General features: G+C 45.1%; 2 long non-coding RNA genes across 6 annotated transcripts; both read right to left on the bottom strand.

The window, feature by feature from the left end:
* Positions 1-28,585: 28,585 nt before the first annotated feature.
* Positions 28,586-49,564, bottom strand: LOC111766841 (uncharacterized). Of its 5 annotated transcripts, none has more exons than XR_002798795.3 (5): positions 49,479-49,546; positions 41,591-41,684; positions 32,207-32,309; positions 30,526-31,362; positions 28,586-29,661 (listed from the first exon to the last, which is right to left on the bottom strand). It is a non-coding gene; the product is annotated as an uncharacterized lncRNA (long non-coding RNA). The 5 variants fall into 5 exon arrangements; XR_002798797.3 differs by lacking the exons at positions 41,591-41,684; positions 49,479-49,546 and adding an exon at positions 48,261-48,846 and having other exon boundaries at positions 30,526-30,759; positions 30,879-31,362; XR_002798794.3 differs by lacking the exon at positions 41,591-41,684 and having other exon boundaries at positions 49,479-49,564.
* A 5,346-nt stretch (positions 49,565-54,910) lies between these two features.
* LOC111766842 (uncharacterized) lies at positions 54,911-63,439 on the bottom strand. The gene is made up of 3 exons (XR_002798798.2): positions 63,265-63,439; positions 62,070-62,104; positions 54,911-55,016 (listed from the first exon to the last, which is right to left on the bottom strand). It is a non-coding gene; the product is annotated as an uncharacterized lncRNA (long non-coding RNA).
* Positions 63,440-71,926: the final 8,487 nt, after the last annotated feature.

Raw genomic sequence — 71,926 nt, 5'->3', positions numbered from 1 at the left:
ATATTTTATTGGTTATTGTGTGGGTGTCTGAGAGAGCATCCGTGACCACATGAACACACTCATATTCTACAGAGGCATGCCAGGAGCAGCCTTCCCCATGCACCCTCCCACCGACGCCCTGCAGCAGTGATCCTCCCCTGCCATAGCTGTAACTTTTCTGTAATCCAACACCTTCCCCAAAACAAAGCCCCCCAAATTTTCTTGCATTGTGTCTTTCATCACCATAAGATCTGTTATCTTTTATGTATGTTTACAATTTCTTCTGCATGTTCTTCCCGTGTTTTTTTTTTTTTTTTCCACTTCATTTTCAAAGAAGCTTTCGGCCAGCCCAGCTCTTTTTTTTTCTTCAGGTACAGGGGCCAGGGGATTGAACCTGGGACCTCGTATGTGGGAAACCGGCATTCAACCATTGAGCTACATCCCTGAGTTGGTTTATTGCTTTTATTCCCCCCCGTACTTCTGAGATGGCTGCCTCATCTCTCTGCTCATTATCTACTCATCTTTAGGAGGCACTTGGAACCAAATCCTGGACCTTCCTTGTAGGAGGTGGGCGCTCCTACAAGCCCACATCTTCTCCTGGCTCAACTCTTTTGAGAAACCTTCCAAGGATTGCACCATCCCCCTCCCCCAGGAGAGGTCCTCTTCCCAGGTCTCCCATAGCCTTTTCATACCACTGGTATGCACTTTTCACTTTGCATTGCTAATATCTGTTCACATATCCTTCCCACTGGACATTAAATTTCTGCAGTTTTTCCACAGAGAGAGGCTCTATCATAGACTCTTCATTGGACTTGTATTCCCAGTGCTTGGTAAATGCTCAGGAGATGCAGTTGAATAAATGAACACATGATTCAATATATGGATCAGAACTTCTGGGAAAATGGGCCTGCAGTGTACAGAGCACATCTGGATTTTAGCCAAAGCATAAAATCATGGTTTAGGGAAGGACAGATGCCTGGAGAGACTGGCCAAAGGCTGTGCAGCCCGGAACTCTGCAGGTGCGTGATTCTCAGTGGGCGCTGGGCTCGGGCCATGCATGACCCCTGTGCACCCTGGCCCACCCTTTCATGGTTGCTTCCTTCCCCACCGCCCCAAACCCTGTAACAGCCCATCCACCACCTTCTTATCTGTGAGACCAGGACTCTTTCTTTGTTCCAGTCCTCCTGGAAATTCCCACCTCTTCTAGGGAGCATCTCCTGATTAAATGAATGGGGGAGTCAATGGGAATTTTTCTAAACTCCAAAGTCAAACAACCTTCCTTTCTTTGGCATCTCAGAATAATTTATGGAGTGAGGAGGGGAAGTACAAGAGAGGGCAGGGGATGTGCTTCTGAGCCCTGCTAGAGCAGCCTTTCCCTAAAGGTCTCAGTAGGATCAGCTGGGCTATTAAACACTCATATCCTAGGATGCATTCTAGACCTACTTTGACAGAATCTTCAGGGGAAGGGGCCTGGAATCCCCATTTTTCACAAGTTCCTCAGGTACTCTAAAAATCATCAGACATATTTGATAAACACCGTGTTAGAGTTTAAGAGCCAAATAAATCACATAAGCTTCTGGGAGCTCATTATGTGAAAGCACTGTGTAATAATCAAAATCTTTATAGTGAGCACTTATTTGACACAATTTAAAGTCATTTATATATACTCACTCATTTGCTGTCTATAACAACCCTATGAAATGGGTGCTATTATCTTCACTTAACAAAAGAGGAAACCAAAGGACAGAGAAGTGCAATGAGTTTCAAGGGTCACCCAGCGAGCAAGAGCTGGGATTAGAATCCAAGGAACCTGGAGTCTGAGTCCATGCTCTTAACTCAGGAGACACAGAAAAGCAGGAACCTGCAGCTGCATGCTGTAGATGATGACTAAATATTCACTGAAAGAAAAAATTGGAAACAGACATATTTGATTTATGAGTCTCTTCTCTCTAAGAGGGCCAGTTCTTGGCCCACAGTAACTTGTTCACTTTCACAACATCCCAGGAGAGCAGCTCTGGTTCAGTGGATAAAGAAATTAGTCTGAAAAGGAGCAATAGTCAGACTTCTCCCGCTGGCCCAGGGCACCCATCTCCATCCATGTGATGATTGGGGAAGTCTATGATCTAACGCTCTGCATTCACAGGTGAGACTGCCATTTGCTTGTCCTTTTCATGGTATACCATTGACTTAAGGCTGCAGAGGTCACAACCAAGAGGCTAACAGCCCAAATCTGGCTCCCTGTTCCCATCCCAACTTGCTTTTTTTTTTTTTAAGATTTTTTTTATTTATTTATTTATTTATTTATTTATTTATTTATTTATTTATTTCTCCCCATTCCCTCGTTGTTTGCACTTACTGTGTCTGTCTTCCTTTTAGGAAGCACCAGGAACTGAACCACAGACCTCCGATGTGGGATGGAGGCACCTAATTGCTTGAGCCACCTCTGTTCCCTGCTTTATTGGGTCTCTCATTATGTTTTTCTTCTTGTGCCTCTTGTTGCATCACCTTGTTATGTCAGCTTGCTTCGCTGCCTGTCACATCGGCTTGCTGTCTTGCTTGTCTTCTTTAGGAGGCACTGGCTTTGCTCCTTGCTTTGTTGTGTCTTTCATTATGTTTTTCTTCTTGTGTTTCTTGTTGCAAACGCTTGCTGTATCTGCCCATTGTGCCAGCTTGCTGCCTTCTTTAGGAGGCACTGGCAACTGAACCAGGGACCTCCCATGTGGTAGGTGGGAGCTCAATTGCTTGAGCACATCTGCTTTCCCCAACTCACTTTTGATGGCTTAATCAGATGGCATCAGGTTAGCTGGATTGCACCATGGGCCTTGGGCCCATGGCCTTGTCCCCTCTTCTCATTTCCCCTGGTGAATCCAGATGAATTCTAGAATACGCTCTAGTTGCTGCTGGCAGGTGGAAATTGCCTCTTCTTTGGGAAAGCATCGAGGTCTTGGGGCAGGGCAGGCTGACTCCACAAAGCGGGGACAAATTCCATGACACCATGTACCTTGGCAGAATCTCTAGGGCCTGCAGGCTTTGCTGTTCTCTCTCTGGGTCACTGAGAAAATGCCTGAGGCAGGTGTTGGGAGGTGAAGGAGACCCCCAGCTCGGCTGGCACCTGCCCTGCTCCAGGCCCTGGCCTCCCTTAGGCTGTGCACCTGGGTCATGCTGGCCATGGGTGAGAAGGAGCATATGAGTCTCACCTCACTCCTCTGAGGCCTCTGAGGCAATGAGTCGGGAGAGGGAGGGTAGGTCCAGCAGTGACAGCTGGCCTAACTCTGTATACCAGGCCCAGCTCTAGAATTCAACCCAGTAGATTCTGTGGTGTGACTGAACAGAATCCCCAAAGGCCCACTGTACCAGGCTTTCTCTATATCTACTTGCTCACCATTATCGCCATTGAGCCATTCTTTAGAGGACCCCTTTTCAATGCAATTTTGGGAGGGATCTGAGAGTAAGAAGTCAAGCTCTTGGCAGTGATGAAGCCAGGAGCACATCTTAGTCCATGTGTTGGGTAACTGGGGTCCAGCAGAATGTGGGCCTTCAGAGAATGGAACCATGAGAGGGGAGTCACAATTGTATCCCTACACTGCCCCACTCTTTCCCTTAGAATACTGGTTGACAACTTTGGCTGCACGTTAGAATCATGTGGGGTACTTTTTTAAAAAGAAGGTACTGGGGATTGAACCTGGGACCTCGTACATGGGAGGCAGGTGCTCAACCACTGAGCTACATCTGTTGCCCTCACTTTTAAAAAAGTACCCAATGACTGCTCACTCCTACCAAAACCCAGATTCTGATTTAAGTGGTCAGGGCTGGTCCTGGCACCAGTACTTTTTATAGCTCCCTGGGTGCTTCAGATTTAAGTCAGGGCTGACCACTCAGCCCTGTCTCCACCTCTGGCTGGGGCAGATCATTAACATTTGTTTGGGTCCAGCTTTGGTCCACTGAGAAAGCAATACCTTTATCTCTCCCACTAATTATGGAGCTAAAGACCTCTAAGTAGAAAGATTTGCAACTCTAAAATTCTGTGAATCTACCCTGCAACCTCCAAGTGGGCATGGACTCCCCCTGCCTTGTTTTTTCAGGGGATCTCAGCAACTTATGAGAATGAATGTTTGCTGTCAGAGTGCCAAGACAGCTACTCATGTTTTCCTGATGTCTTTCGAGTTAGGGAAGCTTGCTGCTGTGAGTGGTCCTTACCTTTCTCAATAGTACAGTGTGTTTAACAATAATGGAGTCTACCTCTCAGTGTTGTGAAGATCAAGGGGATTGGTATGTGAAAGAACTTTGGAAAATCTGATTCAACTGGAAATTGCTGCCTTGCCTGCTTTCTCTGCAGCATAAACTTCTATTCATCCTTTAAAACCCAGTTCAAGTGTCATATCCTCTGTGAATCCTTCTAGAAAATCAATCTTCACCCTTATCACACATTTTACACATAGCTCTCTTATGGCACTTATCACTCTGTATTTAACATGATGTTAGTCAATTGCTACTGAACTCTAACTCTGCCAGTTACTGAGCCAAAAGCTTTAACACAATTATTTGATACTTACATGTCTCCTTCATGATGTTTGGAGCTCTTCAAGGGCAGCGGGCTAAAAAGGTAAATCAATATATCCCTGACGATGCCTAGAAGGTTTACTTCTGGGAACTTTGTAAGCAACTAAGAGAATATCAGTTTTTGTGTTGCTGAGTCTTAAGTAACTATTTGGGGATTTATGGAAAAAGTAGAATCTTGGGGTTGGGAGAAAAGAGAACAAAGATTGCGGTGAGTGGGAGTAGGTGGCTTTAGAATGCAGATCAAAGATGGAGGACAAGTTAACTGGGTCCCACAAAGGCACTGCAAGGTGAAGAGTCAGCTACTTTGGAATGAAGTCATCGTCATTGGAAGGTTAAGGCCATTTAGACCCATGAACTGGGATAAGTTTAAGGAAGATCTACTATGGTGAGTGGGTTAAAGACCACCCCAAACATGATCCATCTCAAGTGTCAGAGTTTTTCTGCATCCAGTGGAGAGAGATAATATCTCAGGATCATAAACACTGAAAGGCATAAACTTTGATTAAATAATGACTACAGAAAAGAGTCAGAGTGTTATTGTGTAGGGTATCAATGATAGAGTATAATCAATTTATAAGCCTTTTTATCAGAACTTCAGAGGAGGGAGAGAGTTTCCAGTGAAGCCAGTGTAATTTTGGTAATATGGATAAAGATAGCATTTCCAAAGTTCCTGCCTCAGGCATGTGTTCTGCAAGGTGTTAACATGAATGATCTGAAAGAGGGGTTCTTGACACTTCAACTATGGGCAAATATTTTGGAAAATCCTGGATTATACAAGTTTAAGCATGGATTTCTTTATCTTCTTCAACTGTAGCATATTTTAGAGTCTTTAAAATGGCAGTGTATCTTGGGTGTCTCCAGGAGAGCATGTAGCATTTACCAAACCAGTTTCAACACAGAGTTTTTCTTTTTTGTTGCTTTTCCTTTTCTGACAGCACAGCTCATAGGAAGTGTTCCTTAGAACATACTTTATTTAAAGATTTATTTATTTATTTATTTATTTATCTCCCTTTCCCCCCCACCCCGGTTGTCTGTTCTCTGTGTCTATTTGCTGCATCTTCTTCTTTGTCTGCTTCTGTTGTTGTCAGCGGCATGGGAATCTGTGTTTCTTTTTGTTGCATCATCTTGTGTCAGCTCTCTGTGCGTGCGGCATCATTCCTGGGCAGGCTGCACTTTCCTTCGCGCTGGGCGGCTCTCCTTACGGGGTACACTCCTTGCAAGGGGGGCTCCCTACGCGGGGACACCCCTGCATGGCACAGCACTCCTTGCGTGCATCAGCGCTGCGCACGGGCCAGCTGCACACGGGTCAAGGAGGCCCGGGGTTTGAACCTTGGACTTCCCATGTGGTAGACGGACGCCCTAACAACTGGGCCAAGTCTGCTGCCCTTAGAACACACTTTAGTTGACACTGTTGTAAACTAATCTCTCTCGTATACGTAACAGTTGTGAAAATCCTAAGTACAATAAAAATGAATCAAATTCAATAATATATTAAAAAATTCATGACAAGTAGGTTTAGTAATAGTTTCAGAAATGTAAAGATATTTTAGTATTAGATAATTATGACAGTGATTCCTAATATTAACAGGTAAGATAAGAAAAAATGATAATTTCAACAGAGAAAGAAAATTTATTTGCTGTTTCAATACCCATTCCTGTTTTAAAAACTTAAAAGCTAAGATTAGGTAAATAGCTCCTTAATGGGAAAAAAATAATCCTCAGTGTATTTAGACATGATCACTGATATTACCATTTTTCTTTAACATGGTTCTTGAAGTTGTACAGTAATTCATGAAATATAGTGGCATAGTTATCTTCTTGGAAAAAGGAAATCAATTGAAATCATGTTAGAATTATTTAGAGAAAGCAAGTGAATAGTTAGATGCAGGATACATTTTCCAAATCAATAGTTCATATGAGGAGCATTTAGAGAAAAAAATGCCAATAGCCCAACATAAATTAAATTATATGGCAATAACCTCAGTAAGGATGTATAGGATCCATTTGAAAAAAACCTTTGAGGTTTATTGAAATATATTTGAAAAGTCTGACAAAATAGCTATAGATAGTCTCAGATGGAAAATTTGAGTATTGTAAAAATCACTGTTTTTCCCAATTCATAATAAATTTGCAATCCACAAAGCAATGGGCTCGTTTAGCTGTTTTTTCACAATAAACATAGCCCCTAGACTACATATATATTCTCTATTTAAAATTAGTGTACATATACAAACTAAGACAAAGAACTGAAAGGAAACACATTAAAATATTAGTGGAGGTTTGTCTGGATGGTGGGTTTATGGGTATTGAATTTCTTCTTTGTATTTTACTGTACTTTCCAAATTTTCTACAATGGGTGTGTGTTATCTAATAAGACAAGCAGTAAATGCTGTCTCTGTGTGCGTTTGTGTGCACAGACTTAAAGAACGTGCTCTCTGAAGCGGGAAGATCCCTGGGAAAGAGTAGCATTTATGCTGCCCCAGGCATCTCTGCCTTCCCAAGTGGGAGCTGCTTGAGGGAGGAGGGGGTGGCCACGAGGGCCCAGGTGTGTGCGTGCTGGGGCGGGAGGGGAACAGGGGCTCTGAAGGGAGAACACGGTGCAGAGCAGACAGACAGACAGACGTCATTGTTGGTGAAGATGAATGTTACCAGCTTCTTGAGTTTGCCCTGAGCTGGGAATTATGAAGCCAAGAAAACGACAGACAGTGGAGAGCTCCTTTCTTGGTTGGCCAGGGAGCTTTGTTCTGATGTCATAACACTGCCCTGAGGGTTAAGAGATGGTGAACAGAGAAAGAGTGAGGGGTTATTGACATTGTCTGCAGAGTTTGCCCCTGTGACTTCAATAAATCCTGAGAGTGGAAAGCATTAGGGAGATGCCTGCAGAAATCGGCCCTGACCATCTGGGGTGAGCAGGAGTCGCTGGTAGCCATCCCTGAGAGCTGCTGTGGCTCCATCTGGATTGCTCTCAGAGCAGGCATGTTTTCTGAGGTCCCAGAGCAAGCAGACTAGGGATGGGGAGACCTGAGAGCTGCGACCATGTCAGCTGCTCAGAGGCCTCGCCCCTCCATCTGTCTGGGAAGCGGAACACTGGGTGGAAGCCGGCGGAGCTGGGTTCTAATCCTATTTTGCCACTTGTTGAGTGACCTTCTGCAAGTTACTTAACTTTTGCTAACTGCAACGTCTTTCTCTGTGGAATGGAGACAGAAATCCCGATTTCCCTTTAGCAACTCCCCTAACTAGACTTTATAAAAGACTAGTTAGGAATTCAAGTTTGGGTCAGAAGAAAAGGAAGAAGAAAAATGAAAAACACAAGTAGCATTTGAGCAATAATTTTCTCTGTCAAACCTCAGCAGACTTGGCTAAGTTCTGATTTCTGGAATGACAGCCCTGGGGTAGCTGGCGGCTGGGCCAGTCATTTGGGACTGGGGGGTGGGGAAGAAGGAAATGCTCAGGATGCTGCTTTGGATGCTGGGGCACTCGGCTATGCTGCCCCTTGATTCGAGAATCTCAGGCTTTCAGGACTGCAAGACGTGTCGGTTTAATAGGAGAGCTGAGAAGCTAAATAACTGGCACCCAAGTCAGTGCCATGAACTAATGGAGGAGTCCCAAATGAGGACCCTGCTCCGCTCACGTACCTTTGAATTGATCTGGGAAAAGTGGTGCCATCTTCACCGTGTGGCTTCTTAGCTCTCTCTCTTATTTAGGGCTATTAAACAAGACTTAACCACTTAGAAGGGGGTTGCTCAGTGCTATTATTTTAAATGCCAAAGGAAACATTTGTGAGAACTTTGAATCTTCTTTGGCATTTTCTTTTAAAATGCAATTTCAGGGAAATACAAGTCAAGATGACTTTGTAGGATGATCCTTTCGGGATCCTCTGTCCTTTCAATGCAGAGTAAAGACTAAAAATAAGAAGACAGTTACACTTAAAAGTGAAATAACTATCCAGTGTTCAATAAACAGCACAGGACACAGACCAGCTAGTGGGGGTGGGTGTGGCAGGGGCCACGTGGCTCAGGGTCTGGAAGCAGGCAGGGAAGAGTGGCCACTTTGGCTCCTCTTGACATAATGGGGAGTCAAAGTATTGATGTCGGGTGGGGACGAGAGCCACGTTTACTGTGTGGGACCCAATGGACAGGGCTCCCCTGCCTGTGGAAGGAGGCTGAAGGAAAGCAGTGGCCGCTGCCTGGCCTCCCAGCAGCCTCCCTAAGGCTGCATTACGAGGGAGGCAGAAGGAAATGGACACTGCTGCGTAGCCAAGTCCTGAGCAATGCCAGCCTGGACCCTGTCATCAGACCTGTCGCATCGCAGAGCCACCAATAGAAGGCTTGGTTCTGAACCTGGTGGCTTGCTCAGGGTGGAGGCCACAATAAAGCTGCTAGAGAGGGAGGCAGGGATGACCACAGAGGAAGGAAAAATGCAAAATGAGATGCAGCAAGCTCTAGCTCCAGAGGAACCTGCAAACTCAGATTCTCAAGCATAGGAGGAAAAGGTGAGGCAGTTTAGTATTGGGAAAGAGGGAAGGCCGCTGGAACCCGGCAGAGAACATGTCTGTGAGATCCTACCTGGAAACCTCCTGCTACCAAGAAAGCTGGGGGAGAGGATGTGGCTCAAGCAGTTGGGTACCTGCCTCCCACATGGGAGGTCCCAGTTCAGTTCCCGGTGCCTCCTAAAAGAAGATGAGCAGATGCTACAACGAGCAAGATGTGGCAACCTACAGATGCTGCAGATGTTGCAAGAAACAGATGCCACAAGGAGCAGATGCCTCAACCAGCAGACGCTGCAACCAGCAGAAAGCAGAAGTAATTCAAGTGGTTGGGCACTCGCCTCCCACATGGGAGGTTCTGGGTTTATTTTGGGGTGCCTCCTAAAGAAGAGAGCAGGTAACGAGCAGACAGACCAGGGAGCCATCTCAGGGAGGGGAGGGGGGAATTGAAAAAAAAAGGGAAGGTGGAAAATCCCACGAAACCACCACGAGGTCCCATTTGGAACTCTTTCCGGGGTCAAGGGGAAGCCCCAGATCACTCCAAATGGGCCTCGCATTGGTCCCCTGAGAGCGCACAGGCAGGGATCACAAGGCAACCAACCAGAACAGTGAACAGCTGAGACGTCCCCCCAACATTAGGAAGTGGGGAGGAGGAAAGGTCTTAAAAGGCCTAATCTGGGGCCGCATGTGTGTGACTCCTCCGGGGGACACCCTCTTCACGTCTAGGACTGCGTACTCTTTTCTCGTTTCTTAATAAACTCTTTACTCCCTTGCCTACCCTATGGTGTGCCCTTAACTTCTTTTATGTGACATAGCCAAGCACCTAGAGGCCTAGAACCCAGAGTGTTCTGCTGACAAAGGGGTGGTGACAAAGATGGCCAACAAAACCAACAAGTGGGAGACCATTTCAAAGAGATACAAAGAGTGGTACCCTTGGATGGGGGGAGCCCTAAGAGATTTGTAAAATGAAAAACCAGATGTGAGGCAAGGCCAGATGGAAAAAATAGTTATTGAATAACTCAAAGTCAAGATAACGTTTAGTTGGGCAGAGGTGAAGGATTCATAGGATGTAGGAGAGGACCGAGAAATCTACACAAAAAGTTTTAAAAATGTGAAAAAATTTACGAGAGATTTAGTTTTGAGAGATTCTAATATATATTCAATAGGAATTCCAGAAGACAAGAATAGAGGGAATGGTGGAGAAGAACTTTGAAGAGATGATGGTTGAGAATTTTCCAGACGTGAGATTTAATCCCCACAACCGCCTTCTGGAATAGATGTGATGAGGAAGCTGGGAGCACGTGGGTGGGGAAGCTTTCCCAGCACCTGGCAGTCATCGGTGGGGGTGCTGAGCTTTGATGTCAGCTGAGGACTCCGAGTCAGCATTGGGTGACCAATTGTCCTGCTTTGCACAGGACTTCCCTGATTTTCCCTGACAGTCCTGTGTCTTGCAGCCCCTCAGTCCCTGTCAGACAGGTTGGCCATGCTCGGTCAAGCGCATGGGCTTTGGAATTCCACAGAACTCTGAGTTCCCTCTTTATTCCAAATGATTGTGAGACCCTGAACAAACTAACCACTTGGAGCCTCCTTTTTCTAATCTGCAAAACGGTAATAACAGTGGGTATGCAGATTAAATGGTGATTCATTTACAGCTCTTAGCCCAGTGTCAGACAGCCACATGCACTCAAGTGTTAGCTGTTGTTATTTACATCACGACTGCAGGATGTGAGTGTTTCCCACCTCTCTCGGGCAGGGTCAGCTTCCAGAGGCCTGGAACCCTAGGAATAAGGGTGTGGATGGCATCCCTTACCCAGGTCTAAACCGGACCGTGCATCAGAATCAGCAGGGAGCTTCTTTAAAACCTGGATTCCTAGGATACCTCCCCTCACATGCCGATTCAGTAGGGCCTGTCGATGTGCAATAAAACGTCTCTGAAAATTGTTTGAATACCACGGAAAGTTTAGAAAACTTTATATTCAGTTTGTTGAGCGTGGAAATTCTGAGTTGCTGTAGGCCTTAGCCTCTGTGGTCTGATCTTCAAAGTTAACGCAGCGCTAGGCCCTCTGCTAGCCAGGAGAGGAAAAGAAGCCTCTTTTGTTTTGTTTTGTTTTGTTTCTCCCAGGGCTTGAGCCTGCTGGAAGGTGAAATTTAGAAGCAATTTCTTGAGACCCGCAAAGAGTTCTAATCCCCAGGGCAAGTGCAGAATTCCTTCTCCTCACAGAGCGCCTGTGCTCCGCCCACTCTTTTTTTTTTTAAGATTTATTTTATTTATTTCCCCCACCCCCCCCACCCCAGTCGTCTGTTCTTTGTGTCTATTTGCTGCATCTTCTTTGTCCGCTTCTGTTGTTGCCAGCAGCACGGGAATCTGTGTGTCTTTTTGTTGCATCAGCTCTCCGTGTCAGCTCTCCGTGTGCGCGGCGCCATTCCTGGGCAGGCTGCACTTTCTTTCACGCTGGGCGGCTCTCCTTATGGGCGCACTGCTTGCTCGTGGGGCTCCCCTACGCGGGGGACACCCCTGCGTGGCAGGGCACTCCTCGCGCGCATCAGCATTGCGCATGGGCCAGCTGCACACGTCCGCCCACTCTTGGCCCCAGTCCCACTCGCACCTTGACTGCGGAAGGCGTTAGCGCTGCTGCCGTGACCTCTGCATAAACGGTCCCCTCCTCCAGGACAGGACTCTCCACTGCACATTCTTCATCACAGAAGCCCTGCCGACCAGCTGAGCGTGGGCAGTGAGTTACAGTCTGTTTCCTCCAGCTCTGAGGCAAGACTGAGGCCCTGCCGGGGTCTGGAATCATCCGTAGAGGCAGTCTGGCCCAGCACGAGTTTCGTAAATGCTTGGAGACTGCACATATTATATTTTGCAGCAACCAATATATTTTATCCAGAACACCTGTGAACATTTTCTTAACACCAACTCAAGCCAAAAAAGCAAACGAAGTCTTGCTTCAAACCGAAATATATCCAATACAAACAAAAAGGAAGCCGTTAAATCAGACTTCACTACAAGGAAGAGATAGTGTTGTGCCTGTTTTATTTCCAGGTTATAGGAAACTTGACTTTTTTCTCTCATGGCATGCCTGTATTTTGTTCATGGCCCTGTCCTGTTAAAAAAACTTAGGAAGACCACACAAATAAGAAGGCTCTGAACTGGGAGGCAGAGAGGTCTAGGATGTCGACGTGGTTTTGTCACAAATGGGTCCAATGACCTCTGGTAAAGGCTGTCCCTCTCTGGGTCCAGGTTCTTTTTCTGCAATGGGGAGTCAGGTGAAAGTTGACTGAGTATGGTGGAATTAGTTTAGAGCTTTGCTGGCCAACGGAGTAGCCCTAACTGTCTGGGGCTATTTAATATAAATTAATTAAAACTAAATAAAGTTAAAAATGCAGAATTTCAGTCACACATTTTGAACCACATTTTGAATGCTCAATAGCCAAATGTAGCTAGTGGCTACCATATTGGACAGCACAGTTGAAACATTTCCCTGATTGCAGTTCTATTAAACAGCATACAGTTCCATTCACCACTCCTCCCCATTCTGTGCCCTTGAGTGACATTGCTAATCAATCACAGCATTTGTTCCTGATGTGTCCTGACTGGTCTTTCCCATCATTCTCGGAGATACAGCTATGTGCAGTTGACCTGGAATATGAGTGTAAGACAAACCATGTGCTTCCATGGACCGGATCTGAATTCTTGATCTTTTTTGTTTTTGTGCTGTGGCCTCTTAGCAGTCTGGTGAAAGCACTGCTTCCCCAGCCTCTATCTCAGAAAAATGTTTTAAAATGTGTAAACATAATACAAAGAATTATAAAAGAAACAATTATGTTGAAATATAATTTCAAAATTTCAAGATATTTAAAGAATAAATGCTTGACATTTATTCTTGGTAATTCTTTTTTTTTTTTTAAGATTTATTTATTTCTCTTCCCTTTCCCCCCACCCCGGTTGTCTGTTCTCTGTGTCTCTTTGCTGCGTCTTCTTCTTTGTCTGCTTCTGTTGTTGTCAGTGGCATGGGAATCTGTGTTTCCTGCACTTTCTTTCGCGCTGGGTGGCTCTCCTTATGGAGCACACTCATTGCGTGTGGGGCCCCCCTATGTGGGGGATATCCCTGCATGGCACGGCACTCCTTGCGCGCATCAGCACTGTGCATGGGCCAGCTCCACACGGGTCAAGGAGGCCCGGGGTTTGAACTGCGGACCTCCCATGTGGTAGATGGACGCTTTAACCACTGGGCCAAGTCCGCCGTTGGTAATTCTTTATCAGTGTCCTAAATTACAAGATCTGGTGTAATTTTAACTTATCGTTTTGTAATTTTACCATAATTTTTAAAGTAGCTTTGAATGGTTAGTGAAAATAAAGATTTAAGTTTTTTCCACCCAAATTCACAGATTCAATGAATTTTGTTGACAGACCCCTTGGAAGTCCGTGGACACCATGTGAGGAATCTCTGAAACAGGTGATGTGATGCCCTCCCTGATTTGCCATTTTCTGACCACATAAAATAAATGTCTCCAATTTGTTCATTCATTTATGGAATATCAGTTTGCTGGAGCTGAGCTCTAATCAAGATCCCTCTTTTTTTTTCCTTTAAAAAAACCATCAATTTTATTGATACATATTAATAAAGCACACAATTTATCCAAAGTGTACAATCAGTGGTATTTGGTATAATCACATAGTTGTGCAGTCATCCCTACAATTGTTATTAAAGCATTTTCATTATTTCAGTAACAATAATACATAATAACCACACAATCAAGAAAATCCTTTACTTTGCAATCTTTCTGTTTCCCCTGTACCTGTACATACTGCTATTTCTGGCTATTCTTGCACAATTATTTATTTGTTTATTAAGGAGTTTTATTGAGATATACTCACAGACCATATGATCTATCCAAAGTGTCTATCAATGTTTTTTTTTCAGCTGTTAAAAAGTTCTTTATTGTAAAATTGTAAAATAAATAGAAAAACAGATTGAAAGAAATTATCAATTTTAAAAGAGTGCAAGGCCAGGTTAAATTTAATATAATAAATTATTTAAAAATAGCATAGAAAAACCATTTATTAATGTAAAATAATAATTAAAATATACTAGAAATTAATTATAACATAATTCTCATTTTTATATTATAGGTCTAACACTTAGACATAATAATCTCTAAGAATGAAATAAGTTATTTGTTTAGTTATTTGATTTCCATTTAGGCCATAATTCTTTCTATATAATCAAATTCCTATTTGGGAATTCTTCACATCTTATTGAAATGAATTACAGCAACTACCAATTTTCTAGCTCATCATTTTGTGAGGCAGAAAAACTCAATTTTTCCAACAATAGTCATGCTAAATCATTATTGATCCAGAGAGATTATTTTGATTAAAGAGTATGAGTAAGAAAGGGTTAAAGAAAAATGAAGTATCCAAAGACATAGCTCTTGGGCGGCGGACTTGGCCCAGTGGTTAGGGCATCTGTCTACCACATGGGAGGTCCTCGGTTCAAACCCCAGGCCTCTGTGACCCCTGTGCTGCTGGCCCATGTGCAGTGCTGATGCGTGCAAGGAGTGCCGTGCCACACAGGGGTGTCCCCCGCGTAGGGGAGCCCCATGCGCAAGGAATGCGTCCTATAAGGAGAGCCATTCAGCACGAAAGAAAGTGCGGCCTGCCCAAGAATGGCGCCGCACACATGGAGAACTGACACAACAAGATGACGCAACAAAAAGAAACACAAATTCCCATGCCACTGACAACAACAGAAGTGGACAAAGAAGAAGATGCAGCAAATAGACACAGAGAACAGACAACCGGGGTGGGGGAGGGAGGAAGGGAAGAGAAATACAGAAATCTTTAAAAAAAAAAACCAACAAAAAACCAAAAATATAGCTCTTCCCCAGTCTTTCTCGATTAACAGCAAGTGTTTATTTTGTATGAAAAAATTACAGAACACTGATCACAGAAACAATTTGCCAGGTATACTGAGTAATTATTGTTCATATACTATAATGTTGCTAGTTTACATTTATCTGATCTACTCCAGCTCTTTTTTGGTTATTGGTTGTTTGGTTTGCATGGAATATCTTTTCCCAACTTTTCACTTTTAACCTGGTTGTATCCTTATGTCTGAAGTGGATCTCTTGTAGATAACATATAGACAGCTCATATATATATATACTTTTTATCAGTTCTATCAGTCTATGTCTTTTGATTGGGGAGTTCAATCCATTAACATTCAGTGTTATTACTGTAAAGGCATTACTTACTTCATCCTTTTTGCCCTTCAGCTCTTGGCTGTCGTATCATTCTATTGTCTGTCCTATCCTTTAGTTTACCCTTCCCAATAATCTTCATTTCTAAACTCTTCTCCAATTCTCTTGCCTTTGTTTTTCCCTCTCAGATTGTAGCAATCCCTTTAGTATCTCTTACAAATCTAGTCTTTTGGTAACATGTTCTGTCAGATTTATTTGTCTGTGAAGATTTTGAACTCACACTCATTTATAAAGGACAGCTTTGCCAGATACAAAATTCTTGGCTGGCAGTTTTTCTCTTTCAGTACCTTAAACACATCATACTACTTTCTTCTCTCCTCCATGTTTTCTGATGAGAGGTTGGCACTTAATCTTATCAAATTTCCCTTGTATGTGATGCTTTGCTTTTCTCTTGCTGCTTTCAGAATCTTCTCTTTATCTCTGATATTTGTCATTTTGCATAGTAGGTATCTTGGCGTGGATCTTTTCAGATTTATTCTGTTTGGGGTGTGTTGTCCTTCTTAGATATTGACACTTGTGTCCTTCATAAGGGCTGGGAAGTTTTAGGTCATTATTTTCTCGAATATTCTTTCTACCCCCTTTCCATTCTCTTCTTCCTTCTGGGACACTGTATTAGTCAGCCAAAGGGGTGCTGATGCAAAATGCAAGAAATTGGTTGTTTTTTATTTGGGGTAGGAGCTTACAGATACCAGGCCATAAAGCATAAGTTACTTCCCTCACAAAAGTCTATTTTCACGTGTTGGAGCAAGATGGCTGCCAATGTCTGCAAGCGTTCAGGCTTCCTGGGTTCCTCCCTTCCTGGGGCTTGCTCCTCTTTCCTCTGTGTGCTTACTTCCTGGGGCTCCAGCTTAAGGCTGCAGCATCACACTCCAATATCAGAAACCCTCAACTCTATCCTTTGCCATGTCTTTTATCTGGGAGTCCCCATGCACCAAGGGGAGGGTACTCAATGCCCTATGGACACAAGAGGTTTACTTAATTAGATAATCAAGTAAACCTCTGAATCCAATATAAAATTAAATGCCCAGAAGAAAAGACCAGTTTACAAACATAATTCAATATTTCTTTTTGGAATTCATCAATAATATCAAACTGCTACAGACACCAATAAAGCAAATGTTTGTGCATTTTGTGTTGTCATTCATTCCCTGAGTCTCTGTTTCATTTTTTCCATTCTCTTCTCTTTTTATTCTCCTGTCTTTTCCAGTTCAGATGTTCTGTCTTTGAAATCACTAATTCTGCCTTCAAGCAATTCAAATCTGCTCTTATGTGCCTTTAATGTATTTTTAATCTCATCTATCATGTCTTTTGTTCCCATAAGGTCTGTTAATCTTCTTTGTAGGCTTTCAAATTGTTCTTTTTGCTCCCCCAGAGTCTTCTTAATATCCTTTATTTCTTTAGTAATTTTTTCTTTAAATTATTTGAAGTGATTGGGAGACTTGTGTGATTATCATTGATTAATTGTATTAAATCCTGTACTTCTTTAGGATTTGGTTTGTCTTTTGGCTGGATCATCTCTTCCTGTTTCCTAGTATGGCTTGTAATTTTTTGCTGATGTCTAGGCATCTGAATATATTGGTGAATTTACTCTGATGGCTGATTTCTCTCTCTTGCCATTTTTTCCCACAGTTCTTCTTTGATATTTGGTTCAACGTATTCTAAGTTTTTAAAATTGCCCAGCTTAATTTTTCAAAATTAGGCCAGAGACTCATTAGTGGGGCACCAATTTTCTCCTAGGGGTTGGACACAGAGAGCATAGTTTTTGTCCATGCAACTTCCAGATGGGTGAGCAGATGGTGCTAGTCAACACACCTTTCCATGGAGATGTTTCACTTTCTGCTTTCCTGTGTTCCTGTGTTGAATCTCCACATCGGAGATTCAAAGTGTGCTCTGCTGGCCAAATTCACTGAAGGAAAGCACCCTGACCTCCCTTCCCTTTTCTCTTGAAACAGCTGACAGGGAAGAAAACATCCGTTCCTCTCTCAGTTGGCTGGAGTGAAGCTGGTGTTTCTGGTGTTTCAAATCAGCTTAATATCTTGGGGGTGGGGCAGGGGACCCCTTCCCGGCTGCCATAGGGGCTTGGTAACTCAGGTTTGTCATTTCGGCTTCTTTATCTCTCTGTCCCTCACCCTTCTGGGCGTTGTATAGCACTGTCTTGGTCTACTGACCCCCAAAGCAGGTTCCTCAGAGAGGTTTTGACTCTTTTCCCATTGCTTTTGTGAATGCATTCACCGTCTTCCCACAAGCCCCATGATACCTCTTCTTAAACAACATCCGTGCTGTTGAGGAGGCATGGTGGTGGGGAAATGGATGTGTTGGGAGTCGGGAAGGGAGAGGGGAGTAGAGAATGAAGAAAGGAATTGGAGGAAGACTGGAGAAATCTCTCACCTCTGCCATTCCCTATGGTGAAAATAGGGAGGGGAGGGGTTAGCTGTCACAGCTGGCTGCAGCCCTCCCCAGAGAGCTCAAAGTTACTACCATGAACTCAGTGGCTGGAGCTAGAGGACCAAATGGTAGGCATCTGGAAATGACAGCCCCTCCTCCCAGTCCCCCCACCCAAGGCTGTTTATGTCATAAACTTCAGTGCTGCTTTGGGGACAATTTTGGGTCTCTTTAAAAAAAAATAAATGGAATGCCCATTAGTGAAAAAGGAGTTTCTACAAACGCCAGTGACAGGATGGGAATAAATATTTATAGCCTAAGCTCTAAGACTAACGTATTCTCATTTCTTATGGAGCACAGAGCCAAGCCTATGCCAGTGAAAATTGATTTACATGAGAATTTCTTCTCAGTTTATAAGAAACATGTGCCTGCCACTTTCTTCTGGCATCTTGACAGATCACAAAATCAGTCAAACTTACAAAAATCAGCTGGCCATAGCAGCACCCAAATCAGACTTGCCTTCTTATTAAATCAACATTTCAGGCTCTTGGAGCTGAGCAGCAGATATCTCCTCTGCAGGTCCTGCTCTGGCAGAATGTTCTCCCATGGCAGCCAATGGAAGGCCCTCTGTTTCTCTAACAAGGCCATTTTATATATTCAGAATGCACTATTTCATTCTTTCAGTCCTTTGTCATTCATGGACTCATTCATTTGGCAAATAGCTACTTAATAGTTACTATATTTTCAGCTCAGGTTCACCAGTTGGGACGATGGAAACTAATATTTATTGGACACTTTTATGTGCTAGGTACTCTATGATACCCTTTCTCATCCCTCATCACACTTAATTCTTGCAACCACCCTGGATGTAGGGATTATTCCCAATCCTTGAGATGAAGAGCCTGAGGCTCAGAGAAGTAAAGATATTAATTAGTTAATGAACTAACTATTAACCAGAAACTAGTTAAGTAATTTCCTAGAAAGGGAAAAATATACTATACAATTCTGATTCTCCAGGAGCTTGCAATCTAGATGGAGAAGAGCATATACATATAGATGAAGATAGTTATGGGTATAACTGCATATATGAGAAATGATCAAATAACAGTGCAAGATGGGGTGATTACATTTTGAAATAGAGAAGAGATAAGGAAGATATAAGAAGAAACAATTATTGTGGGCTGGTCAGTAAAGGTGATGGAGTTTCCAACAAAGGATGTAGAAGACTTGGATATTGGAAAGGGGATGAAAGAAGGCATTCCTGTTGGCAGAGTACTGGTGAGCAAAGGCCTAGAATCAGAAATTCAAATATAGCTTGGGCAGTGGGCTGGAGAACACTGTGAGGGTACAGACCTGTAGCAGTGAGGCTGTTCCTTAGCATAGTGCCTGTTATGCAGTTAGTACGACATAAACACTTGATGGACAACCAAATGCATAAGGAAATGAAAGAATGAGTGAATATGCAGGTGGGGACAAGGCTGGGCCCATGTGGTAGGCCTGGATTGTAGAGGACTTTGGTTGTCAGGCTGAGGACTGGTATGTCCACTCATGGGAATACACAGGGATCCAACTCCCTAGAATGTAGACTACATGTGGCTTTGAAGCTCAATTTGGTTTATGTTGAAGAGAATGAGATGACTATTCCTTATTCTTTATTTGTAAAGCATACCTTAGAGTCAAATATATTAATATAATGAAATCAAAATCCAAAACTAACAAAGTGCAAGTAACCAAAAAAAATTTTTTTAATGTAATCATGTAGGAAAGAACCTAGACCTTCCATAATAGAAGGGTGGTTAGATAAATTGTGGCAGCAAGACTGGATACAAGGAAGATCAGTTAAGAAGTTTTTGAGGTAATGATAGTTAATGGTATTAGAAAACTGATGGTAGGAATGGAGAAAAGAATCTTTTCAAGCTATGCTGTAGGTAGAATCCACGGGTCATGGTGACTGATGGATGTGAGGGATGAGGGAGAGGGTGGTGCTGGGATACTAGTGCCTGGGTTTCTGGCTGGGGAAGCTGAGTGGATAAAGGTGCTGCTTACTGAGATAGGGGAACACAGGAGGAGGAGCAGGTGTGTGGGGGGGAATGATCAATCCTGTTCTCAGGATTTCAGTTTGAGATCTGACTGAAGACATTCATCAAGCAGTTAGCTGTATGGATTTGAAGCTCAGGAGAGAGATATGAGCTAGAGGAATAGATTTAAAATTCACTAGCTTATATATGGTACATGAAGACACTGGAGCTTGCCCTGGGAGCATGTGTAGAGAAAGAAGAGGGTCTAGGACAAAGGTATGAGGAACCCAAAATTTAAGGGGTGGATAGAAGAATAGGATCCCAGAATAAAGACTGATAAGGTGTGGTCAGAGAAGTAAGAGAAAAATCAGGAAAGATTTTGTCAACAGTGTCAGATGGTGACAAGAAGTCAGGTAAGCAAAGGACTTAAAAGTGTCCATTGGATTTAGTATTAAGAAGGTCATTGATGTCCTTGGCAGGGGCAATTTCCATGGTGTAGTTGGAATTGAAGCCAGATCAAGTGGTTTGAGGAGAAACTGGGAGATGAGGAGTGTAGCAACATAAGTTGCTTAAGAAGTTAGGCTCTGAAGGGTAGGAGAGAGGTAAGATGACAGCTAAAGAAGAGGAAAGGGATTAGAAAAGCTTTGGTTAAGATGGGGCATACCTGAACATCTTTAAATGCTGTGGAAAGGGCATAGAAAAGACCTGGAAGGAAATATGCCAAAATATTAACAGTGGTTATCTGTGGGTAGTGGAATCATCTTCAAGAGACCTCTGAATGTTCAAAGACAGGCCAAATAGAGTTCAATGGAGTTGAAGTATTGTCCATTTAATTGCTACCAAAATCTTATAAAATGTGTCCATTGATATATAGCATCACTCAAATATGCAGGATTTGATGACTGAGAACATCCTTACTGATTCATACCTCCTGGTGTTAAAGCTTTTGTATAATCCCTTCCTATTTTGGATCAAGAAGAGCCTGAGTGTTGTGTCCAATAGAATATGGTAGAGTGACAGAGTGTGACTTCCAATGCTAGGTCATAAAAGACAGGCATAAAAGGCCTTGGTCTCTTGCACTGTTCACTCTGTAGGAAGCCAGACACCACATCTTTTTTCTATTTTTTATTTTTAAAGACGCTTTAGATTACATAAATGTTACATAAGAAATATAAGGGATTCCCATATGCCTCACTCCCCCCTCCCACATTTTCCCACATTAACATCATCCTTCATTAGTGTGGTACATTTGTTACAATTGATGAACCCATATTGAAGCACTGCTACTAACCGTGGACTACAGTTTACATTAGAGTTTACACTTTGTCCCATACAATTTTGTAAGTTATGACAAAATATACAATGGCCGGTATCTGTCACTGCTATGTCACGCAGGATAAATCCAATGTCCCGAAAATGCCCCTATATTACACCTATTCTTCCCTCTCCCATTCCTCAGAACCTCTGGTTGCCCCTGCCTTTATATCAATGATAAGATTCTATTGCTAGGATACTAATAAATCTATAGTAGACTTTATAAGTTACTTAATAAGTCTACTTTAGTTCATTGTTCATTCCCTAGTCTTGAGGATTTGGGGATGGTGATGCTCACTCTGCTTCTAACTGAGAGGGTCTTAGATCCCATGGAGCAGGTGGATGGAGCTATCTTGCTTGCAGTTGCAGACACTCTCTGTTCCTTGGGATGGGCGTTGCCCATCATCATCTCCTTCTTTGTTGTCCTGGGTGAGTCCAGTGAACTGGAGAGTCGGTGTTGCACCTCTGCTGAAATTCAGGGCAAACTGGCACTTGGATAGACCAAAGATTTAAGTCTCTGGGACATATATTTATCAAATACAGTGCTAATTATGGGTTCAAATAAAAGGGGCAGAAGAACCATGCAGTCACTGTCTTAAGGACACTCAAGCAGCCGTGTGAAAAGGCCCACTTGGAGAGAAACCGAGGCCCCTGGCCAACAGCCAGCAGCACCTTGCCAGTCATATGATTGAGCCCCCTTGGAAGTGGATCCTCCAGCCCTCTTAAGCCTTCAGATGCTGCCCCAGATGACAATGGGTGGCATCCTCCTGAGAGGTCCTGGGTCAGAGCTTCCAGCTGAGTTGCTCCCAAATTCCTGACCCACAAAAATTTTTGTGAGAGATATTTAATGATTATTGTTTTAAGCCGCTAAATTTTGGAGTGAACTGTTATACAACAATAGTTAACAAATGTAGGTTCTTTACATACTTCAGAGGGCCTAGAGGAGGTCTTATCCACTAGCCAAGGGTCTGTGGGAAATGGCACTTCAAAAGGATGTATCAATTGTGTGTTAGATTTTAATAATGGGCCACATGCTCCGACATTCTTTTGTGTGTGGAGACAATCTTTCTTACCCCACCACACATACAAAATTGATAACTAGTTATTTTGTAGATTATAGGATTTAAGTGTTAGGTATGATTCAAATGAGTCAAGTATGTGTGGAGGTTTTCAGATACCACTGTTTCAGGATGTAATTTTCAGGAAGTAGACTAGAACTATGCTTCAAATTGCATAATTAATGACATTCCATTTCCATGACAACTACTAATTAATCAAGCCTGTTAGCATGAACTTTTAGCCTGTGGGGGTTTAGATCCTCCTAGCTCATGTTGGAGAGCAAATTCTGTTAGGCTTTCTTTTCTTTTCTTTTCTTTTCTTCTTTTCTTTTCTTTTCTTTTCTTTTCTTTTCTTTTCTTTTCTTTTCTTTTCTTTTCTTTTCTTTTCTTTTCTTTTCTTTTCTTTTCTTTTCTTTTCTTTTCTTTCCTTTCCTTTTCTTTTCTTTTTCTTTCTTTCTCTCTCTTTCTCTCTTTCTCTCTTTCTCTCTCTGTCTCTCTGTCTCTTTCTATAACTAGGAGTGGAACAAAGGAATGGTGAGGGGTGCTGTTTCCTGGGAACCAGTGAACCATGAATTCAGTACCCAGGCTTGTCCAAAACTCCCTAAAGTCAGGGATTAGGGCAATCTTTTTCACATTGTTTTCCCATTGCTGGCACAGTTCCCAGTTTATAATACTGGTTCATAAAATATTTGTTGAATAAATAGTAGTTGAATAAATTGTAATTGCATTCCTCCTCCTTCCTCACTCTACTCTCAGAGTTGAATTAACCCCCTTTTGAAGGTTTCAGCCTGTTTCAGCTCTATGAGAACTGAGGAAAAGCGCTTCACAGGGGAGCTGAAGCCTTTCCCAGGGGCCAATATTTTGGCTGTAGGATTAGAGTAACGATCTAGCTGGAGGAAATGGCATTGGACCCTCACACGACCCTTCTCCTTTCCGTGAGCCGGCCAAGCCCTCAGCCAATGCCAGCTGGATGAATCAATGGAGGACCAGCAGGGAGGTCTGCAACAGTCACAGCGGCACAGACTCAGGTGTTTCTGGAACATCTCCCGAAAGGTCTAGTGGGCAGGAGTGAAGCAGTGTAGGTGAGGCCCACTAGGCATCCACCTGGACCCTTGTGGTTTTGTTTTGTGGCTGAACGGTAGAACTTGGCAGGTGGGAGATACTTTGGTTTCCCAAAAAAGCTTGACCAAGTCTCCCTCTCTCCTCCTGAAGGGGGGCAAGTCTCCCTTCAGGGAAGTCAAGGGATTTGTGCCATGTGGTCATTTCCAGAAGGAAACAAAAATACTTTTTCCACTCCCACATCCTGGCCATTGCAGGGCAGGGGAAGCTGCTTGCCAAACCAGACAAAGGCATTCCTGGCTCACCCTGGGGCATTCTTTGAGCTCACCACCTGGGACTGATGACAAGACGCATGAATTGTTGTCGTGGGACTCGTGGGCCAGGGAGCTCTGATGGATCAGAAGGTGATCCAGATCACGAGACCTGACTCACTGCTGTGGCCACCAAGCAGCTCTTTCACTCCCATGATGATGTGTAGAGATCGGCCCTAAGAGGTGGTTGGCTGGAAACTGGCAGGAACACTTGTCCTGGATTTGGGTGGACTGGAAACACCAGAATGTTGTTGGAATATTTGTTGCAAGATCACTTTTTGCTGAAACCAGATACCTTGTAGTAACCAGTTCTTCCCTCTCCAATTATGAATGGCAGAGGCAGCTGGTCCTGGGCGATGATGACCCAGGAGTTAGAACAACTGTGCATCGGGCCTGACCCAAAGCCTACTGGCAAGTTGGGCACAGCGTGTCTCTAGTGCTCTCAGGTGTCCCTCTGTGGAGAACCTTTGAGTTATGGGTGCGCCTGTGGCTCTATCAAAATCTTTCAACAAAGGGTCTGTGTCAGTCTTTTGCCCCACAATGAGAGTTAAAGCTGTTTACATCTTTTTTTTTCTGAATATGACCCTAAGGGCTTGAAGTCTTATCTGTGAGAGGCAACCTACTTTGATTAATCAAAGGCCACTGTGTAAATCTTGCTTCATTCAAAGAAATTCTGGTCTTGGTATTTCAGAAAAAAATAAGCACGCTTTTTCAGAGTACATTAATTGACTTTTTAACCTTCCTGAAACTTCCTAAATTGCAGAGAGGATACTGAAGCAGCGTTTAAGTGATATACCCCAATGTCCTCGATGACTCCGTGGAGTGGCATTGGCGTGAAGGAACCCCAACTCTGGGAAAAAGATCTTTCAGGGAACCATACATTCCTTTGAGAGCCAAAGACCACTCCTTGTATGGGCTTTCGCTGAGTGTGCCAAGGGCTTCATATCTGTGCATCATTTAACCCACACAACAGTATCAGGAGGTGGGGTGTGGTCCTCATTTCACAGATGCAGGGCTCTCAGATAAATTTAGCAGCTTGCCCAGCTTCCCACGGCCAGTAAATGGCAGCACTGAGATTTCAGTCCAGGTCCCTCAGCCGTGGAGTCTGATGGGAAGTCAGTGGGGGAGGCGGTACAAGTTCCCATGGACCTAATTTCTGACAAGTTGGCTGGAAAAAATCAATAATGCTTTTTTGAAACTTCATTACAATTTAGATCTAATATTTTATAAAGGCAGAGAAGGGGAGAGAGAAAGAGAGAGAGAGAGAGAATAAGTGGTTTCCTATGGAGAGGGCACTAGCCTCCTCCACGGTGTTGTTTATTTATGTAGGATGGCTGGCTGATGGGATGGAATTCCCCTTCTGGAATGCCTCAGGCAAGGGTCTCTGATCCTCTGAATTCCTCCTCCCTGTTGTCACAAGACAGGGAGTCTTGTAAAACACCAAGAAAGGGCTTCAGCGTCCACTGCCAACTCCCCACTCACTACAATCCTTCCCAACTTTCGGGAGCCTGTTAATTAAAAAGGAAAAGGCATAGATTCTCTAGCGAACCTGCCAGCAATTCCCTGAAATAGTCAAAGAATTTCTCCCAACTCATCTAGTTCCATCCATTCATTCACAGAGCAATTGCCCAGTGTCCATTTGTATGAGGTGCCATGTTATAAATACAAATAATAATAATAACGAGCTTATATTTGGTGACATTTAATAAGTCCTCAGGCACTGCTCCAAGCACTTTACTTGTAATAACTCATCTCATCCCCATACTATCATAGGAGGTAGGAATTTCATTACTCCCCATTTACAGGTTAGGAGAATGAGACCCATGAAGTAAAATATCCTGAACAAGACTACATACAGGTGTGACCCCAGTCTGCCTGAATGCAGTGGAGTCCTCCCCTTACCCATCTCAGCATGTATATCTGCACGGAGATGAGTGCACCTTGCTGACAGGTGCTGGAGGGTGTAGAGACGACGACCCATCTGCCTGGGAGAGGCTCGTGGAGGAGAGAAGTTTTCACAGAAGAGGTGGTTTTTAACCTGAGGGCTCATCTCAGCCTTGAAAATAATTACTTGCTTGCTAGTATGATCAGTGGTTGCTGCTTAGCCTCTCGGTGGGAAGGGAATATCAGTAGTAGCAGTGGACGCAGCAGCAGGAGCAGCAGTGACGGTGGTGACGATGACGCAATGGGCAATGTTTAATTTGCCCGGCATTGTGGCAGGGACCCAGGGCTTTAGATCTGGACGTTTCTCTGATAACTGAAACCTAATCTTTTGGGGCAATATCTGTGCTGGCTGCAGTTACGTTATCTTTTAGACCTCTCCACGTTTCCGGGAGGGAGCTCTTCCCATTCCCATTGTGCATAGAAGGAAACTGAGACTCACAGGTATTCAGTGGCCTGCTTGGGAGGGAGCTGGATTTGAATCCAGGTCTGCATGGCTCCCAAACCTGGGGTCTTCCAAATTCACCTTCTTAGCATTTTCAGTTGTAATTTTTCTAAAATATGCCTCATACTTACCTTCCTTAGTATATGTAGCACACCACAATTTAGTCTTCTCTTGTTGATTCAAGGCCATCATTGTGAACACAAACCACTGTTTGTGATGTGCACTTGAGCCATAAGGGAGGGCCTAGTGATTAGCTTGAGCTCTCTCTGACTTGGCCCAAACAGCCCTCCTGCTGTCTCTCTTCCCAGAGCTACTTTTAGGGATTATTAAGTTTTACAGCCTGATGGAGTTTTATAGTCCTATAAATAGCTCAGTCTGTTCTGTCCTCTGAGTTGCTTTTTTTCCCCAGATTCTCACCCTGGGGCCATCTTTATTCTCTCTTATCACTTCTTCAAGCCAGTTGCCTGGGTGGCTGTTTCCATCACCTCCACAGTCCAAACCAGCATTTCCTCATCCTCTGTTTAGAACTGAGGCTGGAGCTAAAAACAGGTTGCCCAAGGAAATCAGGATTGTTTAAAATTAAATCATATATATATGATCTTTTCCCAAGGAGGAATAGAGTACAAGAGCTCTGTGACATTTCTTTAGCTCAGGTTTCTCAGGTATTTTGCTTCCAAGTTTATATATTCCCCACTGTATTATGGGTTGAAAGAATGGTATTCCATAGCTTGACAGAAACTCTGGAATAGTAAGTGACTTGCTAAGGATCACACAAATTCATGAGCTGGGATTTGAAATCAGGTCTTTTCTTTATTTAAAAAAATTTTTTTCCCTTTTTTAATAATTTTTTATTGTCTTTTTAAATTTTGTTTTTATTTATTATTATTATTTTAAAATCAGGTCTTTTATTACCCAGCTTCCTGCCATCCCTACTGGGTCAGTTTGAGCACAGTGATGATGGTCAGGCACTTCCAATCACTTGCCTTTGGATTTCCTGGGCCAGTGACCTTTCAGACAAAATATGGTCAAAAGGCCCTTGGTTCAGGTCCATAATATAAAGAACCCCGAACAACTGCCTCTGTTTTAACACATCTCTCTCAGGGACAGTGTATTACTGTATGTGACACTACTGGCTACTGAAAAAAAATTGGGGGAGAGGGCACTAATACATTAAGTTACTCTAGCCCATTAACAACTCAGCATTGATTAATTAATCATTTATTAATTTGTATGCCAGATATAAGTGTGCTGGCCTTTAAGATTCAAATGAGATCCTTTCAACCCCATCCCATGTGTGGTGGGAACCACTTCTCCTTTCCCCCTCATTCTTAATTCTCCCATGGATTCTGGTAGAGAGGGGAGTTTGAGTCTTTCCTCATGACCTTGGGCTCTGAGCATTGGCTTCTGCTGAATATATTCAGTGGATGGACTGATTTCCTGTCCCTATTCTCTTGGGCTTTACTCCAGATATGTAAGACAGCTCCATTTCCTTGATTTTCCACAGAAAAGCACCCATACAGGGTATCTGTAAGTGAAGCAGACTCCAAAGTAGATTGAGGATAACAGGAGAATGGTGCATCACACCCTATCAACCACAGATTCAATACCCCCTCCCCCCCCAAAAAAAGCCCTGGGCTGATTTCTACTAAGTTGGGTTCTTGCCATGTTGATTGGCCTTCTCCCTTCCTCTTTTCTCTCACCCACTCCCAAATTCCAGGTCATTGCATACGCTGAGCAAGCAATTCTGCTCTAACTCTTACCTCAACAGACAGCATTCTCTCCTTTTGTTTCTCATTCATTCATTCTATAAGGATTCATCAGTATTGACTGTGGGACGGCACGCCAGGCACTGAGGAGGGTAGAGAGCCCATGAAGCTGATAATCTACTACACGGATGAACCTTGAAAATACTATGCTACATGAAATAAAATAGGCACAAAAGGACAAATATGATATGATTCCATGTATATGAAATATGTAGAATAAGCAAATTAGACAGAGAGAGAAGGTAGATTAGAGGTTACCAGGGGCTGGGGGTGGTGGTGACGGGGACATGGGAAGTTATTGCTTACTGGGTCTAGAGTTTCTCTGTGGGGTGATGAAAAAGTTTTGGTAATGGAGGGTAGTGATGGTTGCACAACATTGTGAATGAAATTTGTGCCACTGAAACAATGGCAGAGAAGATATTTCATTAATTCTATGAGAAAACTATAGTGGGGTATAAGGTGGTATGGGATTTTTCTTTTGGAGTGATAAAAATATTTTAAAATTGACTAGGTGATGGCAGCACAACTGTAATAAAAAATTTTTATTTATTTATTTTTAAAAGATTTATTTATTTATCTCCCCTTCCCCCCCCTCCCGGTTGTCTGTTCTCTGTGTCCATTTGCTGCGTCGTCTTCTTTGTCCGCTTCTCTTGTTGCCACCGGCACAGGAATCTGTGTTTCTTTTTGTTGCGTCATCTTGTTGTGTCAGCTCTCCATGTGTGCAGTGCCATTCTTGGGCAGGCTGCACTTGCTTTCGCGCTGGGCGGCTCTCCTTACGGGGCGCACTCCTTGCACGTGGGGCTCCCCTATGCAGGGGACACCCCTGCGTGGTACTCCTTGTGCTCATCAGCACTGCGCATGGCCAGCTCCACACGGGTCAAGGAGGCCCGGGGTTTGAACCGCGGACCTCCCATGTAGTAGACAGACACCCTACCACTGGGCCAAGTCCGCTTCCCTGTGATAAAAATTAGAGTGTATTTTTTTTTTTTTTTTTTTAAAGATTTATTTATTTATTTAATTCCCCCCCCTCCCCTGGTTGTCTGTTCTTGGTGTCTATTTGCTGCGTCTTGTTTCTTTGTCCGCTTCTGTTGTCGTCAGCGGCACGGGAAGTGTGGGCGGCGCCATTCCTCGGCAGGCTGCTCTTTCATTTCACGCTGGGCGGCTTTTCCTCACGGGCGCACTCCTTGCGCGTGGGGCTCCCCCACGCGGGGGACACCCTTGCGTGGCACTGCACTCCTTGCGTGCATCAGCACTGCGCATGGCCAGCTCCACACGGGTCAAGGAGGCCCGGGGTTTGAACCGCGGACCTCCCATATGGTAGACGGACGCCCTAACCACTGGGCCAAAGTCCGTTTCCCTAGAGTGTATTTTGAATGGACTGTGCAAAACATGGGGCTGTATGACATAGGGAATTTAGTGGTGGAAGATAGACTGTGGTAAACAGGACAAATATGAGAATGTTCTCTATTATATTATACTATAACAAATGCGTGGGGTTCCCCTACATGGGGGACACCCCTGCATGGCATGGCACTCCTTGCACGCATCAGCACTGTGCGTGGGCCAGCTCACCACATGGGTCAGGAGACCCTGTTAGGCAGACGCTCTATCAGTTGAGCCAAATCTGCTTCCCGCTAGTAATAATTTTTGATGCTCTTTCATAATTTGTAACAAATGTTTCACAGCAATGAAAGGTGTTGGTGGTGGGGTGATGTAAGGGAGCCCTGTATGATGATGTGCATGTTTGTTTTATAAGTTCAAACTTTTACTATGCACTTATTATTTATATATGCTCATTTATGAGTGATATATTTCAATAAAATTTTATTTTAAAAATTAGTGCCAGTGAATTGTATACTTAAAATTATTAAAATGGCAAAATTTGTGATATATATATCACCACAATAAAGTAAAAACAAAGAAAAAGAGCTAGCAATAAAAATGGTTAATAAACACATTAAAAAACCCCACACATAACAAAACGGTGAAATGCCTGCCGGCGATCACCCAGTAGTAGGCTAATGAAGCTTGGCCATTGTTGCTGATGCTATGATTTCATCTTGAAAATTCAAGAATTCCTAGAATCAGTAAAAAACAGTCAGAATTAATAACAGATGAGCCATAGGAAATAGGAAAACATAACTCATCCATAATAGCAGAGAACTATAATAAAATTAGGAATGATTTCTTTAAAGTTGCAAGAACTTTATGAAGAAAACAAAATCATACTGAAAGGCTTAAACAAGAACTGAACAAATGGATAGGAAACTTAAGACGATAAAATTTGATACAATTCCAACTGAATCTCAATAGTTCATTTGTCTTCCAAAAACCAAGTGTTGGCCTATAGCCATGAAAAGTATAAAAAAGAGATTAGAAGTCTGTATAAGGTATTAAAACATACCACAAAGCTGTTGTAATCAATCATGGGAATAGATGAATAGAACAATAGAACAAAAAGAAAGCCCCAGAATAGGCATGATGTTTATGTGACTGTAATATATGACAAAGGTGATATTTTATTTCAGTTGAAAATAAATATTTCTTTAAAAATTGGTGATGGCATAATTGGCCATCCATTTGAAAGAAAATAAAGTTGAACCTCTACCTCACACTGTTTTTACAAATAAATTCCAGATCAATTAAAGGTCTAAATTTATAAAAGTTAAGTAAAAGATATTAGAAGAAAATCTAGGAGAATATCTACCTAATCTAGGGGTTAGCGGTACCTTTTAAACTAACACAACCCAGAAGCTATAAATGAAATGATAGACATGTATGACTATATTAAATTTGAAATAAATATATGGTAAAAGATACCACCAACAAGATAAAAAAGCAAATGTTAAATTGGAGGAGGAGTTGCATAATAAATGATAGATAAAGATTAAAATCTATAATAGAGGATTCCCATTAACTGAATATAAAGATGAGTATCTCACCTGGGAGTTAGAACAAATCCAAATAGAAAAGTAGAATAGCAAATCCAAATGGTTAATAAACTTGTGAAGAGATGCACAGCTTCACTGCTGGTCCAGGAAATGGGAGATAAGTAATAATGAGATATCACTGATGGCTGGATTGGGGAACGGTGGCAGTTTTGCTCATTCACTGCCAATGGAAATGTGATTTTTGTTGCTGGAGTTGTGTTGGAGAGGGAAGTTATCTTGCAGTACCTATTAAGATAAAAGAAATAGACATATATTCAGATCCAGGATTCTCATATCTGGGTATGCATCTCATAGGGATAAAAATATCAGAATGTAAGGTTAGCCACAGAATAATATGAAATGACCTGGGGCTGCAGGCAGCCCAGTTATGGGAATGGTGCTCTTGTAGGTGTGTGCAGCACACTGGTATGGACCAAAACACATGTGTAGTGGCCAAAAGCTGAAGCCAGGCCATGGTCTCTTCATGGGTGAGTGGCTGGACGCGCGGGGCACACGCACACCATGGAATACTGTGCAGTCATTGAAAAGAGTGAGTCAAATCTATACTAATTGACTTGGAGGGATTTCCAGGTTGCATTGTGAAATAAGGAAGGCAAGGTACAGAGAAATGGATATAGCAAAATTCCATTTTGGTGAAATAAACTTTCCTCCCAACTCCCTCATACCTGAATGAGCATGTAGAAAGATGCTGGTTGATACATACTGAGGAGGGAGAAGGAGGTAAGCCCAACCCAACCCAACCCAACTTCAACCCAACCAGACCAGACCAAACCAGTTGAAGTGATCCGATGTATTAGAATTCTCCAGAGAAACAGAACCAAACAGGATCTATAAATATAAATATGTAAAAATTAGGAGAATTGTTCAGGCAACTGTGGGTTTCACAGGTTCGAATTCTATAGGGTGGGCCACACTTGGGAATTCTAGTGAAGGTTCCAGGAACCCCAGGAGAAGCTGGCTTGCTGAAGCAGAGACAGATATTCTTCTGACTGCTGAAATCATCAGTTCTACCTTTAAGGCCTCCCACTGATTGGATGAAACTTCTCTCATTGCTAATTTTTTTGTTGTTGATTATAGATATAATCGACCATGGCTGCAATCAACTCGCTAATGATTTAAGTCCACAAAATACCCTCACAGTAATAATCAGGCCAGTGCTTGCTTGACCAAACAACTGGATACCGTAACCTAGCCAAGTTGACATGTGAACTTAACCATCACACCAGATTACATGAAACCAAACCAAATTCAACCCAACCAAACTCAACCCAACCAGACAAGCCCAAAACTAGTCTGGAAGAGACCAGATCAGACTAGACCAAATCAAACTAAACCCAATCCAAACAAAAACAGACTGTTAAAGTATCCATAATTAAGCAGCATGTTTGAAATCCCTTTAATGTTAAATGATATACATGGGTCTGTGTGTGGATACCTACAATGATGAATGAACTGATGGTCCCTAAATTATCAGTGGTAACCTCAGGTGACTTCTACTTTTCTTGCACTCCCCCCAGGAATTTTGGGAGAGAGAGAGAGGAGACTGCACAAAGCAAAACTTGCTGGCAGATCCCTTTTCAGGGCTGGAAACCAAGCCCTGCTGTGGCTCGCAAAGAAACTAAAAGGAAAGTTGATCGTGGCAAGGGGCTGAGTCATGACCAAGGGAGCTCACATTTGCTGGACAAGAAGAATCTCTGGTTACATTGGCTTGATTATTCAGGCTTTTCTCTCTTCGGGAACCAAGCTGGTCTGGAGCATGTGGTTTTCTGGGGAGCCTGTGGGATTGAAAAGAGAGTGGGCTCGTGATGCTATTTCCAGCTGCATCATATTGAAAACACAACCCGGGCTCTCCTCTGAATCTCTGGGGGCCAGGCCTCCGGTGGGCTTTCCAGAATCCTCCCGACTCTCTGGCTCGAGTGCGGAGCACATCCTTACCCTCTTTCTACCCACAGTGGTTGAACTGGAAGGAAGAGAGTTGCAGAGCCACAGCTTAATGTTGCATCTCTGTTTTCATACCAAACTTGAGTTTCTGTGAACTCTTTGTTCTCACTTCTGCCATCTTTTTTCATCTGCCTGACTATCTTTCTCTGGGGACAGGAAAGTTAGGGCTAATGGCTGAAACATGAGACATCTCAAAGACAGACTACTCCATGAGATCTAGGCCCAGGGGGCGCTCTTCCCATCTCTTTCTCAAGTAATCGTCTTACCTTTGGGGGACACAGGCCAAGTCTCCCACAATGCCTTGCACTAATTAGTTGCTCAATAAACCCGTGTTAGGTAAGACCTGTGTCTTTCCCATATTGTGTGTGAGAGGTCACAAGGAACCCACCTGCCCTCACTCACCTGTTAACACAGGCTCTGATATCAAATTAAATCGCAGAGCCCCATTTGTTAGAAAAGGTCTTTTTTGAGTCTCTGGAACTCCTTAGAGGTCTGTTTTGAGGCCTGGGGCAGTGGAGGGAAAGGAAAGGGCTAGGCGGGGCTGCAGAGGCTCTGCCTGGGAGAAAGGTGGGAGGGAGTGGGCTGGAGGAAGGGGGAAGGAAAGCTGGGGATTCCTCAAAGGTAGCCACTGAGGACAGCAAGGGCAACAATCATCGCCACCCATTAACTCCTTCCTAAGGACTTGGGAGGCAAAGCATTTCCCCTCTCGCTCTGCAGGGGCTGTTTCTGGGGTGGCTTTTTATTTTTCAGTCCCCACGCCTGGAGGCAGCGGGAAGGGATGGCTGGGCCAAAGCCCCTCGCCCCGGTCCTGGTTCTGGGCTGTCATGCCCCGCATGCTGAAAGCTGCGTCTCTCACAGGAGGTGAGCCAGCAGGAGGAAGGCCCTGCTTGCCTGACGAGGTTGCCAGCCTCGGCAAGGGAGGGAAGGCTTTAGGGGAGGCTGGGGCTGTGGAGGAGTCGACTGTGGCAAAACCAGAGAGGTGGGCCGAGCCCGAGCCGCGAGCCCCCGGGGGAATCCTTTCAGCAGGCTCGGTGCCAGCCTGGGGAAATGAGGTCATGGCTGGCTCCAGCCCAGGCCTGATCCGCCCAGCACTGCCAGGCTGCCTGCTCGGGGCCCTCCCTGCAGGGCTGACTGGTCACGGGCTTTCAGAGCGCCAGGCCCACCTCCTCCAAGAAGCCTCCTGGGCTTCCCGGGGGCCGGGCCCTCTGTGACCTGTGGATCTCTGCCTCTTGTCTCACCTCCGCCCAGGGTAAGCTATTTCTGGGTGGGGTCTGGCATCCCTGCCTTCTCCAGTCTCCCCAGCACTTAGCAAGTTGCCTCCTACTCAGGTGGGCACTCAGGAAATGTTTGCAAACTGGCTTTGAGGTCCGACAGACATGGGTGCAAATCCTGCCTCTGTTTCCGATCAGCTGCATGACCGAGGGCCACAGGCAATCTGGTAAAACTTAGAGCAGTTGTGGGAATTCAGTGAAACAATGCATGCAATGGGTTTGTAGCTCAGGGCCCATCATACACAGGGCGTCCACAAAGGCTGGAAACATCGGTCATATCAGCTTGACATACATCGTAAGGCCATATTAGGAGACTGTGGATCAGGCTGTAGCACCAAACTGTACCAGCAGTCATCTCGTTCTTCACTGCTATGCTCTTACAGTTAAAAAGAAAAAAAGGCAGCTGCAGTTATGAATTGCTTTGATGTAGCAGTAAAATTACTGATTTTATTAAATCTCCACCCTTTAGCAGATGTCTCTTTAGTATTCTGTGTGATGACATGGGATGTATGCATAAAGTACATGGACTGACACTGAAGTTCAACCGTTGCTGCAAGGAAATGCACATGTGTGATTCTGAGTCGCCAGCAGAACTAGCTGCTTTTTTATGGGATGATTGACATTCAAATTATTCTGGTTATTTAGACTTGTATTTGGCATGCATGACATGGACTTACACTCTCAGCCAAAGGGGAGCAATAGGGACCAAATTTACCCTTCTCCCTTAACAAAACAAAACACAACAAAACACAAGACAAAATATGGGAAACCCTTGTCTTCAGTCATTGGTAAATAGATATGCCCGACCAATGCCCCATCCTACTGTCTGTAGAGTTTCCAGGCGGCAGCACAGGGAGGGGAGGCCACACAGAGCCCACCATCTCCCCGAGTTGAGAATTCGCAGCGCAGAGGCCTGGAGGAGAGCCAGCTGCTCACAGAGCGCTGCAGGGATCTGCGGGCAGTTCTTCTCTCGACTTCAGCTAAGTACCGAGCCAGGCCCAGCACATCAGTGCAGAAAATCTTTGCCCCGTTAAAAGGATTCAAGGCCGCAGGATTTGAGGGGGCACTTAGGGCCCCCGAAATGACTCTTTATTGGCCTTTTTCCTTCCTCTAACGTTTAACCTCAGGGTCCGACAGGGCTGTCACATAGGAAAGGGACGGGCTGGGGAAGAAATCCTCCTTCCTGACCCTTGCCCTCCAAAGCAGTGCATCCAAAGCCCGGAGAGAATCGCTCTGGGGCTGCTTCCACTTAGGGCTGCGGACGGGTGGCTTTACTGGGAACCTAAGGAAGATGAAGTTTCAGGCCTTCACTGGCAGGTCCTGGGAAGGGTCTTGCCGGGCACTCCCAAACTCATACGTTTTTTCAAAATTTATAATATAATTTCACATATAAACTTTGGGTGCCACAAAACCTGGATCCGCCACTGGGGAGGAGGCTTCCCCTAAGATACCCATCTGGGGACTGTGTGACCACAGCTTTTGGGTAGCACAAAAGTCCTGCTTATTTTCATTCATTCGTGCTCTGGAGACCGTGCGTGCTGGCCCTGAGCCTGCTCAGCCAGGATGAGGTTAAATGCCAGCCGTGTCCCTGCCTTCAGGAACATTTACTCTGATGGGGGAGAAAGGAGCGAAGTAATGACCCAACATGTGATGAGCTAAACAAGTGTCTAGTGCAATGAAGGCGTGGCGTGGGGCACTGTAAGCGAGGGTGGCGGTCACCCAGACTCCTCTGGAGGGCGGCAGCTCGGCGAGGCTTCGCTGGAGACGGTGAAGCCGCCGCAGGAGCAGGGGCAGGTGGCCCTGCCAAGTGGATATTGGGAGGGGCAGCTTCCAGACCGAATAAACCCCATGTGGCAAAGGTGCCGAGGCGATGGGGAGCCTAGACGCTTGAGGCACTGAGGAAGGACAAGGGGGGAAAGCGGGATGGGAGGCGAGGCTGGGGTGCTCAGTGGGAATCAAGCCCACTGGCCCTTGCCAGCTGGGTTAAGGGTTTTGACTTCTTGGCGTTTCTTTTTAGAAAGACCCAAGGCTGAGACCAGACTGTCTTGGCAGAGTTTCAGTCTAAATCATAGGCTCTTTTTATGATTCTTTGTAATTCTCCTCACATCAAAGTCAAATTTGCCTGCATCAGGGCAGCTACTCTCTTTGGGCCAAATGACAGACGTTGTTCTTGGCCTGGCCTGCGGCAGCGCACCACTTCCTCACCTCAAAGCCAAGCCGAGGGCCGGCCAGAGCCAGCCCTGAGCCGAGGCTCAGCGCCAGGCGGGGACAGGGCCGTGGGCTGGCGGCTGGATGGCTCCAGAGGTCCCTGGGGCTCGCCCCATCTCGGGGAACGCTGGCACTGGGCGTGAATTATCCCTAAGTGCTCCTCACTACCCGGTCAGGCTGCCCTTGAGCGGGCGGCTGCTCAGAAGACCCCGGCAACTTCCAGGGCCTGAAGCCCCCGTTATCCGAGTCACTGACCCGCATGGCTCAGGTGGGTTCAGTGCTGTCCTCTGGGACTGAGCCGAGGAAGGCAGGGTGTGGCAGGGGTGGCAGGATCCACAACCTGTCCTTCCGGTGCCAGGGAACTGTCTCGCTGGGCCTGGCAGATCAAGCATCGATTCAATCGTCTGCCATCTGAGTGGTAGACCTCAGTGTCCCAGAACGAATGGGGCTTTCTGGGTTGAGCTTTAGCTTTTGTTCCCAGGGTGCTGCATTCAAAATTAACACCAGCCCTACATCCAAAGACAACTGAAAAGCAATTTAAATCTTTGTTGTTGTCTCTTGAAAACATTCAAGGGGGGGTGGTGGTGGTTATATAGCCCCGAAGTTTAGCAAAACAGTTAGAAATCTGCACCACCACATCCTTGTCCCCATGCCTTTCCAAGGGGGCAGGGAAGCTGCTCCAAGGTCTCTCATCCCCTCTTGCAAAATTCCCCCAAGCTCTCAGGGAGCTCACCTCGCTGGCTTCTCCCTTCCCTCTGCACACCTCTCCCTTTCAGGGCAGCTTTTTGCTCTTGCCATTGACATCGGTCCAGCCTTCCCTTGTTCAGTTCAGTTCTACAGGCACATCTTCCAATCTGGAGGGGGGCTGGGCCCTCTTTCCGAAGGTCTCTGATCCCCAAGCCATGCAATTACATTTTGTGAAGCCTTTGGAGTTTGGGCTTCACACGGTCTTGTCAAACCAAATCATCACCAGGCTGGCAGGTGCAGGTCCTCTAGAGGCTGGCTTTTGCGCCCACCTTGTACCCTGCAGGCTGAGTGACTGCGGGGAGCGAGGGGAGGCAGGTGGGCAATAGAATCTCTGCCGAGAGTCAAGGGGATCAGTCAGGGTAACGGGACTAGGGCAGAAAACCTAAGGCACTGGTTCTTTTTCCACGAGGGATGAGGAGAAACAACCCAAACCCTCCCACAGCACGCAGACTGCAGAGAGGGGCAGCCGCCCTTTGGTATAGACCATCTCCCTGAGAGCTCTGTTCCTCCTTGATCTGCCCCCTCAATCTAATTAACCCCTTAGTGTCAGGGGTTGTAATCCATAGGCGGCGGACTTGGCCCAGTGGTTAGGGCGTCCGTCTACCACATGGGAGGTCCGCGGTTCAAACCTTGGGCCTCCCTGACCCGTGTGGAGCTGGCCATGCGCAGCGCTGATGCACGCAAGGAGTGCCCTGCCACACAGGGGTGTCCCCCGTGTAGGGGAGCCCCACGCGCAAGGAGTGCAGTGCCACGCAGGGGTGTCCCCGCACTGGGAATCCCCATGTGCAAGGAGTGTGCCCCGTAAGGAGAGCCGCCCAGCGTGAAAGAAAGTGCAGCCTGCTCAGGAATGGCGCTGCACACACGGAGAGCTGACATAAGAGGATGCAACAAAAAGAGACACAGATTCCCATGCCGCTGACAACAATAGAGGCGGACAAAAGAGGATTCAGCAAACAGACAAAGAGAACAGACAACCGGGGAGGGGAGAGAGATAAATAAATAAATAAATCTTTAAAAAAAAAAAGAAAAAATTCTTTCTTTCACCCCACACTAAGAGACCTGGGCTTAAAATATCCTCCTCGATCTCATTATCAGTTTCTGCACATTAGAGTTAGGTGGGGAGCTTTGGGGAAAAAAAGGGAGTCTTCCTTCCTTCCCTCAGGACAATCAAATCAGAATCTCTGGGGTACAGTTGGGGCATCAACATTTTTAAAAGCTCGACGCCCAGAGATGGTTGGGCCTGGGAGGCGCCTTGGCGTTCATCCGGGCCCAGGCCTCTAGGGGCACGCAGAGCTGGCGACAGAGCTCCCGACCTCGGGCAGCTGGGCCCTGCGTAGCCACGGGGCAGCGGTGGCGCGGGTGGGCGCCGCAGGACCGCGCGCCTGAGGGCGGCTTTGGAGAGCAACCTTCTGCCTCCTTCTCCCTCCGCCTCCTTCTCCCTCTGCCTCCCGGCCTCCCGCCTGCTCTTTAAGGCCTGCATGTCCCGAGGAGGCTGAGGGGCACCGCTATCCGTCACCATTCAGCTTTCCCTAGGGGCAGTTCCGCTGTTCCGAGCTGGGTTCCCAAACCCAGGGGATTTGGGGAAAGTTATTAATCCCTATTAAGCAAGCTATTAATCTCATTTAACCTGACTGCATAATTAGGTGGGGGGTGGCAGAGAAGCAAATCCACTGAAATGAAAACTGCCGACAGGGCAGGCAGGCTGTGTGGTCTTTGTGAGCCAACAAGAGCCGGGGCCTGAGTTCTGCTTTGCTAAAACCTGCCGCGAGCTCAGGCCTTGGCACTGGACATTGCTAGGTATAGGAATAGTTTTTTCAAAGAATTGGAAAAAAAGAAAATTTCAAACTTCGAACCATACTCAGCAGTTTGTAATTTCTTTTTCCTACAAATTGTGTTTCAGAAGTGCGCCCTGTCATTAGTAGCTCATTATGAACATTGATCAGAATCACACAGCACTGTAAATGGTAATAACAAGTGCTCAATAAATAGTTATTAAGTAAATATCTTCCTATTTTTCTGAGCTGAGGAATCAGTGGATTACTTTGACTATTGCTTAACATGACTGCATATTCATTGTAGCACGTTTGAAAAATAGAGAAAAACACAAGGAATTCAGTCTATCATATTATGAATAGTTTTGTGTGTATATTTCCAGGTATCTTTTTTTCCTATATACATAGCTTTAAAAAAAAATCTCTGATATGAAAATCAGTAGGATTGGTCCAGTGGCCTGGGTGAATTTTAGGTCCCTAGAGTAGATTCTGTTGTTGGCCAGCCCACATCCCCTATTCTGTGGGGTACCCCGCCCCCAGTTCCTGTAAGTGTTGCAGGCTGATGGATCAGAGTTTTACCCTTTTCTGGAGACTTGTCTTTGAACAGATGGGAGCTGCCAGACCTGAAAATGCCTGGCAGGTTGTCTTGGGAGGTTTTTCCCATCTCCCAGGGGCAGCCTGCAGCCAATGACAGGCTGATCCTGGGTGCAAAACCCTGGCTCTCCTGCCTCAGGGTGGACCAACTTTGTGGTATCGTTTATGCTCCAGAGCTCCCCATGGGATCAGGCTGGGGTCTGACTTGAGCTGAAAACACCTGTGCTCTGCATCTTCCCCTGCCTCCCCTGACTTCCTTCACTGTCTTACAAGTTTCTCCTAAAGCTTTCCTACAAGAATTTCTGGCTGAGGTTCCGCTTCTAGAGAACCTGACCTCTGACAGCCTCTTGCAGCTCTAACACTCTAGAACCAAGGTGTGAACCAAGTTTCCCCTAAAGCCTTCCTGTACAAAGTGTGGTCCCTGAGCTAGCAGCTTCAGTAGCTCCTGGGAACTTGTTAGCAATGTAGAATCTGAAGTCCCATCCCAGACCTACTGAATCTACATCTGCATTTTAACAGGATCTCTATGAGACTGGTGTGCTCAGCAAAGTTTGAGAAAGCTATCCTTCATCACCAGTGTTGTAAGAGACAGCTCTGAAGTAGAGCAGAGTGGGGTAAGTAGGTTCTTCGTTGGCTTAGCTTCTCCTGGAGCTTGTGAGGTTGAATACAGAGGGAAGACTGTGTTTGGAGTTCTAAGGATTTGAGCTGCATGCCTGTGGACAGGGTGAAGAGGACTTTTTGAGGAGACTTGAGACAGAGGACATACGTGAGGAACTGGTAAAAGTTGTGGATTCATCCTAGGCAAGAAGGAGGACTGGTTCCTGGATAGAGAACGTCTAGGAGTGTCATAATCACTTTCAAATCCTGCCCTTGCCACCAATTCACAGGATGGCCTGGGGTGAGTCTCTCCACTCTCCGTTTCTGTCCTTCCATATATACAATAAGGGATTTTGACAACTTGATTTCTAAGATGGCTCACATGTGCTGTACCCTTTAGGGTTTAAGAAGAAAATGAAACAAAACAAAATGGTTTTCATAACTTTAAACACAAGTCTCAAGCAAAGATGACAGCTCTGTCAGCTGAGAGAGGCACTGCCTAGTGTAATGGGATCCATGGGGCAAAATTTAGGACAAATTCTGTGCCTAAATTTCATTTCATTGCATCAAAGCATTTTTTTTTAAAGGTTGAAATCAGAGTGGGCGCTCTCTGGAAGGTTCATTCAGGGAGCAAGGGAAACAATGTGGTGGGCAGTTTGTAGGATCAAATGGTATGGACATATTCAGTGTCAGGTTACATTGCCTCCTGCTCAGCAGGGTGCCTCCCAGAGCTGGCATAGAGCTTGGAGGTCAGTTGCATACCCTGGAACCATGTCTATGAGGCTAAATTCCAGGTGCTAAATGAATTGAGCTGTTTCTGGGCAAATTTGAGCTGAGACACCTATCTTTATACTCTCCTTATCCTCCCATGTCCCTTTGGACTCTCCTTTCCTAGTCTCAGGTGCCCAGAGCTGCTTAGGAAAGCCTCAGGGTGGTGCCCCGCTGATAGCTCCATAGATGGATGTCTGTGTTCCAGAACTTCCACCAAAACGTGTCTGTTCAGTGTCATTAGCCCCTAGTGAGTGGAGGTGATGGGATGGAGAAGTTCTATTTGGCTCTGCATTTATACTGAGAGAGAAACGCAGCCTTGGGAACTCTGTTTATGCATTAACGCACTCCTTGAATGCCATCCCTTCCAGGTGCTACCTTATACCCCAAGATCTATCTTGGGGCCATCTGCTCTGTAAAACCTGGCCATGTTCCAGAACTTTCCCAGCCCTTTTCCTTCCATCAAAACCCCAAAACAGTGGGCTTTCCAGCTATTGATCTCTGTAGAGTTACGTATTATTTGGCACTTAAACCTGTGCTCTTGAATCAGTGATCTTTTATTATGTATTTATCCTCACTTTTAAAACTGATAACGCCTTCCTGGAGGGCAGGGACACATCTGATCCCCGTTTATATTCAAGTACAGGTACACTCAGCAAGCACTCAAGACCCGTGGTTATAAATTCTAGGTTAGTTTCCTTTCCTGTGCCATCCAATATGGGAACCTCTAGGTGTATGTGGCTATTTAGATTTAAATTGAAATTAATTAAAATTAAATAAAAGTCAGCTCCTCCCTCAAGCTAACTACACTTCAAGTACTGAACAGTTGTAAGTGGATAGTGATCACCATATTGGACAAAGCAGATAAACAACTTTTTTATCATTGCAGAAGTTTCTACTGAACATGCTCTAAAAACTACTCCTGTGCTTTATTCACTTGACAATATATCTGGACAGTATATGAGCATGCAAGAGGTGGAAGTAATCACAATACCTTCCCACTTCTTCCTCCATATAGTGGCTCCTCTGGCAAGTTCTAATTTCATTCTTTGTCTCCAGACCCATCTGCTGTTCTCTGAATGTTCTGGCTCTGGGGGTCTCTGTGTACCTCTTTCCCCTTGACCCTTATTACCAGAGATAACCAATTTGTCCACCTACCACCACAGTGCTGAAATACCCATGTCCTCAGAAGCGCAGTCAGGGCAGCTGTATAGTCACCACTTAGAGTCATCACAATTGTAATTTTTCAAAACTGTGGGATGAAATTGAGTGTTTAAAGCAGCCATGGACATGAGGTTCTCCAAACCATTTTCTACATGTTGTTCCTAATCCCAGGCCTTGGTAAGGAGGCCTCAGAATCTTGAAGTTGGGTGCTAAGGCTGTGAGATAATGTTTCAGTTTTCATGCTTTTTATTTATTTTTCTTTAAAGATTTATTTATTTTTATTTATTTCTCTCTCCTTCCCCCTCTACCCCCAGCTGTCTGCTCTCTGTGTCCATTTTCTGTGTGTTCTTCCGTGACCACTTCTATCCTTATCAGCGGCACCGGGAATCTGTGTTTCTTTTTGTTACGTTATCTTGTTGTGTCAGCTCTCTGTGTGTGCGGCGCCATTCCTGGGCAGGCTGCACTTTCTTTTGCGCTGGGCGGCTCTCCTTATGGGGCGTACTCCTTGCGCGTGGGGCTCCCCTAAGTGGGGACACCCCTGCGTGACAGGGTACTCCTTGTGTGCATCACCACTGCACATGGGCCAGCTCCACACGGGTCAAGGAGGCCTGGGGTTTGAACCACGGACCTCCCATGTGGCAGGCAGATGCCCTATTCACTGGGCCAATTTTACCTGGCCAATGGCATGTCTTTTTCAGGCCCAGCCTATAACCTATTGAGCACTTTCTATGGGACACGTGCACGTACCATTTCATTTAAGTCAACTGAAGTATTACATTAATTTGGATATTAAGACAATTCTTTGGGAGGTACAGAAGCAGTTCAAAAGATCACCCTCACTACTGACACCAGCTGCATGTTGGGGGACCTTAAGTTTGATAATTTGCTAGAAGGACTCACAGAACTCGCTGAAAGCTGTTATACTCATGATTTGGTTTATTACAGCAAAAGGATGAAGATTAAAATCAGGCAAGGGAAGAGACACATGGAGCAGAACACAGGAAAGTTCCATGCCTGAATCCTTCAGCTTTAACTCCTCACAGAATCAATATGTGACAATCTTCACAGAGTATTGCCAACCAGTGAGGTTTGCCTGAAACTTGCTATCCAGGTTTTTATGGGCCTTGGTTCCGTAGGCATGGTTGGCCACCTGTGTGGCTGACCTTTAGTTTAGAGCCACGATGGAGGCTGAGTTGATACCGCATGACCCAAAGCCCTAACCATAAACCACATAGGTACTATCTATCTCATAGCCTCCAGGTAAACAAAAACACTCTTCTCAGGACATTCCAAGGGCTTCAAATTCACCCCCCAGGAGCTAAGGGCAAAGGCCAGACTCTTGGGTAAGGTTAATTCTTTCCTACACAGCTAGTGTCTGTAGTCTACATTGAAATCGATTTTGCTATTAAGATGGGAGGCAGGGGTAGGGAATGGAAGCAAATACCTTTGAGCCTCTTTGCAGACATAAACTCATTATGCCTTACAATTTCCCTGACTGTAAGTCAGGCAGCTGCTGCCCACAAGTGTCCTACCTCAAGCTTAGCACTGTCACTTAACTCCCTGTATAGCAGTGACAGTAGCAATAAAGAATATTTACAGTAATGATGGTTCCCATTTGTTTACCACTTGATACCCTTCTTTGATTTTGAACTTTTTAAAACATACACAAATGTGTAAATACAACACTCAGCTATCTACCACCCATATCTAACAAATTTACCATATTAGTTTTAGATTGAAAATATTTAAGATATAGCTGTAGTGTCCTTTGAATTCCTCCCTGATTCCATTCCTCTCTACCTCCCCAGAGATAATGATTCTGACATGGTGTATACTTTTCTCACCCATGTTTTATACTTTCACTAGTGTGTATAGCCATAACAATTCATAGTATTTTTTGTATGCTTAAAGTTTACATAAATGATTGTACGCATTCTATAATTTTTTTCACTTAGCATTGCATATTCAAGATTTATCCATGTTGATAATTATAGCTCTAGTGCATTCATTTTTATCTGTGACATAATATTCCATTGCATGAATGGACCACAATGTATTTATTTATTCTTCCACTGATGGAAATTTAGGTTGTTTCCAATGTTTTACTCTTATAAGCAATGCTGCAGTGAGCATCCCTGTGCAAGTCTCTTCAAGCATGTGCTCGAGCGCCCTGGGGTCTGTGCTCCTTCAGCATTCACACATGATTTCACACACATGGCCTCACATTTAATACTCACAAAGTCTCAGGGAATTACGTTGATTATGTGGTATTATCTTTATAATAGACATGAAGGGGCTCAGAGAGATTGTGACTCATCCAAGGTAAGAAAACTGGCTCGCCAAGTTGCTAACATGCATTCCCTTAGTCTGGCATCAACAGATATGGGTCCAAGTACTGGCTCTGGAACTTTCTGGCTGTCTGATTTGGGGCAAATTATTTAAACTTGTCAAATCCCTGTTTCCTGTAGCACTGGGAACTGTACCATTGATTTCATAGTGTTTTTATGAAGATTAAATTAGATAATGTTTATAAAAAGCATCCAGTCCAGAGCTTGGCTTGCAGTAAGCGTCCATCAGTATTACTTAAATTGGGAATGACAAATGCTAAAAATATTTTTTATGAAAATAATGGATCATATGGTCATTCAGCTCTCCAAAATGCAGCATCATTTCTCCCATCTTTGCCTCAATTTTCTAGAATAAACATGACTATATATAGCTATTTCTTCAGGGTTGTAAGTATAGCAGCTTGTGTGACTGATGACTATAAATTAGGAATGGAGCCCAGAAAGGCCACTAGGGAAGAGTTCATCTGATTCTCTTTTTTTTAAGAATACATATTTTGCTAAGTAATATTGAAGGACTTCAAATGCCTCTAGAACACAAATACTTCTATGCAGTAAAATAAACTTAGAGTTCTTTGCTCAACCATTTGTGAGATTCTCTTTGGGATTTGGTTTTCCTCATCTGCACAATGACAGGGTTGAATAGATGATCCCTAAGAGTATTTCTAGATTCAAAATTAAATAACTTTATGACGTGAGTTTATTCAACACAATTTGCATTTAAGTGCAATTGCTGTTCCCTTCCTGGGTGGAGGATCATTAATTAAATATAGATTATTCAAACTAATTTCATTCAGTGACACTCTTAAGTTTCTTGTTCTGAATTTGTTTAAATATAACATAGGGTCATTTAAAACCATGCGCTAGTTTTCCACTTTCCTCTGGAAATGTGCTAGGGAGAACATATTTACAGTAAAGAGAAGAGACTGCAGAACCAGGCAAAGGTGGGTTTGAAACCCTGCTCTGCCATATACAAGCTGTGAGACCTTGGGCAAGCTACATCACCTCTTTGAACCTGCTACCTCACCTGTCAAATGAGTACTGAAATACCTGCCTCATAATGCTGTCGTAAAGAGCCAATGAAGTAATGGACACGAAATTGCCCAGCAGAAGGTCTGACACATAATAGGAACTCAACAAATATCAACCCCCTCCTCCTTCTAAGCTTAAGGCCACAGCCCTTTGCACTTCAAAATTCAAAACCAAAATTGTCCATTATTTCATTCTTCCTCCAGAGGCTTTGAATGCAGTAGCTTGCCATTTCTTCTCAGGCATTAATCATCTACCGTATTCTTTTTCCTAGCTGTGTCCATTTCCTGGCAAATCACTGACACCTTATTTTGTGAATGGTTTTCATAAATGGGAAGGTGCCCAGGGATGATCTTCTCTGAGGGTTTATCAAAACTGTTGAATTATGACTCTTTTAATCAAAGCTCCTTGTTTGGGATTAGGAGCAGGTTGGGGGGTTGGCAGAGACCATCTTAGCAGGAGACATCCCACCCATAAAACTCAGGCTCCACTGAATATGCTGCTGTGACGTGCTCAAGCCCCACAAGAAGGGACATCCAGCAGAGCTAAGAGGTTCAAATCGACACAGCCCATCCTCCTCCCAGGCAGCGCCAGCTGCAGCTCCACACAAAATGGAGCCCTCCGTAATCAGTCGAGTTCTCAATCCAGATGGCCTGTGAAGGAGAGATGGGGGCCACAGCGGGACCGGTGGGTAATGGAGCTCCACAGCCCCCACCCAGTGCATGGTTAATGCATGAGAAGATACTCAATCGCCTCCCAGGGCAGTGGTTGGGATCTGGAGAGCAGCTAACTATGCTCCAAACTACCACCCTAACGACCATGAGAGCGCGCCTGTGGCTGTACGGTGGGCCTGGACATGTCATCCAGTAAATTATTTCTCCCAAGAGGATTTCCCAGGCCCTGGATTAAAGAAGACCGATTCTTCTTCACCCATGCACAAAGAGATGGTGGCAGCAGGGCTGCCTGGCTTCTGTCTTGTGTTCCAAGTGATGCCACAGGGGTGTCACTTTCAATCCTATCCAACTTTGGGAAAGACTGGCATATGGGAAGGAACTGGGCCAGGGAAGAACTTGACTGACAGGGAAACTATTTTAGGCCGGATTCGGAAACAGAACCCGGGCAGGCAGGGGAGGTTGCTGCCAGGGCAGGGAGAGGTGCATTTCTCTGAGAAGTAACCAGGCTGGCAAGAGCTAGCGGCCTTCCAACAGGGTGGCTGACTTGGCCCTGCCTGGGGCTGTCCATCCTTCCAGCTGGTCCTCAAGGGCCCAGCTGACTCCTCTCCTCCAGCTCTGGAAACCCCTACACCCACCTGGGGTTGGGGGAGAGCAGTTCCACACCCTCAGGGTAGGTGGGAGCTCTCGGCCAGCCTTGGAATGAACGCCCCTATTCTCATGGCTCTTCTCTTTCTGAATTGTTCTCTGAGGTCGGAGCTAGGAGGCGTGGTCACAGACAGGGAGGGTACACTGTTCCCGGAGGAGGAAATAGTGTGTGCCAATTTTCAGTGGCAAGGAAAAGCGGCATACGCGTGGGGAGCCACACATAGTTTAGCAAGGCCCAGGCTTGTCAGACTGAAATGTCAACCTTCACATGTCCCAAACAAATTCCTCGTTACCCTCAGTTGAGTAAACAGCAACTCCATCCTTCTAGCCTCCTAGTAACTCAAGCCAAATGCCTTGAAGTTACACTGGCTCCTCTCCTTTCAAACCCCACATTCAACCTCTCAGCAAATCTTGTTGCTCCTTCAAGATTTACCCAAAATCAGACCACTTTTCTCTGCCGTCAGTGCTCCCATCCTTGTCTGAGCCACCACCCGTTGTCTTCCAGCTGGGCTCCCTGCCTCCGGCATGGCCCCGTCCAATCCATCCTCCACCGTCCATCCCAAGAGATCTTTCAGAACATATCACTCCCCCAAGTGCTTCTCTGCATTTTGCAGGATACAGGAAGATCTCCTTAATACGGCTTACAATGCCTTTCGTCATATGATCCTGCTTTACTTTTCAGGCTCATCTTTCACCACTCTCCTGCCCCAACCCCCCTTCCAGCCTATTCATTTATCATGTTATCAGTAACACATTCATCAAATATTTATTGAATGCTTATGATGTACCAGACCCTGTTCCCAGTACTGGGAGTATAGCAGTGAACCAAACAAATTATTTGCCCTCAGAAAGCTTACATTCTTGTGGGGTGGGGTGGGGAGGAAGTAGGACAAAAAAATTAAACAGGCAAAAGCACAGTATGTCCGATGATGAGAAGGGCTGCGGAGAAAGCAGAGCAGAGGAGGAGGACGGGACTGCAGGGGTCTCTGGTGCTTACACACATCCACTTGCCCTTTCCCTTGACCAACACAGGAGAGTCACTCTACCCTGCTTCCCCACCCCTTGCAGTTAGTGCCGTGTGACTAGTTTTGACCCATGGTTGTGAGCCAAAGTGCTGTGACCGTCCCTTGTGGGCTACAGCATTGGCTGGTGCGAGGTCTGCCAGCGCCCACTTCTTCTGTCCCAGCATCCCAGGAGGCCATGTGATCTAGCTGGAGCCGCCTTCAGTCTGGACCGCGGAGGCGCTACTTGGAGTGGGCCACATACGAGAAACACTCAGGATGGCGGGGGTTGGAGAGGGCACTCTCCATTCCAAAACCTTCTCTGGCTCCCTCCAGGGCTCATTTCTCAGAAGGTCAGCCAGAACTCACCACAATTTGATCCTATCGAAGACCCCAACCTGATTCTCATCTCTAACAACATCCTCTCTGATCTCCTGTTCTACCCCCGGCTGTCTCCCAATGCAGCCGTAAGAACCTACTTCCCCTTCCTAGAAGACACCATGACATCTTGTGCCTCCCTTCTCCACTCCCACAGCAGCCAGCATTTCAAGGCACAGATCAAATTCCACCTCCTCAGGAAGCCTTCTCAGATTTCCCTGTCCGAGCGAATCTCTCCTGTGTGCAGAACCCCATACCGCCATTTCCACTCCTGTTTTATAACAGCATGTCCCACAGGCTGCTTTTGTTAGTGTGTATTTTGCCAGTGAGTCTATGGGAGTCTTGGGCTGGAAGACTCTGCGATATTCATCGCTGCATCTGGGGCTGCTGCATATGACTGTGCTGCAGGGCACAGGAGCACCCAGCTGTGGGCAAGGGGGATGGGATTCAGCACTGAGCTCTGCTCGCTCACCTGTGCTCTCTGGCAAGGGCCTGCCTTGACCCAGAGGAGGGAAGGGGTGTCTTTTTCTATTTCATGCAGAGATGCTCTATAGGCTCAAAGGGCCCAGTCTGTATTGTTCTCAGCACTTACCTGTTAGCTTTGCTGTGATAAGGGCTTCATGAATGTGTCAGTTTTGTTCTGTAACTTCAGTGCTCAGTAGGCATTCAAGCCTGCCTTCTCCTTGAACAGAAGCTGGGCATGTCTTCTTTTCCACTTCTGTCTCAGTGGAACTCTCAGTGATTCACTTTATTCTTCCTGAGATGTTCACACTTCTCTGAAAGGGTTTTTGACGCCTGTCTGGAAAGCTCTCAGCCCACCCTTGTGGTCAGCGGAGGGCCTCTGGCTGACTGCAGGCTGGTTTCAGAGCTGGCCACATCTCTTCGAGGCTGGTGGGAGACCCCTTATCACCAGAACCTTGTGAGGATTGGATATTGTTGAGTAAAAAATGGTGTATTTGGGAAAGTGGACTTGGCCCAGTGGTTAGAGCATCTGCCTACCACATGGGAGGTCCAGGGTTCAAACCCTGGGCCTCCTTGACCCGTGTGGAGCTGGCCCATGCACACTGCTGATGTGCGCAAGGGGTGCCCTGCCACGCAGGGGTGTCCCCACGTAGGGGAGCCCCACGCGCAAGGAGTGCACCCTGTAAGGAGAGCCGCCCAGCGCGAAAGAAAGTGCAGCCTGCCCAGGAATGGTGCCGCCCACACGGATGTTTGTATCCCGTGCCGCTGACAACAGAAGCGGACAAAGAACATGCAGCAAATAGACACAGAGAACAGACAACTGGGGTGGGGGGGTGGGGGCGTGGGGAAGGGGAGAGAAATAAATAAATAAATAAAATCTTAAAAAAAAAAGGTGTATTTTTATCCCTGGAGTGAAAACTGTCCACAGTTCCTGTGTCCACCCAACGTAGCCCTTGTTATTGTCACAACTACCTACTCTTTCCCCAGCCCAGAGGGAGGAAGGAGAAATAACAAGAAATTCCTTCAGGAACGCACAGAGGCCACTTGGAGCCTCATGTGAGAAAGTCACTGAAGGGGACAGGGGACAGCGTGCTTGAGGCGGCTGGGGCTTGGGAGGTGGGGGCGGGAGAGAGTGAGGAGGGCGGGCGGAGGCAGGAGAGCAAGGCGCCCTTCCACGTCCCAAGGCCCGGCTGGTTCTGGGGCCTCGAACCATTTGCAGGACTGTTTCTGGAAACTGCCCGGCTGAGATTTGGCCAGGTGGGCCCTCCCCGCCTAACCTTTTGCTTTTCCTTTGCTGCCCCCTCAGTCATTTCCAGGCGCCCTATCTCTGGATGTCTTGGCTGCTTACCTCATTTCTTGGAAGTCCGAGGCCCTCTGGCTTCCGTGACACTGCACGCCCCGGCCGGGGCCTCCCTGCGTGCGGGCGGGGCCGCGCCTCCCCACCCCCTCCCGCAGGCCTGCCTCACACCCAGGCTTTCTCTGGACGGCCAGGAGAGCTCTCTAAGTGCTTACAAATGTCTGTGCGCACACAGGTTGTTTTTTAAAACAACAATGGCAGCCTGCTCTGTGTGCTGGTGGCGTGCTTTATGTCACATGACAGCACCGCCCCCCAACTCGAGCGGAAGCTGGGATTACCCTTGACTCTTCCTGTCTCTCACATTCCAATGTAACTTTCTAGAGCGTTCTGGAATTGTTCCTTCTCTATTAGACTACCCCTGCCCACTCATCACTCCTCGCCTGGGTTATTACAATCACGTTTAAATTGGCCTTTCCTATCTCCAGTCTGGCCCCTCTTAATCTTCCACATCAGTGTGGTTTTATATATATATATATAGTTGTTGTTGAGATAAAATTCATATAAGAGTTACCATTTTAAAGCGTACAATTCGGGGTTTTAGTACGTTCACAATATTATGTAACATCATAACTATATACAATAGGACTGTCATAAATTACCACAAACTTGATGGCTTAAAACAGAAGAAATTAGAAAGCAGATGTGGCTCAACTGATAGAGCATCTGCCTACCACATAGGAGGTCCAGGGTTCAAACCCAGGGCCTCCTGGCTTGTGTGGTGAGCTGGCCCATGCGCAGTCCTGATGTGCACAAGGAGTGCCCTGCCACACAGGAGTGACCCTGCATAGGGGAGCCCCACATGCAAGGAGTGTGCCCCATAAGGAAAGCTGCCCCATGCAACAGAAGTGCAGCCTGCCCAGGAGTGGGGCTCACACATGCAGAGCTGACGCAGCAAGATGATGCAACAAAATGAAACACAGATTCCCAGTGCTGCTGACAAGAATACAAGCGGACACAGAACACAGCGAATGGACAGAGCAGACAACTGGTGGGGGGGGGGGGGGGTGGAACGGGGAGAGAAATAATAAAAAAACAAAACAAAACAAAACAAAAAACAGAAGAAATTTATTCTCTTACAATCCAGGAGACCAGAAACCTGAAGTAAGGGCGCTGCAGGCCTGCCCTCTGAAGTTTCCAGGGAGAACCCTTCCTTGCCTCTTCCTGCTTCTGGTAGCTCCAGCCGTTCTCAACTTGTGGCTGTATAATTCCAATTTCTGCCTTTGTCTTATTCCTCTCCCTGTCTCTCCTCCCTATGACTCTCCTACCAGGACACTTCTCAGGGCACTCAGGGCCTGCCTGTTGAATCCAGGGTGATCTCCTCTGGAAATCCTGAACTCAATGACCACATCCACAGGTTCTGGGGGGCTAGGACACCAGGACACAGACATAGCTCTGTGGGGGCACCATTCAACCCACTGCACTATCTAATTTCAGAATCTCACATCAGTGCTTTTTAAAAATGTAGGCCTTGATCCGTTGGTGGGTTGTGAAATCAATTTAGTGATTTACAACCACTATTATATATATATATAAATAGAATGCATAGGTCTTTTATTTTTAAAATATATTTTTAAATTTTTTTTTTGAATGACTGTAGTTTTAAAAATTCAAAAACAGAGCAGACTAGACTCTATCACAGGACACTCAGTGAGGGGAAAAAATTATTGTTCCATGAAAATTTGTTTCTGTTAGGTATTTACATGTGTTTGTAGTGTGCTTACTGGGTCAAAAGGTAAAATGAATTCCTTACTCTAGGTCATGATGAAAAAATTGGAGTGAAAAAACAAGCCTAAGACTACACTCTGCAGCTACAGGGGTTTTTAAGTGTAAATCTACTTATTTTCTCCCCTTACTTAATGCCTGTCATTAAGTCACTCATGAATTCAGAAATATTTATTGAGCACCTATAGACTAGGCACTGTTCTAGGAGCTGGGACCTAGCAGTAAACAAGGTACATGCAAATCCCTGTCCTGTGGAGTTTATATTCTAGTTGGGGCGGGGTGGGGGACACATAATAAAAAAAAATATTATACAGTGTGTTGGAAAGTGATGAGTGCTTTGAAAGGAAAAAATTTAACAGGGGGAGTATGGAATGTGGAAGAAAAGTGTTACAATTGCGAAAAAGGTGAAAGTCAGGCCTCACCAAGAAGGGAAAACTTCAACAAAGAGGGTGAGGAAGTGAGCTGCGTAAATATCTGGGAAAAAGCATTCAGGGCAGAGAGAATAGCCGTAAAGGTCCTGGGGCAAGAACTTCCTGTTGTATTTGAGGCATAGGGATTGTGATCTGCAGCAGAGAACACTGGAAAGAGAGGAGGTCAGAGAGGTGCCTGGAAGCCTGTGGGACTTTGAAAGGACTTTGGCTCTTACTGTGGGGGATAATGGAGCCATGGCGGATCTTTGAGCAGAGGAGTGACATGATCTGGCTTACAGTTTAAAAGGACTGTCTACAGGTTAAGTTCAAGTTCCTTAGGCTGAGGTCCAAGGTCCTTTCTATTTTGTTTTGCCTGCAGATCCAGAATCACTTCTTGGCACTTCTCCCTCCCTTCAGGCTGGGTGATGTGCCCGCCCCCACCCAAGCCCCTAGCCCCTTCTGATCTCTTCCAATAGTTAGTTCTACTGTACTGTTGATCCTGTGGCTGTTTTCTTTCCTGTCTCTAATCCCCAGATAGGACAGGATCTTTCCTTTTTCATCTTTTTGCCTTCAGTGCCTAGAACAGGCTGCACACGGAACACAAATGCTTGTTGAGTAAGCTTTTGTTGGTGGGGTCTCGCCGAGGTCTAAATCGATTGTCCAAGGCCTCACAGCCTGTCGGGAGTGAAGCTGGGCCCCACGCCCAGTGCTCCTGGCTCCTTGTCCAGTGCTCCTCTCACTGTGCCATGGGGGTCCCTCCTGGGGTTCTCGGAGGCTTTCCTTTGGGAGATGTGCATGACTCTCCATTGTGCCTGTAGAAAATTAATAGATGAGACAAGCTAAGCCTAGGGGTGGCAGGTAGGGTGGCAGGGGTAGAGGTGGGGCAGACACTCTGAGAGGCGGCAGCTTGCCTAAGGTTACACTGTGTTCATTGAACTTGGGAGTCCACTTGCAGTTGCTGGCTCTGCACTCAGGTAGATGTACTCTGATACTCCGCAGACCTGCTGTATCTCCTCTCGGCGTCAGATCCCCTTTCATCCCACGGGCTTCATCAGCATTACAGGTGGGGGGTGGGGGGCAGCCCCGGCATCCCTGTGGCCTGCACGAGGGGCTCTGGCATAACTTGGGGGCAAGCTCGGGGTCTCCCCTTACGTGTGTGTGAGGGGATCCTGGCCTGAACTGCCCTGCCAAGGCCTTGGGGCTTAGGAGAATGTCCCCCTACCTCACTGACCTATGTAAGACCAGGCCAGTCTAAACAGCTCTTGACAGTGGTTAAAATTCCACCCGCCATGCCCTCTTCCTCCCTGCAGCAGAACTGGAGTCTTTCCGACCCCCTTTCTCTGTCTTCCTGGAGGCAACCAAGAATCAAACTGTTTTGAAGACTCTATAAATCCCTTCTTCCAATCATCTTTGCAGCCTAGACTTACAGTTCTTCCTGCCCAGATCTGTTCCTTTATAAATATTCCCAGGTGAGCATGCAGGCAGGTGATATATTTGCAAGGGGGTATCACTTGCTGCAGCCACACATGGTACCCAAGTAAATGGCTGACTCCAGCTCTCCCCAAACTCAGTCTCACTGTTATCTATTTTAGATGAGCCAGGGTGATTCATTCCATCTCCAGTTTCAATGCCAGCTGAGCTAAAATGATTTCTGCTTTGAAAATGTTCAGAGTATGAAAAAAATTTTAAACTGAATTTTTAAAAAAATTCAAATCTTGTTCCTTTGACAGCCACCAGAACTCACCATCTGGGATGCTGTCATCGGAAAGTGCACACACGTGCTCACACACTGGCAGGCCGTGACATTGGAGCTCCCCGAAAAACTCCCCACACAAATCCGTGACCTTCGGAAAGGGGCAGAGGGAACCGCCCAGCACTTGCCAGCCCGGTCTTGCTAATGGGTTGCTTTATCCAGACCTTTCTGTGCCTCCTCATTCCCACCAAATGGTTCTAAATCTTTGCAGGGGGGAGGGTAGAGGAGGTCAAGGACTCCTTTGGGGTAGCCCAGAAAAGTACAACCGTGCTCACTCAGGCCATTTCCACCTCTGATTTTGGGAGATGCAGGGGAGTGATGGGAACAGGCACGCGGTGGCTTGTGCAAGAGGACGCAGTCCACGGAGGCCGTGGGGACTGGGTGGCAGCTGGAGCCCAGAGCCTGGGGTAGGACTTGGCTCCAGAGAGGAAATGAGCGGGAAGGCGAGGCAGGAGAGATGGTGCAAGGTGAAGGAGCTGAACTTCAGAAGGCTTGCCTGTGGAGGAACAACACAGGGGAGGAAGCTAACATGGTAACATGGCTGCCTGCCACTCTGAGTGGTTCCAGCCCCTCTGATATGTGCCACAGGGAGAGAGACGCGACACAGGCACAGCCCTTGCCTGTGGGAGCGTAGGGTCTGCAGGGGCAGGCGGCCACGTGGTGGGGTACCACTGACCACGGCATAAGCCAGAGGGAGCAGCAGCCCCCATCCGCACCCCAAAGCCCTGAGCCTGTGGAGAGGCTGGGCTGGATGGAGACCAGCAGCCCCTGGGGCCCTCGCCATGGGGCAGAGACGTCAGGGTGCCTTGGCTGGGGCAGGGCAGACTGGCTTTTCCGTGGGTCCCCAGTCTGAAAGTCTGCCGCCCCTCTCCACTGATGCTGGGCGACAAGGGACAAGGGCAGGGGCTGGCCCCTCGGCCCAAACGGCGGACAATATTTCAGGTGGCGCTCTCAGTGGTTTCGAGGTCCCAGGCAGTCCGGCACCTCAGACCAGACGCAAGGCAGGGCCACATCTTGCTGGCCGGTGTGGTGACTCAGCTGACGAAATTAACTCGTGCTAGTGGCAGCTCTTGTGAAATGGGGACAGGTAGACTGGGAAGGGCAGAAAACTGCCAACCAGTGAAATGTGAGGACTCCTCCATCTGACTCAACCACAGAGAGAGGGAGAGAGACGCGTGCTCTGAGCAGCTGAGGCAGGCGTCTTGCACTGAGGCCAGGACACGCCTCAGTTCTTGGGTCAGCAGCTGGGAAGACACAGGGACCGCCAGGGAAAACAGTTTATAATTCCCAAACTCAGAATGCCTCCCAGGGTGATACAGAGCACACCTCCAAGGCTCCAGGGATCCCTGTAGGTGGGCCCCTCCCAAGTTGGTTTCCCAGGCAGCTTCCAACGCTTGCAGGCTCCGGAAGCTCCCCCTTCCCTTGCCTCCAGCTTAGGGTCTTGTGCATTCTGTTCTCAGGAGCCACTTGTCTTGGGCCTTGGACGCGGAGCCTGAATGTGCACCCACAGAACAACTTACCATGTGCCCACCCAAAGACCGCCTCTTCCTGTGATGTGGAATTTGCAGATGAGGAGGGATGCCATCTTTCCCACTTATTCATATCCAGTCCACCGCTGAGGTTCACTCATCCCTACTTCTTCCACTTAGAGTCATAAGAGAAAGGAGGGTCACATTTTTAAGAGGTATGGCATTATGCCATGTCCTCGCCAACATCATTTCCTCCCATCCTAGACAATAACCCCAAGAGACAGAAACTATTTAACAGGTAAGAAAACTAAGCTGAGGGTGCAGCTGGACTCTGGACCAGTGCTTCTGTGGTATTGCCCTCAGTGCTGTGTCCACGTTGCCTCCCTCTTAGAGTTTGACTATGGCGCTCCGAGTCTCAGAAATTTATCTGATAATGGGAATTATTTTATATTAATATCAAGTAGAAGTCTTCTTACCTATGTGTTTGGAACTCGTAGTTGGTTGAGAAATTGAAAAATTTGAGGTGGGAAATCATAAAACAGGACATGTAAAGTCTTTTTTTGATGTTTGTTGTATTAGTCAGCCAAAGGGGTGCTGATGCAAAATACCAGAAATTGATTGGTTTTTATAAAGGGTATTTGTTTGGGGTAGGAGCTTACAGATACCAGGCTATAAAGCATAAGTTACTTCCCTCACAAAAGTCTATTTTCACGTGTTGGAGCAAGATGGCTGCTGACATCTGCCAGGGGTCAGGCTTCCTGGGTTCCTCTCTTCCAGGGTCTTGCTTCTCTCTGGGCTCAGGGTTCCTCTCTTCCCAGGGGCTTGCTTCTGTTTCCTCTGTGAGCTTACTTCCCGGGGCTCCAGCTTAAGGCTTCAGCATTAAACTCCAACATCCAAAATGCTCTACTCTGTCCTTTGCCATGTCTTTTATCTAAGTCCTCACCCACCAAGGGGCAGGGACTCAATACCCTAACTGACAGAGTAGGGTCCTCTGAAATCAATATCATCTATATGCTCAGAAGAAAAGACCAGTTTACAAACATAATCCAGTATTTCTTTTTGGACTTCATAAAAAATATCAAACTGCTACATTTGTCAGAGCCTTTTCTTTTTTAAGTGGTCCCTGATGAAAATTCTCCTGTACATCTTGCATTAAGTGCACTCATAATTTCCAGTTTCTGTTTTTACAGAGAAGAGAACCTAAGGTATTTGTGAAAAAATTCAAGTGTAGAATTCTTCAGGATTTAGATAATCTTCCTCCTGTTGTTTTTGTTGTTGTTATTGTTGCTGTTGATTGCAGTTATCTCATCTACACCTTGTTCACCAAGGTGGTTTTTTTGTTTGTTTGTTTTTGTTTTTTAAGTGATTCATCTTTGTTGTCTTTCCAAAGCATTCAATGTGTTTGTCGTAAAACAGTAACAATTTTCTTTTGCTCCATTCTCTTCTTTTTTGGTGCATGTTCCTTTTGGTTAAATTACATAATTACAGGTATAATAAAGCATAAGTGGCATAAATAGATTTGGAAACAAAAATAAGTGGTTTTTGGTAAACGTTCTGCTCATTTGGTGGGAACAGAGGTATCGGAGGTGTTATTATAGATCAGCTCTTAGCTGGGAGCATCAATCAGTATATTTAGCACAGAGAAAGAGCTGGTTAACCTCATGTGGTGATGAGGAGTTTGGGTAAGAAGCTTTGCACAGGACTTCACAGAAGGGCTGAGGTGAGGATCAAATGCAGATACTAGGTATAAGGGATGTAGTAAAGAGGCATTCAAGCATAAGCCATCGTCATGATTCCAAAGCCCTCCCTGGTGACTAAGCTCTCTATGAGCACTAGAGAGAGCCCCAAACCAGCAGTCAGGTAACCCAGATCTAGTTCCGGCTCTGCCACTAAGCACCACTGTGGCTTTGGGCAAATTACTTAATCTTCTCATCTAGAATTTCTTCTCTATAAACTAACAGGATTGAGTGAAATTGTCCTTGAAGGCTCTTTTGGCTCTGCTAATTCTGAGTGTCTTGGGCCATGCATCTTGCTCACCCCACTCTTCTCCTTGGGTCTCCTTCACACCCAGAGTCATAGCAGAACCCTCCAAAGCTACAAGCACAGCCTCCCTTATGTCCTGTGCTGAGCACCAGACCCATGGATCCTTGCATGGGTGCCTGTATTCGTCAGCCAGAGGGGTGCTGATGTAAAATGCCAGAAATTGGTTGTTTTTTATAAAGGGTATTTATTTGGGGTAGGAGCTTACAGATACCAGGCCATAAGGCATAAGTTATTTCCCTCACCAAAGTCTATTTTCACGTGTTGGAGCAAGATGGCTGCCGACAGCTGCAAGGGTTCAGGTTTCCTGGGTTCCTCTCTTCCAGGGTCTTGCTTCTCTCTGGGTTCAAGGTTCCTTCCTTCTCAGGGCTTGCTTCTTCCTGGGCACAGGGTTCCTCTCTTCCTGGGGCTTGCTTCTGTTTTCTCTGTGAGCTTACATCCTGGGGTTCCAGCTTAAGGTTTCAGCATCAAACTCCAACATGAAAACTCCAACATCAGGGAAGCAGATGTGGCTCAACTGATACAGTGTTCATCTACCATATAGAAGGTCCAGGGTTCAGTACCCAGGGCCTCCTGACCCGTGTGGTGAGCTGGCCCATGCACAGTGTGGCTGCATGCAAAGAGTGCCATGCCACACTGAGGTGCCCCCCATGTAGGGGTGCCCCATGCACAAGGAATGCACCCAGCAAGGAGAGCCGCCCACGAGAGAAAAGTGCAGCCTGCCCAGGAGTGGTGCTGCGTACACGGAGAGCTGATGCAGCAAGATGACGCAACAAAAAAAGAGACAGATTCCTGGTGCCACCTTTCAAGAATGCAAGCAGACACAGAAGAACACACAGTGAATGGACACAGAGAGCAGAAAACAGGGCGGGGGGGGCGGGGGAGAAAGAGGGAAGGGGAGAGAAATAAATAAAAATAAATATTTAAAACAACAACAAAAAAACTCCAAAATAAAAAATCCTTGCATCAAATGTTCCAACTCTGTCCTTTGCTATGCTGTTTTTTAAAATTTTTATTGTTTTTTAGACTTTATTTTACTTATTTCTCTCCCCTTCTCTGTTGTCTGCTCTCTGTGTCCATTCACTGTGTGTTCTTCTACATCTGCTTGCATTATCTGGTAGAACTGGGAAACTGCATCCCTTTTTTGTTATACCATCTTGCTGTGTCAGCTCTCTGTGTGTGTGGCACCACCTCTGGGTGGGCTGCACTGTTTTCACGCAGGGCAGCTCTCCTTGAGGGGTGCACTCCTTGTGTGTGGGGCACTCCTACACAGCATGGCATTCCTTGTGCGCGGCAGCAGTGCACATGGGGCCAGCTTACCACATGAGTCAGGAGGCCCTGGGGATCAAACCCTGGATCCTCTATATGGTAGATGGAGATGCTATCAGTTGAACCACATCCGCTTGCCTGCCATGCCTTTTACCTGTGAGTCCCCACTCACCAATGCCCTAATGATGTGGTGTAATCAAAGTGCTAATCATAACACAATCATGCCCAGTAATAGACCGGATTAAAAAACATAATCCAATATCTATTTTTGGAATTCATAACTATATCAAACTGCTACACTCCACCCTCTGAATTCCAAAAAGACATTACAATATTCAAATAAACCTTAAGTCAGTAACAATGCAAGTACTAAATCATATCACAATCAATTTAAAGAAATAAATGACGTGAAGACAACATTCTCCCTGACCTTTGGAATACAGGCTCAACCCTCTCAGAGCAACAAGTTGACCACCTGGCCTTCCCTAATCTGTGAGGGACAGGTCCACCCCTCTCAGACTTATGGGGTTCTGACCTTAACTGCCCTAATCTTTGGGAAATGTGCTCCACCCTCTCTCCACCCTGGGGCAGCAAAATTCTCCCAGAACATCAGGCAGGAACATCCACCCTCTTCAACTGCTGGGGCAAACTCACCCTTTCAAAACACATGGGTGGGGTTCCTCTCTTTGCTCAAGGTGATGTCTTAATTCCAGTTCTCAGCTTCCATGGTTTTCCTCTTAAAACTGTTTTTCCTTCAATCTCTTCTTTCCATGACACTTTTAGTCCAGGCTGACAGTGGTTTTCGTACAGCTCTCTAAAAACCTCTTTGGTTCAGCATGCAAGAAGCAAGGGTCTAAGCCATCAGACAGTAACACTTTCCACAAGTCTTTCCAAGATAACTGCATCTTCAATCCTAATTTACAAGTTCCAAGTTTAGTTAAATCCTTCAAAGGGGCACTTTCATTTGGGAGCTTGATTTCCAGAGGTTGGAATTTCCAGAATTACTTTCTATTTTCTTTGTGCCTGACAGTTCAGTCCTCAGTATCTCTCTCTGTTTGGCATTTTGCTATAAGCTACAAGCAGAAGCCAAGTTGCATTCTCCAGGTTTACTTTGGAAATTTCTTCAGCTAAATGCCCAGGCTTGCCATTTACAAATTCTGCCTTCCATACAACACCAGGAGTTAATCTTGCTAAGTTCTCTGCAACTTTAAAACATGGATCACCTTGTTTTATGGATAAGTTGCATGGATCCAGTTTCCAATAACAGTTTCATCGTTTACTTCTAAGGCATCATAAAAAGTCTCTTTAGCATTCATATTACTATCAACAGTCTCTTCAAAGGGATCTAGGCCTTTTCCATCAAGCATCTCACAATTCCTCCAGAAAATACCCCTTACCTATTTATAAAACTGTTCCAGCATTTCAGTAATTGCAAAAGCAATTCCCTGCTCCTCGGTACCAAGTTCTGTATTAGTCAGCCAAAGGTGTGCTGATGCAAAATACCAGAAATTGGTTGGTTTTTATAAAGGGTGTTTATTTGGGGTAGGAGCTTACAGATACAGGACATAAGGCATAAATTACTTCCCTCACCAAAGTCTATTTTCACATGTTGGAGCAAGATGGCTGCCAATGGCTGTGAGGGTTCAGGCTTCCTGGTTTCCTCTCTTCCAGGGTCTTGCTTCTTTCTGGGTTCAAGGTTCCTTCCTTCCCAGGGCTTGTGTTTTCCTGGGCTCAGCGTTCCTCTTTTCCTGGGGCTGGCTTCTCTTTCCTCTGTGAGCTTACTTCCTGGGGTTCCAGCTTAATGCTTTAGCATCAAACTCCAACATCAAAATCCCTCGCATCAAAAGCTCCAACTCTGTCCTCTGCCTTGCCTTTTATCTGCTATAGTGCCCTATAAGCAGGATGATCTTATCTCCCAGTTGGCCTGACATACTTCCAGTTTACACTCTGTTATTCTGGCACACTTGTTAATAGTGCCCTTTTTCTCTCATGAAAGTGTTGCAGGTTGGGCAGTAGATTATTTGGTCACCTTCTCTGTGTGCCATTCAAACTTCACATGACTAAATCAAGCTGATCATGTCCTTGTCCCACCCCTATCCCCAGTATACCTGGCCCACTCTGTATGCTCTCTTTCTCTAGTTTCTTGGTTACTACCCACAGTTCCCCAAACCACAAATCTTGGAATGTTCTTCGACAATTTCTCCCCCTTAGTTGCTATGATGGGTAACCAGTCACAGGTTCTTATTAAATCAGTCTCCTAAGAGTCTCTTGCATCTGCCACAAGCCACCAGCCTCATTCAGGTCCCCTTCTGCTTCTGGAATGGTGCTTCAGGTTACCATTGCTCTTCTCTCTCCAACTCTAACTTCTCTCTCTCCCCCATCTAAGCACAATCTAGTTGCCATTGTGAGCCCTCTAAAATACAAACCCAAATCTGGTAATTACTCCAGGGCTTGATAAATATGAACTTCATACAAGAATACATGATGAAAATTCAACTGCCATTTCTTTTTTTTTTTTTAAAGAATTGCCAATAAATATTGGAAAGGAAGAGATAATGATGTTTGAAAAAGATAATAGAGGAGAAGCATTTCAAAAATAGCAGAGTAAGGACATTTGAAAATCTTCTGCTTCATCAAAGCAATGAGGACACTGGCAAAAATTGCCAAAATTAGGTTTTTCAGAATGCTGGAAATTAACCAAAGTCTTACAACGATCTGAGGAGGATTCTCCAAGATAAATGGGTGAATTTCAGTAAGTTTATAGCATTTTACCTGCCTATCCCATGTCTCTCTCCCCATCTCCATGGTGCCTTGAAAACCAATAGCTGTTTAACCACGGTAACTGTAACACCCAGCAGCTTAGCAGCTGCTAGAGGGGCAGAACAGGTTTTGAGCTCCCCAAAAGCCTCATCCTCAGAGGATTTTCACTATTTTACCTCTCTGGCAGAAAAACTCCATTCTCAGTTCTTGGTTTCCTTTAAACTGACTTAGAGCTCGCTCCCTATGAGCAGCTGCAATTGTTTAACATCGCAGTTACCTGAGGTGGCTATACCAGTTAGGTCTAAAAGGAGGTTGGCTGGAAAAAATGGGAATGACGTGTCCATAGGAACTATGAAAAGCTTTGATACATTTCTGGGACTCTAGAAGGCCATACTCATGTGCAGGGCTGCGTGCATGCCCAGATGTACCCTGAGAAGGCCCTAATCTCTCACCTCTGGCTGACCTTGAGGCTCTGAGTAGGCAGGAAGCTAAGGCTAAGGCTGAAGTGTTGAGGCATTCCCAAACACAGACACAGAGCCCCTTGGCAAAGACTGGGAGACTTATAGGTTTAAGACATTTAAGGAAATCTCTGTCTAGTAATTAGCTGACTGCTAAGCTAGCTAAGCAGATTCCAACAGCTACATATGACAAAATAATACAAACTTTAAAGAATTAGTCCGGGGAAGTCTGGAACAAACAAGCAAAAGGCAACAAAAACAATAACCATTAACAACAACCAACTCTAGGGTGGAGGTGGAGGTCGGGGGATCTGATTTCCAGAGTTGTTATATTATGTGAAATCATGTGTTCAACAAAAAATTATAAGACATGCAAAGAAACAGGAAAGTATGGGACTTTATGGGTGAGGAGAGGAAGGGACATCTCATAAGTCAGATTAAACCTATGATACAGAAAGTACATCCCTTTTGATATCCTTTTCCTTTAGCAAAGACTTTAAAACTCTACCTTAAAGAGAAATTAGTAAGCTGGACAACTAAAAGATAAATATGGAGACAGTAGTACTCTTTCTATATACCAGAAATAGCCACCTGGACTATAAAATGTATTTGGAAATTCTGTTACCAACTGCCCCTCAAAAAAAAAAAAAAAAAAAGAAATAAGGAGGAGGTGTAGCTCAGTGAATAAGCATGCACTTCACCTGTACAAGGTTCTGGGTTCAATCCCTGGTACCTCCTAAAAACAAACAAACAAATAAATAAATAAATAAAAAGAAATAAACTCAAAGAGAAATATGGCAAATTTATACATAAAACTAAAATAGCATTTTGAGTGATTTAAAAATATATGAACACATGAAGAAATATACCCTTTCATTAATGGAAACAATAAAAGGGATGATGTTAAATATTTAAAAGTCGTCTTTTTTTCTCATGTTAAGATATGGATTTGAAATAATTCCAATAAAAATTTTAGCAGATTTTTAAAAGTGTAGGTTTTAAAAAGATTCTATAGTGTTCACGGTTGAGGAAGTGAGCTCTTTCGAGGCCTACAAAGTACAAAACTATCTTACCAAACAACCATTATTAAAGCAGTATGGTTCTGGAACAAAATCGACCCTATTATAAGACTAAATGGTAAAGAAAGTATCATGAAACAGTAAGGAAGGGAAGTAATTTTAGTGTTGGAAAAATAGAGTAACAATTTTGGAAAAAGAGTTTAGAACCACATCTCAAACTATTCACTAAAATAAATGATGGCTTCTTCTTAAATGTAAGAAAACCCCACCACAGAAAAACCAGGAATAAATATAACTCTTGGAGAGGGATGTCTTTGAAAGCTTGGAAGCAGTGGATAAATTCACAAAGGAAAAGAGCAACCAATTCCACTGTAATGAATATATTTTGCTTATGCAAAGAACATGTCTTTTTGGGATTCAGATGGTGGAGTTTGAAAGTTTGAAGGACTTTTTTGAATCCCAGAAGATTATGTTCTTGAATGAATCCGTTCTTGTGGGTGTGGGGCCTTTGCTTGCATGACATTCAGTTAAGGTTTAATTAGATCACTTGATTAGACTGCTTTAGGCTTTGGATTGGACTATGTCAGTGAGGCAAGACCCAGGATGGATCTCAGTGCTCTTGCTGGGTCTTATTTAAACTGCTAAGAACACACAGAAAGAAAGGAGAGACACAGAGAAAGGGAGCTCTGCCATTTTGACCCTACCATACGAGTGAGAGGTCCTCAGGTTTGCCTACAACTTCAGAAAGACAGAGAATCCCCGAGAGGCTCAAGGAGACAAAGCCCAGGGACAGATGCTGCTTGAAACAAAGCCCGGGGAGAGATGCCTGATTGCCCACCCCTGAGCTTAAGGAGAAAGTAGGGACTTGCAGACCTACCATCTTGCCTCGCCGCGTGGTGGGACTCCAGGATCTGCTAGCAGCGCCTTTGGTGAGAAAGCATCTCTGATGATGCCTTGATTTAGATCTTTTTGCAGACTTGGAACTGTAAACTTTTACCCCCAATAAACTTACCATTATACAAGCCAACCCTGATATTTTGCCATCAGCAGCCTTTGGCAAACTAATATACCCACTGTGTAAAAAATTTGTAAAAACCAGTTTGTAAAATAAATAAATAGGCAAACAGGGAAAAATGTTCAGATAAAAGATAGACACAGGGAAGCGGCTGGGGCTCAATCAGTTGGGCTCCCATCTACCATATGGGAGGCCCTGGGTTTGCGTCTTAGGGCCTCCCTGTGAAGGCAAAAGCAGGCCAGTGCACCACAGAGAGCTGATAGTACGTGAGCCATGGAGAGCTGGCGCAGCAAGATGATGCAACAAAGGAAGACAAGCAGATACAGAAAAAACATGCATCGAATGGACACAGAGAAGGGACAGCAAAAGATGGAACAAGCTGCAAGGGGGGGATAAATAAATAAATAAATCTTAAAAAACAAAAGGATGAACACATACACATGCATTAAAAAGCCTCAGGAGGAAAACAGACTTGGCCCAGTGGTTAGGGTGTCCACCTACCACATGGGAGGTCCGTGGTTCAAACCCCGGGCCTCCTTGAGCCATGTGGAGCTGGCCCATGCACAGTGCTGATGCGCGCAAGGAGTGCCGTGCCACGCAGGGGTGTCCCCCGCGTAGGGGAGCCCCACGCGCAAGGAGTGCGCCCCGTAAGGAGAGCTGCCCAGCGCAAAGAAAGTGCAGCCTGCCCAGGAATGGCGCCACCCACATGGAGAGCTGACACAACAAGATGACACAACAAGATGACACAACAAAAAGAGACACAGATTCCTGTGACAGACAACAACAGAAAAGGACAAAGAAACAAGATGCAGCAAATAGACACAGAGAACAGACAACAGGGGTGGGGGGAAGGGGAGAGAAATAAATAAATAAATAAATCTTTAAAAAAAAACCCTTAGGATACTAAGGAATAGAAGGGAGAAAAACACAAATTAAAAAGGAGGAAATTTAACTGATAAATAAATACATGACTAAAAAAATCTAATCCTTCTAGAAGTTAAATGAGTACAAATTAAAATAAATGAGGAATCCACTAAATTAAGCAGAATTTTAGAACACTTGACATATCTAATGCTGGTGAGGGACAAAATTGCTATTTAAACCCCAACCCTTTGGAAATCAATGTCATTCAAGACCTTTTAAAACTGCCTCATTCCCTTGGACTCAGGTTCTAGGAAAGTATCCTAAGGAGATAATGTGAAGTATGAATAAGGCTGTTACAAATGACGATTGTCTTAGTTTTCCTGAGCTGCTATGACAAATACAACACAATGGTTTGGCTTAAAACAAAGGGACTTTATTGGTTCACGGTTTTGAGGCTACAATGTGTCCAAAATCAGGCATTAGCAAGACAATGCTTTTACTCCAAAGTCTATAACAAGGCTGTCAGTGATCCTTGGGTTGTGTCCCTGCCTCATGAGTCACGTGGTAAGTCCTTTCCATCTCTTCCAGGTTATGTTGACTTCCAGATTCTGGTTCTTCCCTGTGGCTTTCTCTGATGAGGCCTGAATTTCATCTGTTTATAAAGGTCTCCAGGGAAGCAGATTTGGCTCAACTGATAGAGCATTCACCTACCATATGGGAGGTCCAGGGTTCAAACCCAGGGCCTCCTGACCTTTGTGGTGAGCTGGCCCCCACGCAGTGCTGATGTGCACAAGGAGTGCCGTGCCATGCAGGGGTGTTCCTTGCATAGGGGAACCCCACATGCAAGGAGTATACCCCACAAGGAGAGCCGCCCCATGTGAAAAAAGTGCAGCCTGCCCAGGAGGGGCGCCGCACACACGGAGAGCTGACACAGCAAGATGACGCAACAAAAAGAGACGCAGATTCCCAGTGCTGCTGACAAGAATGCAAGCGGACACAGAAGAACATATAGCGAATGGAGACAGAGAGCAGACAACAGAGTTGGGGGGAGATATAAATAAATAAATAAATCTCTAAAAAAAATAATAATAAAATAAAGGTTTCCAGTAATCCAGATTTAGACCCAAGCTCATTTGGTTGGGCTACATTAACTTAAAAAAAAATTACATCTTCAAGATACCCTATTTTTAATGGGTTCACACCCACAAGTAAGCAGATTAAGCTTAAGAACAAGTCTAAACTGGGGTATACAATTCAATCTACCACAATGTATTCATCACAGCATTTTTTAATGGAAATACTACAGATGTTAAGAAAGAGGAAAGAGTTAAATATTGTGTGGCATACTGACTCAATAAAATATTTTGCCAACATGAAAAGAATCAAGCCTGATGTAAGGTGAAAAATTAGGTTTACGTAGATATGTGATATTGAACAAGACAATCATTCTGAGTTTCAGGTTTCTCATTGATAAAATGTGGATAATAATAGTATCTTCCTCAGAAAGTTGTTGTGAAAAATAAATGAGATAATGTATGCCATGCGTTTAACCCAGCATCTGGACTAGGGTTAGCATGCAATAAATGCTAGCTAATGTTTTTCTCATAATTGTTGAATGCAGATAAATAACTAGAAGGGAATTTAGGAAAAAACGACAATAGCTGTGTTATGGTGGTGGGAATATAGATGATTTTTTCCTTATTTTCAAAACTTTTTATATTGTTGGTATGTTTTATTTATAATTTTAAAGGTTTCATTGAGGCATAACTTACATATTGTAAAATTTTATGTAGACCAACTGATGATTCTTAGCATAGTAACAGAGTTGTGCAACTATCACCACAATTCATCACCCTACAAAAGTCCCTTGTGTCCATTTGTAGTCACTCTCCATTTGCACCCCCAGCCCTACCAGCCACTAATCTACTGTTTCTATAGATTTGTCTTCCGCATATCTTTCATATAAATGGAATTCTATCATGTGTGGTCTTTTGTATTGGGCTTATTTTGGTTTATAATTTTTAGGAGTTCAATTGTAAAACAAAAACAAAGAGTGACTCCTTAGTGAGATTATTCTTTGCATTTTTACCCAACCTAACAGTATCAGCCACTGTCCTGGTAGCAAACAGATGGCCCATCCACTCACAGAGGTCAACTGAAGAGAGTTCAACGAGGGTATGGTTCACAGAGGGGCTGGTAGAGTTAAGAGAACCAACACCGCATTATCCGAGGCCTGGCATCGGTGAGCAGCACTTCCCACCTTTAGGCTTAAAGGGGCAAGAAGGAAGAGCAGTGCCGCTGGAACTGGGAGAGGGCTGAAGCCATGGAGGAGGGGCCACCTGACGGGAGCTGAGGCTGGGGGAGACCTGACTCGACAGGGAAGGGATGGTGGGTGGCAGAATAAACATCTCAATCGCCCTCTCCTTCCTCCATCTGGACTTCCGCCGGCACCGCCCTTAGGCTGAGCCCACCTGGAGGGAGGAGCCTGGGAGCCCTGGCCATGCAGTTCATAGAGGTGGCCTCCTGAGCAAGGGCAGGGCAGAGGAAGGCAGAGAAAGTGTCTAGGGGCCAAAAGTGAAAACCCAGCATGGCACTTTTCCAAACTTGCCTCCCAGCCCTCTCTACCCTCCTCCAGCACCACACACTTACACCCAAGTACTTGCAATCCTTTCCTCATGCTGTGAGCTTTGATGTTCTCTTGCCTTTATGCAGGCTGGTGCCTGAGTCGGGGAGGCTTTTTCTGTCTCCCTGTTTTAACCACTGCTCAGACATCTTCACTTTGTCACTTTCTCCAGATCTCCCAAGAGAGCGGTGGGTGCTCCTCCCTCGGCGCTCCCACAGCAGGCCTGTCGTTCTTCTGGCAGAACATTAGCAAGTTTGGCTGTCATCATGCGTTGATACAGCTGTCTCTGACACCAACTCATGTTTCCCAGGAGGGCCGTGGCTGCTTTATTCATTGGGCTTGGAATAGAGTCTGTCTCATGGGAAGGGCCCAACAAATATTTGTTAAATTGAACAAGTCTTCTAATTCTTCGATGTTTCTCCCAGCCCCATCCAATAGTGCCAACCCCAATGCTATCTCTGGCCCAGAGGACAGATTTTAATATGCCAGCTTGTCATGAATCAAATAATTTCAAATTTTAAGTTTTTTTCTGAGATAAGTAGAGTTCATCATACCCTCAGATTTCAAGAATATGCAAATAACCTAAAGAAAATGGGGACAAAAGGTATGTATGCTCTGATATGAATGCAAAATGATTTCCCCTACATTTAAGCAGCTTCAGTTGTTTCATTTTCTCCCCTGTGCATATCCCCTGCTAAGCCTACCTCGATAACCTTTTTGCTCAGCACTGCATGGAACCCGTCATGTCTGGTTAGGGAGACAAATACCACTAATGAAACAGGCAATATGTTACTGGATTTTGTCTGGGTTCTTGAATAAGCCGCAAGAAATGAATTTCAAGAGAAGCCACGTTGATTAGGGCAGTAATTTATTAAGGTAGGGAAGGAAGAGAAATGGAAGGAAATAACAGATCATGGGTCCCAGGTAGAGAGGAAGGGGCTGATTTGCAGATTACAATTCCCCATTATAGATTATAAATCCCCTGGTTTACTTGCATATTGATCCAGGTAGAGGCGAAAAAGGCAAGAATAGGGCACAAACAGGCACAGGGACAGGCACTGGGACAGACGCCGGGACAGGGTGAAGACAAGAGAGCAAAAGACCTTTGCACTTGCTTTTTTTTTTTTTAATTTATTTTTTTGTTGTCTTTATTTTCTTAATGTTACATTAAAAAAATATGAAGTCCCCATATACCCCCCATCCCCCTCACCCCACTCCTCCCCCCATAACAACAACCTTCTCCATCATCATGAGACATTCATTGCATTTGGTGAATACATCTCTGAACACTGCTGCACCTCATGGTCAATGGTCCACACCATAGCCCACACTCTTCCACAGTCCACCCAGTGGGCCATGGGAGGACATACAATGTCCAGTAACTGTCCCTGTAGTGCCACCCAGGACAACTCCAAGTCCCGAAAATGCCCCCACATCTCATCTCTTCCTCCCACTCCCTACCCCCAGCAGCCACCATGGTCACTTTCTCCACACCAATGCCACATTTTTTTCGATTACTAATCACAATGGTTCATGAATAGAATATCAGTAAGTCCACTCTAATCCGCCGTCCTGTGGACCTTGGAATGGTTGTGTCCACTCTACATCTATATAAAGAGGGGGCTTAGATTTCACATGGATGTTGGATGCAATTCTCCTACTTTCAGTTGTAGGCACTCTTGGCTCCCTGGTGTGGTGGTTGACCTTCTTCACCTCCATGTTAGCTGGAGTAAGTCCAATAAACCAGAGGTAAGTCCAATAAACCAGAGTGTAGGAGTTGCAAGTCTGTTGAGGCTCAGGGCCTGGCTATCACATGGTCAGTACAGAGATTCAGATCTCCTGGGTATATATTAAACCCCAGCACCAACTGCAGATCCGGTAAAAGTAACAGGAGAGGCTTGTGAACAAAGATCACATCTGAGTCCACCTCCATCACAACTAATTATTCTGCCCCTTTGCTAATGGCAATGTGGGGAGTCCCAGCTGTTTGCTGTTTTGATTGATTACCACACCCGTCAATCCCCCAGGAGGGCCCAATGATAAGGTCGCTGGAGAATATCTGGGGCTTCTCCTGGCTTCCAGAGGAAATCTGGTTCTGAATGGGAGAACCTCGTCAGGGTCTGCCAGCAGTCATCTTGGGGGTACTGAAGGACACATGGACTTCTTGCCGGTTCCAGATGCTTCTATTGATTTCCTGTCTAGCCTGCTTCACTTACACAGTATCCCTAAGACAGCACACCTTAAAGAGTGAAATGGAGTAAGCCCAAAGAATTCACAGATCCTACAGCTAATGAGCTCTCAGTCAAGGGGAGAAATCTGCATTTGAATTGTCAGACATTTCTTCTACTCAGCTGGTTCTCAAACTCTTTGCAAACATCTTCAGAGGAAAGAAAACGAAACAAAATCTTTCAAACAGAGATACTTTTCCAGCCAAAATAGCAGTTTCTGTGTGCAGCCTCGAGGCCAGTGCTATTTCCTGACCGGCCCCATCGGGGGCATCATCCTCCAAATATTGACCCTGGCAGCGAGGCTCCAGGCCGATACCCAGCCTTCTTGCCCAGTGGCCCAGGGGATGCATGGGAGAACAGAAGAATTGGGATGATGCCCCAAAGCTGGGAAAATTCCAGATGTCAAGTCACAGGGCAAAGTTAGTTTTCTAGAAAGAAGAAAGGGAGTAAAGTTTGGGAGAGTAACTACTGGTTCCCTAGAAAAATTCAGAGTGAATAAGAACAATTCAGAATGAATACAATACCATCCAAATTACCATGAAAATGTCCCTTTCAGGACTAGTCCAGAGAGGCAGAGTGATGTAGGGAAAAGATAATCCTTCAGAAGACCATGTTTATCCTGTAGCTTTGCCACTTTTGGCTGTGGGACCTGAGTATTCCTAGGAGTCCATTAGAAAATACTGTTCTGTTAGCTTCATCCTAGTGAGACAGAGTAACTTAGTGGAACGGGGATGGCTTTGGAATCATACAGATCCAAAATCGAGTGTATGCTTTGTCATTTACTAGATGTGCAATTCCACTTTTACACAGAAACTTTAGCTAGGCACAGAGCCACCACACTAAAAGCTGCATGTTCCAGCCTTCCTTATAGCTAGGTGAGATCCCACAACTAAGTTCTGTGACTGTGAGTGGGAGTGAGCATACCACATCCTCATTTGCTCTGAAAGTGGAGGAACATGCCTTGCCTCCCCCTTAGGCCTTTTCCCATGGTCTGGAATGCAAACTTGGTGGGGGAGTCAGTTTGGATCATGCAAGTACCCCCAGGTGACTGACAGAGGCAAGCACAATTAATCCTTGGAGTAATGCAATTTCAATCCAGGCCTCAAAGAATTCCACAGATAAAATTCCAAGGCACACGTGTTCACAGTAAGAGATAATATACAGGCTGGGAGAAAATATTTGCAAATAACATCTGATAAAGAACTTGTATCCAGAATATACAAAGAATCCTTATAACTCAATAATAAGAAGGCAAACAACTTATAAAAGGGCAAAAGATTTGAATAGACGTTTCACCAAAGATAGATGAATGGCCTATGAGCACCTGAAAGGATACTCAAAATTATTAGGGAAATGCCATTAAAACTACAATGAGATACCACTTCGCATCCACTGCATAGGTTATAATCAAACAGAGACAATAACAAATGTTGGCAAGGATGTGGAAAAATGGGAAACCTCAAATATTACTGGTGGGAAGTCACTTTGGGAAACAGATTGGCAGTTTCTTAAAAAGTTAAACAAATTTTTATGCCATATGCCTGCCCTGGCAATTTCACTCCTAAATATATATCCAAGAGAAATGAAAACCTATGCCCACACGCAAGACTTGCACAATACAGCCATACCTTTGTACTCGACTGTTTTGAAATGCATCGAATTTGGTACTCAACACATTCTGATGTGAAAATTTTGTCCCAGTACTCATCATTTGTTTCGTACTTGACATGCAAGCTAGAACTTGTTCATGTCTTTTGCCTTGTGACTTGCGACTCTTTCCAGCAGAAACAAAGGGTCATGTATTAGTCATGTGGTACCTCTTGCCCTGTGCAAATCCCACTGTGGTCTTATCTTAGCTTTTGTGGTCATTTTGAGTACTTTTGCATTTTTTTTTCCTCATCATAGGTTCTAAGAAAATGAGCAGTGATAGTGCTGAGCAGAAAAGAAAGTTCATAGCCTTATTGAGCATTAAAAAACCAGAAATATCGTAATAGGTAAATATCAGAGCAGTGTTCGTGTTCCTGATCTTGCTAAGGAATGCAGTATGCCTAGAACAACGGTCTCCAACATCATTAAGAATAAAGAAGCGATAAAACAGGCTGATGCTGCAAAAGGAGTTGAAGCAGTAACAATGCAGCATCCCCGGACACTTGAGAAGTTGAAAAGCTGTTATTATTTTGGGTAAATGAGAGGCAGTTAGTGGGTGACAGTGTATCAAAAGCGAGTGTTGCATGCCGATCCTTTAAAAACCAGAACCGAGTGATGAGAGTGTTGAAGTTTTCAAGGCCAGCCACGGCTGGTTTGTTAATTTTAAAAAGAGGATCGGCATCCACAGTGTCATGAGGCATGGCGAGGCAGTGAGTGCTAAATAAAAAGGCTGCTGACGAAATCGTCAGTGAATTTCAAGACTACATAGAGACTGAGGGTTTTAGTCCCCACCAAGTTTTTAACTGTAACGAGACCTGAGTTTTTTGGAAAAAAATGCTGAGTAGAACCTACATCACAAAAGAGGAGAAAGCATTACCAGGCCACAAACCAATGAATGACAGGCTCACTCTGCTGCTGTGTGGGAGTGCTAGGGGGGACTTAAAACTCAAGCCTCTCCTAGTCTATCATGGTGAAAACCCGTGTTTTCAGGAAGCATAAAGTCATGAAAAGCAGCTCCGTGTGATGTGGAGGGCAAACAGCAAAGCTTGGGTCATGAGGCAATTTTTCACTGAGTGGATAAATGAAGTGTTTGGTCCTTCAGTGAGAAACTGCTGGAGGCAGATCTGCCTCAGAAAGCTCTCCTGCTTTTGGACAATGCACC

This window comes from Dasypus novemcinctus, chromosome 3 (assembly GCF_030445035.2).
Source record: "Dasypus novemcinctus isolate mDasNov1 chromosome 3, mDasNov1.1.hap2, whole genome shotgun sequence".
In the NCBI taxonomy this organism is placed as follows: Eukaryota; Metazoa; Chordata; class Mammalia; order Cingulata; family Dasypodidae; genus Dasypus; species Dasypus novemcinctus.
This window is presented reverse-complemented; position numbering and strand designations above follow the sequence as displayed.